Raw genomic sequence first — 72,089 nt, forward strand, 5'->3', positions numbered from 1 at the left:
TCTAATATAGAACCTCTCTTGATTGTATTAGAACCAAAGAGAGTGTCGTTTCGGAGTCTCCAGATCCACCATAACGTGGACACAATGATGCAATACAAGCGAGCTTTCTTCATAGCCGAACCTGGTTGAGAATCGATCCATATAAAGATATCATTTACTGAATCAAAAGGCTGCCATCTTATGTCGGACCAAATATAAATGCCCCGCCATATTTCCTTCGCCACATTGCAAAACAAGAAAACGTGGTCCCATGATTCACATCCAACACTACAACTTGGGCAAATAATAGAGTCGATAGGAATCCCATGTGCTATAAGATTTAACCGATTAGGTAATCGATCAAGGAGAAGATGCCATACGAAGATATTAACTTTTCCTGGAACGTGTTTTGACCATCTCGTTGCTAATGATGACGTAGGCAGAAAAAAGTCGTCCAGGACTGCTCGAGTACCACAAATCGTAAACATACCATCTGATTCTAAACTCCAACGCCACCCGTCCGGGCAGTCACGTAGCTGGACAGAAGCAAGGATCGAAGATAGCTGCTGAAGATTACAAGCTGCGGGAGGATTACGAAGCCACTCCCATGATAACGATGAACTAATTAACCTTTCGGACACCTTACAATTTGGGTTAGCATCTAGATGAAATAACCAATTATAAGTGTAACATACTGAAACCGGGGTTAGAAGTAAGATTACTTAATTTCCCTTAGGTTTATATTTGTGGTTAAAATATGCTTTTATTTTAATAATATGTTTATTATTAATTGATTAGTTGGTTAAGACCAGTTTGTGACAAGGGTCACAGAGATGGTTTGTTTGTTAAATTTGGACTATGTTAGGGTTGCCAAATTAAGTGCGAAAGATATTAGATAACTGATAAATACCCGTGTGTTGTGGGGTATGTGTTTTAATACCATCTTAATAGTGAAAATTGCTTTCTTCTTCTCATTTCTAGAGAATTCTCAAAACTAGTACGTACCAAACTCTTTCACTCTCAAACCCTAATCTAATCCAAGTCACAAATTGAATTAAGAGGCTTTAGGATCCGAATCTTATCATCCTTGTGATCATTTATCCAGGTTAGCTTGCTTGAATTCGTGCTTTAACTTATAGAAATTGGGTTTTGGGTGTAAAGTGGGTTTTTGATAAAATTGAGCTTGAATCTTCATGTTTTGTGTTTGTAATGCTTAATTGATGTTAGTAATAGTTGCTATACAGTTTATATGATCTAATTATGCTGTGAATTGAGCAAGAACTTGTTAAAAATGATGAATTGTGTGTTAGAACTTGAGTTTATGATAAAATGGGTATTTTGTGATGAATTAATCCCAAATCTTGATTATAAATGATAGATTTTGATGTTTATAGTTAGGAAAAGTGTTTATGTATGATTGGTATGTTTCTTTATGCTTGAATTTGGACTATAAACCTTGAAATCGAGTTTTTTTGGCTTAAAATCACCAAATCAGCGAAGCTGATGGTGAAGAAGAAGCTGCTCGAAAAACTCGCTCGAAAACAGTGCTCGAAAAACTCGCTCGAAAACAGTGCTCGAAACTTGCTCGAAACTTGCTCGAAAACAGTGCTCGAGAACCTTCTGCTCGAAAACATGTTACTGCTCGAAAAACTCGAGTCGCTCGAAAAACTCGATCTGCTCGAAAAACTCGAATTTGCTCGAAAAACTCGATCTGCTCGAAAAACTCGATTTGCTCGAAAAAAACTCGAATTTGCTCGAGAACCCCATGTTGCTCGAAAACCTTGCCTGTTATGTGAATATTTTCCATTGAATGTAAAGTTGTGTATTAATACTTGGATATAATACTAACTTGAGATATTATGTGATGATTAACAGGTGATAAACAAAAAGTGAAGGCTCAGAAAGATTAGACCTCTGAGAACCTTCAGTTGCGGGTAATCGGTGAGTGGGTCTATCTCCGGATAGAGTATTAAGTAGCTGACATGCTACTTGTTCAGACTCTTTATTACTATGATTATGTTCATTACGATTACCATGCGTAGTTAGATATTGACATGCTAGTTAGGACGATTGCATGACTATTTATCTGTGATCTTATGTGCACACTATTAGTTGGACACCAACCGAGGCGGCAAGGTAGGGTTGATGTGAGGTCGACTGTGGTAGCCTGGTCGGGTCATGAGTTACTGATTGTTCAGTATAGCATAGAAGGACGCATGTGTTGCGTCTGGACGGTTATGCAGTGAAATCAGTAAAGCGGACTATCGGTAGACTGTAGCTTGATCAACTACGTCGTGTGCTCGTACAAGCCGCCGATCCTCATATTGTCAGTTATTATATGCTAGTTCAGGACGTTAGCATATCTGTGATCCCTTGCATGTTCAGTTGCTTATGCTTGGTCTGTTAGATAGTATCCATTCACTTAGCTGTGTGCTAATTCCCCCCACATTTCCACCCCTTGCAGGTTTAGGTACTGCTGGTTAGGATGGGTGTTGCTGTTGGGTTGAAGACATGTTTGACTACGTGCTTAACTCTGATGTTTTCTGGTTTTATAATGTTCTCACGTAACACCAACGTTTTGGAATATTGTAGTAACGTTAACTAAGCTAAATTGATAACTATTGTTTGTAAATGTTATCTAAGGGTATTTATGTAATTCAGTCTTCCGCTGTGATATATATTTATATATATAAAAAAAATCAGGGTGTTACAATAAGTAACAGCAAGTGGCTCGGTTCCCAGCCAAGTATCATGCCAGAAACTCATAGTGATACCATTACCAACGTAGCGAGATAAAGAATTTAAACCAATAACATTTTGAGAGTTGAGAGCCAGAATGGCAGAAACAATATCAAACCATAATGCTTTCGTGTAGCATCCACAACCTGAGAAACCAAAAGCATTGCCATGAATTTCTTTAAGCACTTGGACCCATAAAGCATTAGGGTTATTAACAAGACGCCATCTCCATTTAAGAAGAAGTGCGGGATTGAACGAGTTGAGACTACCAATTCCAAGGCCGCCCTTATCCCGAGAGGCGAGTATTAAGTCCCATTTTACCCAAGCCAACTTTCGAGTACCCATATTACCACCCCAAAAGAAATGGGCACGTAAGCTTTCAATTGAACGGATGACTTTAGCCGGGGCTCGGAAAAGAGAAAAATGGTATACACCGATACTGCCTAATACAGATTTGATCAAAGTAGTGCGACCCCCAATCGATAGAAGTGAGGCATTCCAATTTGAAAGACGTGTTTTGAACTTTTGTATCGTGTTACCCCAACTTGCTGACTTACGCATATTACATCCAAGGTCAAAGCCCAAAAACTTAAAAGGAAGAGTTGAAGTTGCGCAGCCAAGTACGGCTGCTGTTGCCGTGACATGCTCAGCAGGAACCTCAATACCAATCAGACGTGACTTCGATAAATTGATTTTGAGACCCGAAGCTCTAAAAAAGTTATTAAGGACCACCACAATCTGATGTACTTCTTGCTGGTTCCATTCGGTAGTGATAACAACGTCATCAGCAAACATAAAATGCGATATGTTAAGATTACCAATGTTGGCACCACGAATTAAGTTAGAAGCAACCACATCCTTTAGAGAAAAGTGTAACCCCTCCATAACAATAATGAAAAGGAATGGCGATAAGGGGTCACCTTGACGAAGGCCACATTTAAGAAAGAATTCCGAGGTTGGACTACCATTCACTAATATCGAAGCTCTTGCGGATGAGACACAGGCTCGGATCCAAGATCGACATTTACAACCGAAGCCTAATTCCATGAGCATGAAGTCAAGGTACCGCCAGTTGACAGAATCGAAGGCCTTTTCAAAGTCCACTTTGAAAATGGCTAATTTTTTTTTCTTTTTTTTATACCAATCAATGATCTCACTTAACATGAGTGGGCCGTCAAGAATTTGAGGCCCCTTGATAAAAGCAGATTAGAATTTGACGCCCCTCTATTGCTAGACTAGAATTTCAAAATCCATACGTGATTGTACAATACATAATATCTGTTGTACGATATATTAGATTTTAATAAAATTAACACAACTGACAAAGGGAAAAAATGTTTACAATATTAAGGAATAAAAGATTTTATCTCTTTCGAACTTTTGACATTTTCTTCTTCCTCTTCCATCCTCTATGAAATTTCTCCTCTGAACTTACAAAAAAAAAAAAAAAAAACTCAAATGCACTTAAGAAAAACTCATAACTCCAGATTTGATGCTCCTTAAAATGTGATGCCCGGATGCGGTCGCCCCCGTGGCCCTACCCTAGGGCCGGCCCTGTGTGTTAAGCCCCGTTCTAGATGTCAGTGTGTTTAGCGTTTTTTAAAAAGTGTCCGTTTACAACGTAGCTAGTTTCATTTTTTTCGTAAATTATTTTGAGTTTAATGGTGATGGCGATGAAAAGTAACTCGCAGTGAAAAGAAAGATAAGGACCTTTGAAGTTTTTTGGTGAGTTTTTTTTTATAATTAAAAACTGAATTTACATTTTATACCTCTGGAGAAGTTTGAAGTTGGACCCTAAAAAAGAAGGCAGAAGTGAAAATTTGTTATTGTCGTTTGGTAAATGTCGGGTGGCTGAAACGACCAAAACAGGCTCTTCTTTTAATATGTAAGGGATTAATTAGTTATGTGAGTGGAAGTTGTGATGTGGTCCAGCGGTTGGTGGTCTGCCTCCTTTAGAGGAGGTTAGGAGTTCGACCCCCATTGGCTACATATTAAAAACACAATTTCATCTCTGCCATGAAGTATCCACCCATGACACTTTTCCCATATCGTTTGAGGGGGTAAAGGGGATGGGGTTTTACTTGGTCGTGCCCTTGGATCGGTTTCAAGGTTTCCTCCCGGGCAGCGATGGGGGCGGGGTTATTATCGCTGCATTGGCATAATCAAAATGGGAGATGATCGCAACGGGTGATTTAATCCCTTCGGGTGATCCCTGTCCAAAAAAAATTAGTTATGTGAGTGTAAACAGGAAACTTGGGCGCTCTTCAGAAAAAAAGACTTGGGCTGGTCGAGAAAATCGATCCAGCCCAAATATACCCAAAATCAGTCCACTATATCGATGGCCCAGTCAATGCTGAAAGAAAGAGTCGTTGCACATTTGATTAGCTTCCTAATTTTGCTCGAGGAGTTATGGAAACATTATCAAGAAGAAAAAGGTCTCTTCTTATTTCTTTAAATTTCAGTTTTTTTTCTTTATATTTAATCTGTAACAGTAGCAATTAAGCAATTGAAGCAGTATGTATTCTCAATTTTCAGCTTTCAGCTTTGAATTCTATTCTGAAAAAGCAATTTTTATTGCAATTCTGTCTTATTTCTTAAGTTATTTGATAACAAACACATAAACATGCAACCTATTCGAGGATAAAAAATGATAGAAATTAATATTTTGATGGAGATAGTTGTTTTGAATTAAAATAATGAGCATGTTATTATGATCTGTTGCTAGGGTATGATAATTGTGACCAGTTTTTAAAACTCCAAATAGTACTCATAACTCAAACAAAATTATACATGTTCATACATGCTACCGAAGATCGATAGCGAGTTATTGGTCACACGCATGATTTCACTCATTTTACATCAAAATCAAACACACAACACAACACAAAACAATAATAATACATGTAAATAAATACAAAAAAAAAGACCAAGATTCTAAAGGCAGGGTCGTAACTCAAGACCTTGAAGAATAACGTTCGGCTTCTCGACTTCATCCTCATCATGAAACTCTAACTCAATTCCAATATTCGCCTTTGAACTTGTAGAGCTGTTCCTCATACCATTGGCTCCTTCATCATCATTAGACAAGCATAGACATTTAAGAAACCAGCAAGGTCCGCATAAGCTGCAAATTCAAAGAATCAATCAATGTCTTGTTAATGCTAATAGTTTTGTGATGTCAACGGCGCAAACTCTTGTACAACTAATAGACACAGTTTGTGAATAAGTGTAATTGATTGTCTGATAATAAACAAAGAAAGTTCGTCTTTCTGCTAAATAGGACGTTTTAGAACTCATAATTTATTAGATAATTTCTATTAGATCACTTGTTATGGTTGCAGCTTTATGGGTGCTTTATGAGAGTTTTGTGGGTGATGTGGCAATGTTGTGAGAAAACGTTGTTATGGTGGGCTTTGTGGGAGCGCTTTCTGAGTGATGTGGCAAGGTAATAGTGATGGAGAAGAGTTAATTTAATTTATATATATGCTACAAACACAATCAAGGAATAAAGCCCCTAAAACGCCCTAAAACGCCCATGATCCAATCAAGAATGCCCCGGTCAACAAGAAAAAACGCCCCGCAATGAGCATTTTGGGTGTTTTCATTTTTGACCAAACTTACAACCATTCTATGTCATAACGATTCGTGCAGTTAGCTGCATGAATCATTAATCTCTCAAAAACTATCTCAAGATATAAAATTAAGTTCGATAAGTATAATATAATGCATACCACGATAGAGTTGTAGATTGTTGCTTCGTGGATTTCGTAATCTTTGAGCAAATATCATCCGAGCCCCATACCTTCACCTCCAACCACCCATCATTTCTTTCTTTAGGAACTTGTACATTTTTGAAATTGGTTACTAGTGTGGCAGATCTGATCATTTCGCCATCAGGTCCAATTACCGGAACTTGAGGTATACTAAGAAACACTTTTTTCTCTTGGCATCGTTCTTCTAACGAAAAAAATTTGTAATCAAACATCGTCGCTGTAACGGGAGTTGGGTACACAAGACCTTGTGGTAGCTTGTAAATGAGGTAACATTCATAACTTGTGTCTTTTGACAAAAGAACTTGGTTATGAAAGAACTCCATGTATACGTCACTTGCAGGTCGTATGTCTAATACTCTTCCTAATCTGCAAATTGTACAGTACAACTATATATCATACACCACTAACTAAGTTTAGAGGGTTGTAGAGTACAACATTATTAAAACTTATTTAGTGGTGTATGGATAATTTTGATGGTGTACGGATCATCACCCATAAATTTAAATACCATGTTCACGTTAACATTAATATACGCAAAGTTGGAGATAATCAACAGAAGTTTCTTTCAGTTCGAATGAAGAGAGAGAACTACCTTGATTCGGTTGATGGATAGAAACGGAGATTGACTAACCAACGTTCTAGATAAAGGGCTTCTGGCTGAATGACGAAACTTTTCTTCCCATTTGATTTTGTTATGGAAAACCACTAAAATTAACAAAAGAAATTTAAGTTATCACATAATTATTTGTTATTAGAGAATCGATCGACATTCATAGGTAGTTATGGTATGAAGAGTGTCTTTATCGAGGCTACGTTTAGTAAAGCAGAATAATTAATTATATTGTAAAGATTTCGACTGAACTTGATTCTGGATCAAAATAACTTATTTGATAATCCTTTTGAATGAACACTTCTAAAATTGCCGTATTACTTTTTCCATGTATAAATAAAATAAATATAAATATAGTTGTATATACGGAGTAATAGTTTTGATGGAGTATAATTTATGAGGATATTAAAAAAAATGGATGTGTTGGTATTTTGCATTTGAGTTATGAATGACTCAACACTCATTTTCTTTGTTACTAACCTTTATTCAAAGGTTTCAAACACACGCACAGAAAGTTAAACGTTTTATTATTCGATGCTGAATCATTTCATTAAAAGGTAATTAATCGGTAAATGACTTACGTAGTTAGCTTTATCTTCAATCTCGATATGCACGCCCTTAGTAAGAAGTGAGTATGCTTCCTCTTTTGTAGGATATATTACATCTTCTTCCTTCATTTTCATCATTTCTTTGTTTGAACATTTTATAAACTGTTTATAATCACTTGGTAACACATCATCCCATTGTACATTTGATGTTTTTGACAAACTCTCCACTTCTAATGTTTTATTTTTATCATCATCTTCATACTGCAAAATGTAAATCAATTTTAATTAACATATAGTAACAAATATCTTTCATTGATTTGATTTGAAAGTTGTTACGTGCGTACCTTCGACAGTGGTATAAACATGATACCGTCAACCATGATATCTTTGACGTCAGTACCCGAACATCGAAAAGATTCAAGAGTAACTTCGAAATAAGTGTTTCTTTTTGCAACCACAGTTTGGAAAAGTTGGATAGTCATCCATTGATTTTTTTCGACACCTTTGTTATATGATTTATATGATTGACTTATGTTGTTTACTTTGTATCTTAAACTCCAAGCTTTGTTTTGATATTGATCCTGCCACACATATGGTCGGAATACGATGTATGCTCCGTATGTAATGTCCGATGATAGAAACTGAGTTGTGATCAGAAGTTTCGTTATCAAACATTTTTCATCGAAAATGATCCGCGCTACCTTTGAGAATCTGAACAAGTTGATGAAATATTAGAACTCCACTAGAACAGTTATAGTTTTTGACACTTTTTAAATAAACTTTTGATACTAACAAAATGTGACATGTAAGTTGGAAACGTGAAAAAATAAAGCGTAAAGAATTTTAGGCATGAAAAATTATAGCATCAAAAATTTAAAGTGTTATTAACTATTTGACACATTTTTATGTGTCATTGGGTATTATTTATTAATTTTTTTTTATGTTTTTAAGCGTCAAAAATTTTGTTACACTTTATGTGTTAAAAACATGTTAAATTATTCACGTTTTAAAGCGTTAAAAATAATGAAAGAGATAAAAATGAAACTCTTTTTGTAGTGTGCACATCAACTAGTCGTCGTTTTGATTCCCTTACGGGTGGCTATATTTCCACCAAAATAATTTGATAAATTCACCAAGTTAACTTGTGCGTTAAAATCGTGATGCATTTTTTTATACTCCGTATCTATTTTACAATCATCACCCATGATTAAAAGTGTACTCGCACCAAACACGAGATGTTTTAACTTTTCATTGAATAAATGCTTTAGAATTAATGAATTTTTAACAAATAAATATTTTTTTCCCTAATTAGAACTTTTAAAAATAGAGATGAGATGTAACCGAGATGAAGGTGAAGATTGAAAGTCATATTGTTGACTTTCTGATGGATGCTTGAAGTTCAATGCCGATATCATTTCCTCCGTCTTCCCGTTACTATTTATAGATAGCCACTGCAAATAAAAAAAATATATAAATGTTTTTAATGTATGCATTCATACAAAAGATAAATAAAATTTAATGTAATTATGATATTTTATAAACTACAAGGCTTTTTTTTTTTTTTTTTTTTTTTTTTTATCTATTTGAGAACAATAAATTGAATGTGTGTAGTTGATTTGTCACTCATCACAATGATATTTTCACCATTTCATTAAATTATGAAATCATTTACAATTGTGTATTAATTAATTAACTACTTATATACTATTACAACTACCCATCAGTGTACTATTATAATAGAATTATCAAATGTAAAAATTTGAATATCATTTTACTTTTCCATAACATTGACTTGTTCAATGACATTACATATGAATGTTAATGGGAGAGTAAATTACCACTTTGCCCTCATCGAGTAGGATACCAGTAGAAAGATTTGGGTCAATATCCTCGTTACTAATACGTGTTACTTGAATATTTGGCATCCTAAATATGGCTTTTAAAAGCTCAAAGTCAATGCGCCATGTACCAGCCTAATCAAAATAAATTCAAAACTACTTTAATAATGTAATGTAACCAAATTTAACAAATCTTGTTTATTTCAACAGCTTTACTAACTTACTTGCAGTTTGAATGCTTTCAAAACCTCCTATAGTACCAACAAAAAATAAAATAAAAACACATTTAGACAAGTGTATCAGTTATAAGTTAATTCAGCCTAGTAATTATATATATATATATATATATATATATATATATATATATATATATATATATATATTCAACAATTTTGAAATTAAGTACCTGATACTTCAACGTTCCCATAAGTTTCTGGACCACCAAATGAATATTCAGATAAGAATTTGTATACGAGTAATTTTTAGTTAACTTAGCATACTTGTAAGAATTTGTATACAGGGTAAGTAGATAATTTTAACAAATTAAATTGTACATACTTGTAACCCAAATGATGATGATTCTTCAACATCCTGTACCTTCAAACAAATTTAATCATATGAATTAGTATTTTAATGTACATACCGATCGATACAAAAAGCTTAAATTTCTATGAAAACGAAATTGTTAATTACCTGAGGTTCAGGTGCTTCCACAGGATCCTTAACCACAAAATAAAAGTAGAGAAGAAAACATATGAGCTCATTTGATCTAGATAATTAATTAACTAAGTTCGAGTACAATTATGTTTATATTAAATCTACTCACAAAGCATCTGGCCTAACTGTATCGAGGTATTCATCCACCATACTTTTTTTCATTAAAATAATAAAAATAAAAATATATATAGCCAACTTTGCTCTTTGGGAGGTGAAAGAGCAGTTGAAGCGGACATACCGCATCGAAGATATATTTATCGTATGTTTTTCATTATAAAAAAAATAAAATAAAAATATATTTATCTTCGGATGTTTAGTTTTGTACCTCGTCGGATGAAGAGGAGGAGGAGGGAGAGTGAGTAGAAGTAAATGAGAAATCGGAAAGATGACTCAACGACGGGTGTAATCCGGGGCCCGTTTGTACGAGGATTTCAACGTCCCAGAGGATCCACTCCCAGCTAGACGTTCGAAGAGGAATATCGTATGTGACCGAGTTTCTCCAAGGAGGAAGTCCAGTATTGGCCCTCAAATACTGACCCTGCTTTGTCTTGAATATCAACATATTCCCTTCCCATTTGGGCTCCCATTCGACCGACGAGTCTAGTGGTTGTGGGGCCGTTTGGGTAACTTTGTAGCCAGTCGCACCGAGCAAGAAAGGTTGGCCAGAAGTAGTTAAGTACTTGTTGAAACAAGACTTGAGACGAACAAGTGGCGAGTGTTGTGAGACTAACTCGACCATCCAACGGGTGTTCTTGGATTCGCCCTTGCGGTGTTGGTAGACGGATTCTTTGTCGCTACCTGCGTGGAGGTACTTCTTGTGGTAGCTCTTAAGACGAACGATTTTGGCATTCTGGAATAAATCCATTACTCTGTTTCTAACGCTCGATGAAAAGGGTGTTGGTTAGTTGCCCTTTTAGTATACTAAAACGTGACACCTATATATGCTCAATGTGAAGTGGAAACATATACAGTATGTGAATACTCTGCTAACAACTAAGCTTTTCTACATTTCAAAAAAAGATGGGTAATTAAAGCGTCCCTAACAACTAAGTTTTTGTTTTTTTGTGTTCTCTTGTATTTTAATTTGTCCTCATTACGGCTCGGATTTAGATAGCTTTTTGAGTTGTTTAGATTAGCTTTGTTTTATGTCTTCGAGCCTTTTTGTGGTAGTTGTTTTATATTCTTGTTTCTCTTGTGGAGATTTGTATTATATAGTTTTCGTTATTTGCCAAAAAAAAAAAAAAAAAAATCTCATTATTAATGTTATCGTTTTATTTTGTCAACAAAATAATTATTAATATATGTTATCAGTTACTACATTGATGAGTAAATTATATTGTTACCTATATTAGAACATAAAATATAGCTATTATTTTTAATAACCCACCCATTTTCTTTCTATTTTTTTTTTCTTCTTATTACTAATAATTTATTGGTTTTATTCACTTCACTACATCATTCATTTTTTTTTAATTATGTAGTCATTTTTATTTTAAACAAGCGAAGAGAAGTTCAGGCGTTACTTGTACATCATGCTTTTTTACTTCATGTATAGTATTAGTTGAGCGGTATAGTATAAGTAATAATCACTTCACTATATACATTAAAAGAGAGTCTTGATTAGCTAATAAATAATTGTGAAACCCCTTTAATAACCGTTAGATCAAAAAATTACATAACAATACCCTTTAATCTAATGGTCAATAATCATCATCTAAAATTATTAGCTAATAAATCAATTATTTACCTTAATCACCCAATAATGCCCCTATAACCTCTAAAACACACGGGGTATAGAATAATGAAATAGGGGTTTTTAAAACTCATTCAGTCGCGATCAAGCAATCAATCCGGTCGATTCAATCACCGGTAGTCAATAGCATGCGATCTTTCAATCTGCTGCTTAATCCATCACTTATTCTTACAAACCCTAAAATTTCAGGGATTGATTTCTAGACGAGGTTCCGTTGATTTTAACAACCAATACTATGAGTCTTTCGACTGATCAGGTGTGAAGAACTATTACTCATATTAATTTCATCATACGTATAACTAATTGGTTGCTGTCAGTGTTAATTTTAATCGACAATTGTTCAATCGACACAATTAACTGTTTAGTTCATCTGACAAACCCTAAATCTTTAGGGATTGCTTTCTAGACGATGATTCAGTGTTTAATCACCAACTTTTTGAGTCTGTGGAGTGACAAGGTATGCATACTTATTAACCAGTTTACTTTGAGCATACTCAAAACTAATTGTTGTTGTTATATTGGTTGCTATAATGTATGAAGATTAAAGATTATTGATGATGATGTTAAGAATTGTATATATTAGATTTATTTATGTTAATTATAATCGTAATTCGTAATATAGAATGTATGAATGTGTAAATTTTGAGAGGTAACAACATCGAATAGAAAAGAAAATAAACAACTAAATGCCCGTCAAATTATCGAAGTATGTGAAGCGACCCTTCCTAATCCATCCGGACGAAGTCCATATCGATTATAAACGATTCACAACAGTTGATTACATCGCGAGGTATTTGACCTCTATATGATACATTTTACAAACATTGCATTCGTTTTTGAAAAGACAATCTTTCATTTCATCGAAAGTTGACAACATGCATACCATTTCGTAATATATCTTACTATAATAGACTTAATAATAATCTTGATGAACTCAACGACTCGAATGCAACGTCTTTTGAAATATGTCATGAATGATTCCAAGTAATATCTCTAAGATGAGCAAATGCACAGCGGAAGATTTCTTTCGTACCTGAGAATAAACATGCTTTAAAGTGTCAACCAAAAGGTTGGTGAGTTCATTAGTTTAACATAAATAATCATTTCATAATTTTAATAGACCACAAGATTTCATACTTCCATTTCTCATAATCATACGTCCCATGCATAGAGACAAAAATATCATTCATATGGATTGAACACCTGGTAACCGACATTCACAATATGTATATAAGAATATCCCCATCATTCCGGGATCCTCCTTCGGACATGATATAAATTTCGAAGTACTAAAGCATCCGGTACTTTGGATGGGGCTTGTTGGGCCCGATAGATCTATCTTTAGAGTTCGCGTCAATCAGGGTGTCTGTTCCCTAATTCTTAGATTACCAGACTTAATAAAAAGGGGCATATTCGATTTCGATCATTCAACCATATAATGTAGTTTCGATTACTTGTGTCTATTTCGTAAAACATTTATAAAAGCGCATGCATTCTCAGTCCCAAAAATATATATTGCAAAAGCATTTAAAAAGGGAGTGATGAAACTCATCATACTGTATTTTGTAGTAAAAATACATATGACGACATTGAACAAGTGTAGGGTTGACCTTGGATTCACGAACCTATATCATTTATATATCTATTAACACATATAATGGAAATCACATCATTTCATTTATTACTATATATTATTTATGTATTTGTAGTTATATAGAATTTATACTAAATTCCATTTAAAAACGTATACTTATATTATATCTTAAATTATGTGTTATATATATTTATTTTGTAAATATATATATTTAAAAATGATTTTAATAATACTAATAAGTACATAATGATACTAATACTAATAATAATAATAATAATAATAATAATAATAATAATAATAATAATAATAATAATAATAATAATAATAATAATAATAATAATAGTTTGTGTTATTTTGATAATAATAATAATAATCATAATCATAATAATAGTAATAATACATATATTAGTAATAATGATAATGATAAAAATTATAATTTTAGTAACAATAACAACAATAATAATAATAATAATAATAATAATTTTGGTAATGAAATCTACCTTCAAAAGCCTTTCTAAAAAAAATGTCCCGAATCGGATTTGAACCCGAGACCTCTCGCTCACCCACAAACACCCTTAACCATTCTGCCATTCATGTCTTTCTTATTTAGTATGCAACCCAAATATATATATCTATTATCTATTTCAACTTGACTCATTTTCTTCATCTTCTACCTTAAATCCATTCAACCATAGAACTTCAAAAATCAAAATAACGAATTCGGATTTTCATTTATTACTTGAAAACAACATGAAACAAAAAAAATGTGTTCATGATATAAAAAAAAAATGAGAAAAAAAACAAAAGAAAATCCTACTGCTTGCTGGTAGCCAAGGAAAAAAAAATTTTGTTTTCAATTTTGAGTTCGTTTTGGACAATCTTTACAACATGAAACATGTTTCAAATCATTCCTAAAAACTATTGAAATCGTCAATTGAACTTAAAACATCAAAACAAGCTCTAATTTCTCCAAGAACAAAACAGTTGACTTTTGACAATTTAACTTTGACTCGCAAATTCAAATTCGTTATTAAGAATTGGAACTTGAGATTTTGCAGGAAGTTTAAGTAAATGATTCCTAACAACTCTGCATTTTTAGTTTTTGAAATTTGTTTCGAATTTACGCTAGTGTATATTACCGTGAAGAACTCAAGAACTCAAAAATTGATTTTTAGATTAAGAGTGTTATAGGCTATGATTACAACATGAATTGTGTTGCAAATCATTCCTATAATCTTTATGGATCATCAAATTAACTGGAGATATCAAAACAAACTCGAATTTGATTCAAGAACACTTAGTTGACTTTGAAAACCAAAACTTTGACTCTCAAATTAGAAATTGATAGAAAGAATTGAAGATTGAAAACTTACAGATAGTTTAGATAGACGATTCCTAACAAGACTGCATTATTACATTTTGGAAATTCATTTGAAATCAAAATATGGTTAAAAAGATGAAGAACAGAGGTGTCGAGCTTTATTTCATGAATTTTGTTGGTTTGGTTCTTTCTCAAAATGCAGGTGCCTATATAATGAAAGAGTTTTTGTTCTGTATTCAAGATTGAAATGGACTTGTAACAACATCCGACAATTACAAAATCACAAATAGTTTTGAGGGATATATGTAACTGATTTTGATTCTCTATAATTATTTTTAATAAATATTAATAGTAAATGTACTAATAATATTAATAATAATTATATTAATTATAATCCTAAAAATAACTAAATAATAGTAATAATATTATAAAATGATAATAAAAAAAATAATAATTCATTTAAATCATAAATAAATTTTATATATGAATATATATAATTACATTTTTATTTACACACAATTGTTCGTGAATCGTCGGGAATAGTCGCAGGTTAAATGAATCCATGTAAATAGTTCAAAAATTTTGAGACTCTACATTACAGACTTTGCTTATCGTGTCGAAATCATATCAAGATTAAGTTTAAATTTAGTCGGAAATTCCCGGGTCGTCACAGTACCTACCCGTTAAAGAAATTTTGTCCTGAAATTTGAGTGAGGTCATCATGGCTAACGATAAATATGTTTTCCTAACGAATATGAGCTGATAAATAGAGTTTTATCATTATTGCATAATACAGATAAAATAATTCGATTATTCGAAGAGCACGAATGAAGCTATCACCAAAGAGTGAAATAGGAAAGTAAAGATTCATCTTAACTTTTGACAGAGTTAAGGTTGAATTTAGAAAATAAAGTTTGTCTTAACTTTTGACGTCGTCTTGATTAAATTCCGGAATTCAAGGGATATAAAGAAAATCTTCGAAATATAAAAGATTTGATTATTTGGCGAATAAGAAAATTAAGATCTCTATAATTAAATGCGACGATTTGTCCTGATTACTACATCTGATATTTCCATTATAAATTTACCTTTTCCGTTCCATTAGTTTTCACCACTTCTATACTCAATTCCCAAATCCAAAAGATTGTGAAAATGCTTAATCCAATTCTAATCCTTGTCCTTATCCTTACTGTCGTAACATTCATTCTCCTTTTCCAACTTCCACAGGATGAATCTATTTATTTCTACTATGCTCTAGGGATTATTGTATTTATAATCCTCCCGTGTCTTTATATTGCTATACGCACTGATATCCACAGTTTGTAATTTCGGTGTTGTTGTTGGGCTTTATATTCTTCCTTATATTTCAATGTCCCTATTCCTGTATCCTATAATCACTATCATCCACAGTTAATACTTCCCCCCTTATTTGCTGCGATTTATACTCCAATTTATATTTCGGAGCTTTGTCCCTTCGTTTCTTCTTCTTCTTGCGATTGTGCATCTCTTGTAATGGTCCAGAATTCGCAGATATAAATTTCAGAATGAACATTGTTAGTGTCCTAAGAAAGAAATGGTAATAGCACAATTTGATTTGTTAAATTACCAGAATTCAAGGAAAGATAGGACTATCAAGAAAAATATGTTCTTAATATGTTTATAGATTAGACAGAACGTAAGAGTCGTGTAACATGGCACATGGTGATGTTATGATCTGTGAATCATCATGTTCCATTTTGAAACTCAGCATGACTTATTGTAATATAATCACGTTGATCAAGTGTCATTATATTATACTAACTCATGCTTCGATTCCGAACATTACTTCAATAACATTCATATTTTAAGCTCAAAAGTTTACAGAATATAGAAACTGACAGTTTCTATATGATGTAACACTGATATCACGAAGAGATTAATGATTTCAGATTAGAATAGTTATGAAAATATCTTCAGAAATATAGAGGATATTTATAATGAAAGATACGATGATATCTTGGAATTTCTAATATCGAAGGGTGGTGAAGAAAATTTATCCGCGAGAGTTTGGAGTCAGAAGCAAGGTATTCGCTAAAGATTTCATCAGAAACAGAATCATCAGGATTCTTAATGTACAAGCTTAGTTCTTGTGATTTGTTCAAAGACTCCTTCGTAGTTTGCTCAATCAGTTTTCCAGTTCTAACTTTTCTGAGCTTTTCCAACATACTATTCTTTATCATCAAACTTCCGATGATTAAGGGCGTTTATGGTTGTCTATGGTTTCTGCTGTTTCATTCAGCTTTTTCAACATTCAGAGTATTGATTTGTGACTGAGTGCTTTTCAGAATTTCAGAATGAGAGATCATAATTCTAAGAGATAAATGTCATACATATAACTGTTGATGTAGATATGCTGTGAGTTTTCAAAGTACTGATTGCTGATTCCCGGTAATTGGTATGGCAGTTCTCGTTACAAGATGCGGATGAGTATATGATAGGATTTCAATGAATAAATATAATGATTTGTCAGAGAGATTTAAGCCAAGAAGCAACAAGGTTGCTGGTACGTCTGCTGGTAATATGGTGGAATATAAAAGAATTCTCCGGTATCAAAAGGGTAATCGTATATATCAGGATTTATAGTAAGGTTACTTCGAATGAAAAGTCCAAGTTGACCTGCTGGAGCTGTGACAAAATTGGCTACTTTGAAAAGGGATCGCAAAGTTATTTTTGCTAATAAATGCCAAAGGATCTGACGCAGCTACGTGTTAAACTTTTACTCAATTGCCGAGAGTTTCTTAGGTGCATAACTATATGCATAAATCTTTTCTTCCGTAGATGAAGTGCGGTTGATTTATCCTATCGATTGAGGTGTTTTCAAGAATTATGAAAGGTTTGAACGCAGACTGTAATCGTCAAGATACAAATGAGGTTTAAGATGAGACCAAGTGGCAAACTTGAAGAAATGTTTAGTTTCATATGTTATAATCAATATTTTAATTCATTTTAATTGTCCAATGTTGATAGTCCACAGTTAGCAGTGTACAAATAATAATTCATATATAGTTTACTATATAATATTCGAATTAATTAATACGTGTCGTGACCCGTATACGTCTCAGACTCGATCACAACTCAAAGTATATATATTATTATAGAATCAACCTCAACCCTGTATAGCTAACTCCCGTATTACTGCATATAGAGTGTCTATGGTTATTCCAAATAATATATATAGATGGGTCGATATGATATGTCAAAACCTTGTATACGTGTCCCGATATTTAAAGTGCGTAAAAATAAATAACAGAAATTAAATGACGATAAATAAAATTGCGAGAATGTAAATTGCGATAATTAAATTGCGATAAATAAAGTGTAATCAGTTAGCTGGGAACAATTAGTTAGGAACAGTTAGCGTGGATTCTTAACAAAATTTCTCATAGTTAATTTGTTTGTTTCTAACAAATTTTATTTTGTCAAATGTTTAATTCATTATGCCACTTGATTTTTGATAAATCAAAATCCAAATATGAAATTGGATGAATATGGTTATTCTGTGGTGAACGGATTTGTATATCGGTGGACGTAAGTAGGATAGTAAATGACTGTTGAATTAGATTCGAAGAATGTACAGTGTAACTTATTAATGTGAAATCTAAATATTCCTCGGGTATTACCTACCCGTTAAAATATTTTCACCATTAACAGTTTGTACACAAGAATTTTTAATTACAATCTTTATGAAAATATATATACATATATATTTTCTTCAAATGTAATCATGGATTTAATGAGTCAATATGATATTAAACTCATTTGAGTCAATATAATATTCGAATTAATTAATACGTGTCGTGACCCGTATACGTCTCAGACTCGATCACAACTCAAAGTATATATATTATTATAGAATCAACCTCAACCCTGTATAGCTAACTCCCGCATTACTGCATATAGAGTGTCTATGGTTATTCCAAATAATATATATATATGGGTCGATATGATATGTCAAAACCTTATATACGTGTCCCGATATTTAAAGTGCGTAAAAATAAATAACAGAAATTAAATGACGATAAATAAAATTGTGAGAATGTAAATTGCGATAATTAAATTGCGATAAATAAAGTGTAATCAGTTAGCTGTGAACAATTAGTTAGGAACAGTTAGCGTGGATTCTTAACAAAATTTCTCATAGTTAATTTGTTTGTTTCTAACAAATTTTATTTTGTCAAATGTTTAATTCATTATGCCACTTGATTTTTGATAAATCAAAATCCAAATATGAAATTGGATGAATATGGTTATTCTATGGTGAACGGATTTGTATATAGGTGGACGTAAGTAGGATAGTAAATGACTGTTGAATTAGATTCGAAGAATGTACAGTGTAACTTATTAATGTGAAATCTAAATATTCCTCGGGTATTACTTACCCGTTAAAATATTTTCACCATTAACAGTTTGTACACAAGAATTTTTAATTACAATCTTTATGAATATATATATATATATATATATATATATATATATATATATATATATATATATATATTTTCTTCAGATGTAATAATGGATTTAATGAGTCAATATGATACTAAACTCATTTGATTTACCATTGGAACAAGAATATATAATCTCTAAAACATTAGAGATTACATAATCGCCATGTCGAACGAAGATAAATGATGTAGAACGATACGTAGAACGATAATTGTACTCAAGGTATAGAATGAGACGTCGAGGCAGGGGTTGTTGATGGCACTGGTGTTGTTATTGATGGTACTGTTGGTGCCGGTGATGTTGTTGAAGCTTGGTAATTTTTGCACCATATTCTCCAGATTGATTACTCGAGCGCGAAGTTCGTTGACTTCTTCTATTATTCCAGGTTGATTGTCGATCGGTACGAGCGGATGAATAAGGTTTAGAATTTTAGATAGAATACAATCGTGGTGAGATATTCGGGAAATGGGGGTGAAAATGGTGTTTCAGACTGGTTCGCCGGTAAGTGCTTCAGGTTCATTGACAAGAGGTAAATTCGGTTGGTGTGTGGAAAGGATCGCCTTCCTCTCGTCTCCATCGGTTAAGTCGACTACGAACCCATCAGATGAATTGGGGATGATTGATTGGTTGATTCATTCTGGTGACGTTGCCTCCGGAGCTTAAGTGAACATCCATGTCGGAATAGCTGTCGGAATAACTATCGGATTAGCTATCGAAGTCTGAGGGACTCGAACTGGTTGAGGGATTCATCTCGTACGATCAGATGAAGTATTTTCGATAAGAAACCGAATATAGAATGTAGATTAGTACCCTACAATACATAATTCACATATGCATATACAATACTAAAATCCCATATGTTACGGAGGAATCTACGGAAGTTGTCAGACAAAGTCTACAGTACAAGATATGCTAAGATATGAATTAGCAGATACGCTAAGATACGAATTTTGTCTATACACTATTCATGCAATCATTGCAGTAAGATGTGTCTAGACTAAGAATGATAAGCAGGTAATTTCCTAAGGGTGATAAATAGATGATTTCCGACAAAAAATGATAAGCAAAACTTTTGACATGCAGACACGGTCGAAGTCCAGACTCACTAATGCATACTAATGACTATCACTTAGACACACTAATACAAGACCTGGTTCGCTAAGACCACTGCTCTGATACCAACTGAAGCGACCCTTCCTAATCCATCCGGACGAAGTCCATATCAATTATAAATGATTCACAACAGTTGATTACATCGCGAGGTATTTGACCTCTATATGATACATTTTACAAACATTGCATTCGTTTTTGAAAAGACATTTCATCGAAAGTTGACAACATGCATACCATTTCGTAATATATATTACTATAATAGACTTAATAATAATCTTGATGAACTCAACGACTCGAATGCAACGTCTTTTGAAATATGTCATGAATGATTCCAAGTAATATCTCTAAGATGAGCAAATGCACAGCGAAAGATTTCTTTCGTACCTGAGAATAAACATGCTTTAAAGTGTCAACCAAAAGGTTGGTGAGTTCATTAGTTTAACATAAATAATCATTTCATAATTTTAGTAGACCACAAGATTTCATACTTACATTTCTCATAATCATACGTCCCATGCATAGAGACAAAAATATCATTCATATGGAATGAACACCTGGTAACCGACATTCACAATATGTATATAAGAATATCTCCATCATTCCGGGATCCTCCTTCGGACATGATATAAATTTCGAAGTACTAAAGCATTCGGTACTTTGGATGGGGCTTGTTGGGCCCGATAGATCTATCTTTAGAGTTCGCGTCAATCATGGTGTCTGTTCCCTAATTCTTAGATTACCAGACTTAATAAAAAGGGGCATATTCGATTTCGATCATTCAACCATATAATGTAGTTTCGATTACTTGTGTCTATTTCGTAAAACATTTATAAAAGCGCATGCATTCTCAGTCCCAAAAATATATATTGCAAAAGCATTTAAAAAGGGAGTGATGAAACTCACCATACTGTATTTTGTAGTAAAAATACATATGACGACATTGAACAAGTGTAGGGTTGACCTTGGATTCACGAACCTATATCATTTATATATCTATTAACACATATAATGGAAATCACATCATTTCATTTATTACTATATATTATTTATGTATTTGTAGTTATATAGAATTTATACTAAATTCCATTTAAAAACGTATACTTATATTATATCTTAAATTATGTGTTATATATATTTATTTTGTATATATATATATATATATATATATATATATATATATATATATATTTAAAAATGATTTTAATAATACTAATAAGTACATAATGATACTAATACTAATATTAATAATAATAATAATAATAATAATAATAATAATAATAATAATAATAATAATAGTTTGTGTTATTTTGATAATAATAATAATAATCATAATCATAATAATAGTAATAATACATATATTAGTAATAATGATAATGATAAAAATTATAATTTTAGTAACAATAACAACAATAATAATAATAATAATTTTGGTAATGAAATCTACCTTCAAAAGCCTTTCTAAAAAAAATATCCCAAATCAGATTTGAACCCGAGACCTCTCGCTCACCCACAAACACCCTTAACCATTCTGCCATTCATGTCTTTCTTATTGAGTATGCAACCCAAATATATATATCTATTATCTATTTCAACTTGACTCATCTTCTTCATCTTCTACCTTAAATCCATTCAACCATAGAACTTCAAAAATCAAAATAACGAATTCGGATTTTCATTTATTACTTGAAAACAACATGAAACAAAAAAAATGTGTTCATGATATAAAAAAAAATGAGAAAAAAACAAAAGAAAATCCTACTGCTTGCTCGTAGCCAAGAAAAAAAAAATTTTTGTTTTCAATTTTGAGTTCGTTTTGGACAATCTTTACAACATGAAACATGTTTCAAATCATTCCTAAAAACTATTGAAATCGTCAATTGAACTTAAAACATCAAAACAAGCTCTAATTTCTCCAAGAACAAAACAGTTGACTTTTGACAATTTAACTTTGACTCGCAAATTCGAATTCGTTATTAAGAATTGGAACTTGAGATTTTGCAGGAAGTTTAAGTAAATGATTCCTAACAACTCTGCATTTTTAGTTTTTGAAATTTGTTTCGAATTTACGTTAGTGTATATTACTGTGAAGAACTCAAGAACTCAAAAATTGATTTTTAGATTAAGAGTGTTATAGGTTATGATTACAACATGAATTGTGTTGCAAATCATTCCTATAATCTTTATGGATCATCAAATTAACTGGAGATATCAAAACAAACTCGAATTTGATTCAAGAACACTTAGTTGACTTTGAAAACCAAAACTTTGACTCTCAAATTAGAAATTGATAGAAAGAATTGAAGATTGAAAACTTACAGATAGTTTAGATAGACGATTCCTAACAAGACTGCATTATTACATTTTGAAAATTCATTTGAAATCAAAATATGGTTAAAAAGATGAAGAACAGAGGTGTCGAGCTTTATTTCATGAATTTTGTTGGTTTGGTTCTTTCTCAAAATGCAGGTGCCTATATAATGAAAGAGTTTTTGTTCTGTATTCAAGATTGAAATGGACTTGTAACAACATCCGACAATTACAAAATCACAAATAGTTTTGAGGGATATATGTAACTGATTTTGATTCTCTATAATTATTTTTAATAAATATTAATAGTAAATGTACTAATAATATTAATAATAATTATATTAATTATAATCCTAAAAATAACTAAATAATAGTAATAATATTATAAAATGATAATAAAAAAATAATAATTCATTTAAATCATAAATAAATTTTATATATGAATATATATAATTACATTTTTATTTACACACAATTGTTCGTGAATCGTCGGGAATAGTCGCAGGTTAAATGAATCCATGTAAATAGTTCAAAAATTTTGAGACTCTACATTACAGACTTTGCTTATCGTGTCGAAATCATATCAAGATTAAGTTTAAATTTAGTCAGAAATTCCCGGGTCGTCACAGTACCTACCCGTTAAAGAAATTTCGTCCTGAAATTTGAGTGAGGTCGTCATGACTAACGATAAATATGTTTTCCTGACGAATATGAGCTGATAAATAGAGTTTTATCATTATTGCATAATACAGATAAAATAATTCGATTATTCGAAGAGCACGAATGAAGCTATCACCAAAGAGTGAAATAGAAAAGTAAAGATTCATCTTAACTTTTGACAGAGTCAAGGTTGAATTTAGAAAAAAAAGTTTGTCTTAACTTTTGACGTCGTCTTGATTAAATTCCGGAATTCAAGGGATATAAAGAAAATCTTCGAAATATAAAAGATTTGATTATTTGGCGAATAAGAAAATTAAAATCTCTATAATTAAATGCGACGATTTGTCCTGATTACTACATCTGATATTTCCATTATAAATTTACCTTTTCCGTTCCATTAGTTTTCACCACTTCTATACTCAATTCCCAAATCCAAAAGATTGTGAAAATGATTAATCCAATTCTAATCCTTGTCCTTATCCTGACTGTCGTAACATTCATTCTCCTTTTCCAACTTCCACATGATGAATCTGTTTATTTCTACTATGCTCTAGGGATTATTGTATTTATAATCCTCCCGTGTCTTTATATTGCTATACGCACTGATATCCACAGTTTGTAATTTCGGTGTTGTTGTTGGGCTTTATATTCTTCCTTATATTTCAATGTCCCTATTCCTGTCTTCTATAATCACTGTCATCCACAGTTAATACTTCCCCCCTTATTTGCTGCGATTTATACTCCAATTTATATTTCGGAGCTTTGTCCCTTCGTTTCTTCTTCTTCTTGCGATTGTGCATCTCTTGTAATGGTCCAGAATTCGCAGATATAAATTTCAGAATGAACATTGTTAGTGTCCTAAGAAAGAAATGGTAATAGCACAATTTGATTTATTAAATTACCAGAATTCAAGGAAAGATAGAACTATCAAGAAAAATATGTTCTTAATATGTTTATAGATTAGACAGAACGTAAGAGTCGTGTAACATGGCACATGGTGATGTTATCATCTGTGAATCATCATGTTCTATTTTGAAACTCAGCATGACTTATTGTAATATAATCACGTTGATCAAGTGTCATTATATTATACTAACTCATGCTTCGATTCCGAACATTACTTCAATAACATTCATATTTTAAGCTCAAAAGTTTACAGAATATAGAAACTAACAGTTTCTATATGATGTAACACTGATATCACGAAGAGATTAATGATTTCAGATTAGAATAGTTATGAAAATATCTTCAGAAATATAGAGGATATTTATAATGAAAGATACGATGATATCTTGGAATTTCTAATATCGAAGGGTGGTGAAGAAAATTTATCCACGAGAGTTTGGAGTCAGAAGAAAGGTATTCGCTAAAGATTTCATCAGAAACAGAATCATCAGGATTCTTAATGTACAAGCTTAGTTCTTGTGATTTGTTCAAAGACTCCTTCGTAGTTTGCTCAATCAGTTTTCCAGTTCTAACTTTTCTGAGCTTTTCCAACATACTATTCTTTATCATCAAACTTCCGATGATTAAGGGCGTTTATGGTTGTCTATGGTTTCTGCTGTTTCATTCAGCTTTTTCAACATTCAGAGTATTGATTTGTGACTGAGTGCTTTTCAGAATTTCAGAATGAGAGATCATAATTCTAAGAGATAAATGTCATACATATAACTGTTGATGTAGATATGCTGTGAGTTTTCAAAGTACTGATTGCTGATTCCCGGTAATTGGTATGGCAGTTCTCGTTACAAGATGCGGATGAGTATATGATAGGATTTCAATGAATAAATATAATGATTTGTCAGAGAGATTTAAGCCAAGAAGCAACAAGGTTGCTGGTACGTCTGCTGGTAATATGGTGGAATATAAAAGAATTCTCCGGTATCAAAAGGGTAATCGTATATATCAGGATTTATAGTAAGGTTACTTCGAATGAAAAGTCCAAGTTGACCTGCTGGAGCTGTGACAAAATTGGCTACTTTGAAAAGGGATCGCAAAGTTATTTTTGCTAATAAATGCCAAAGGATCTGACGCGGCTACGTGTTAAACTTTTACTCAATTGCCGAGAGTTTCTTAGGTGCATAACTATATGCATAAATCTTTTCTTCCGTAGATGAAGTGCGGTTGATTTATCCTATCGATTGAGGTGTTTTCAAGAATTATGAAAGGTTTGAACGCAGACTGTAATCGTCAAGATACAAATGAGGTTTAAGATGAGACCAAGTGGCAAACTTGAAGAAATGTTTAGTTTCATATGTTATAATCAATATTTTAATTCATTTTAATTGTCCAATGTTGATAGTCCACAGTTAGCAGTGTACAAATAATAATTCATATATAGTTTACTATATAATATTCGAATTAATTAATACGTGTCGTGACCCGTATACGTCTCAGACTCGATCACAACTCAAAGTATATATATTATTATAGAATCAACCTCAACCCTGTATAGCTAACTCCCGCATTACTGCATATAGAGTGTCTATGGTTATTCCAAATAATATATATAGATGGGTCGATATGATATGTCAAAACCTTTTATATACGTGTCCCGATATTTAAAGTGCGTAAAAATAAATAACAGAAATTAAATGACGATAAATAAAATTGCGAGAATGTAAATTACGATAATTAAATTGCGATAAATAAAGTGTAATCAGTTAGCTGGGAACAATTAGTTAGGAACAGTTAGCGTGGATTCTTAACAAAATTTCTCATAGTTAATTTGTTTGTTTCTAACAAATTTTATTTTGTCAAATGTTTAATTCATTATGCCACTTGATTTTTGATAAATCAAAATCCAAATATGAAATTGGATGAATATGGTTATTCTGTGGTGAACGGATTTGTATATCGGTGGACGTAAGTAGGATAGTAAATGACTGTTGAATTAGATTTGAAGAATGTACAGTGTAACTTATTAATGTGAAATCTAAATATTCCTCGGGTATTACCTACCCGTTAAAATATTTTCACCATTAACAGTTTGTACACAAGAATTTTTAATTACAATCTTTATGAAAATATATATACATATATATTTTCTTCAAATGCAATCATGGATTTAATGAGTCAATATGATATTAAACTCATTTGATTTACCGTTGGAACAAGAATATATAATCTCTAAAACATTAGAGATTACATAATCGCCATGTCGAACGAAGATAAATGATGTAGAATGATACGTAGAACGATAATTGTACTCAAGGTATAGAATGAGACGTCGAGGCAGGGGTTGTTGATGGCACTGGTGTTGTTATTGATGGTACTGTTAGTGCCGGTGATGTTGTTGAAGCTTGGTAATTTTTGCACCATATTCTCCAGATTGATTACTCGAGCGCGAAGTTCGTTGACTTCTTCTATTATTCCGGGATGATTGTCGATCGGTACGAGCGGATGAATAAGGTTTAGAATTTTAGATAGAATACAACCGTGGTGAGATATTCGGGAAATGGGGGTGAAAATGGTGTTTCAGACTGGTTCGCCGGTAAGTGCTTCAGGTTCATTGCCAAGAGGTAAATTCGGTTGGTGGGTGGAAAGGATCGCCTTTCTCTCGTCTCCATCTGTTAAGTCGACTACGAACCCATCAGATGAATTGGGGATGATTGATTGGTTGATTCATTCTGGTGACGTTCTCCGGAGCTTAAGTGAACATCCATGTCGGAATAGCTGTCGGAATAACTATCGGATTAGCTATCGAAGTCTGAGGGACTCGAACTGGTTGAGGGATTCATCTCGTACGATCAGATGAAGTATTTTCGATAAGAAACAGAATATAGGATGTAGATTAGTACCCTGCAATACATAATTCACATATGCATATACAATACTAAAATCCCATATGTTACGGAGGAATCTACGGAAGTTGTCAGACAAAGTCTACAGTACAAGATATGCTAAGATATGAATTAGCAGATACGCTAAGATACGAATTTTGTCTATACACTATTCATGCAATCATTGCAGTAAGATGTGTCTAGACTAAGAATGATAAGCAGGTAATTTCCTAAGGGTGATAAATAGATGATTTTTGACAAAAATGATAAGCAAAACTTTTGACATGCAGACACGGTCGAAGTCCAGACTCACTAATGCATACTAATGACTATCACTTAGACACACTAATGCAAGACCTGGTTCGCTAAGACCACTGCTCTGATACCAACTGAAGTGACCCTTCCTAATCCATCCGGACGAAGTCCATATCGATTATAAACGATTCACAACAGTTGATTACATCGCGAGGTATTTGACCTCTATATGATACATTTTACAAACATTGCATTCGTTTTTGAAAAGACAATCTTTCATTTCATCGAAAGTTGACAACATGCATACCATTTCGTAATATATATTACTATAATAGACTTAATAATAATCTTGATGAACTCAACGACTCGAATGCAACGTCTTTTGAAATATGTCATGAATGATTCCAAGTAATATCTCTAAGATGAGCAAATGCACAGCGAAAGATTTCTTTCGTACTTGAGAATAAACATGCTTTAAAGTGTCAACCAAAAGGTTGGTGAGTTCATTAGTTTAACATAAATAATCATTTCATAATTTTAGTAGACCACAAGATTTCATACTTCCATTTCTCATAATCATACGTCCCATGCATAGAGATAAAAATATCATTCATATGGATTGAACACCTGGTAACCGACATTCACAATATGTATATAAGAATATCCCCATCATTCCGGGATCCTCCTTCGGACATGATATAAATTTCGAAGTACTAAAGCATCCGGTACTTTGGATGGGGCTTGTTGGGCCCGATAGATCTATCTTTAGAGTTCGCGTCAATCAGGGTGTCTGTTCCCTAATTCTTAGATTACCAGACTTAATAAAAAGGGGCATATTCGATTTCGATCATTCAACCATATAATGTAGTTTCGATTACTTGTGTCTATTTCGTAAAACATTTATAAAAGCGCATGCATTCTCAGTCCCAAAAATATATATTGCAAAAGCATTTAAAAAGGGAGTGATGAAACTCACCATACTGTATTTTGTAGTAAAAATACATATGACGACATTGAACAAGTGTAGGGTTGACCTTGGATTCACGAACCTATATCATTTATATATCTATTAACACATATAATGGAAATCACATCATTTCATTTATTACTATATATTATTTATGTATTTGTAGTTATATAGAATTTATACTAAATTCCATTTAAAAACGTATACTTATATTATATCTTAAATTATGTGTTATATATATTTATTTTGTATATATATATATATTTAAAAATGATTTTAATAATACTAATAAGTACATAATGATACTAATACTAATATTAATAATAATAATAATAATAATAATAATAATAATAGTTTGTGTTATTTTGATAATAATAATAATAATCATAATCATAATAATAGTAATAATACATATATTAGTAATAATGATAATGATAAAAATTATAATTTTAGTAACAATAACAACAATAATAATAATAATAATAATTTTGGTAATGAAATCTACCTTCAAAAGCCTTTCTAAAAAAAATGTCCCGAATCGGATTTGAACCCGAGACCTCTCGCTCACCCACAAACACCCTTAACCATTCTGCCATTCATGTCTTTCTTATTTAGTATGCAACCCAAATATATATATCTATTATCTATTTCAACTTGACTCATCTTCTTCATCTTCTACCTTAAATCCATTCAACCATAGAACTTCAAAAATCAAAATAACGAATTCGGATTTTCATTTATTACTTGAAAACAACATGAAACAAAAAAAATGTGTTCATGATATAAAAAAAAATGAGAAAAAAAACAAAAGAAAATCCTACTGCTTGCTGGTAGCCAAGGAAAAAAAAATTTTGTTTTCAATTTTGAGTTCGTTTTGGACAATCTTTACAACATGAAACATGTTTCAAATCATTCCTAAAAACTATTGAAATCGTCAATTGAACTTAAAACATTAAAACAAGCTCTAATTTCTCCAAGAACAAAACAGTTGACTTTTGACAATTTAACTTTGACTCGCAAATTCGAATTCGTTATTAAGAATTGGAACTTGAGATTTTGCAGGAAGTTTAAGTAAATGATTCCTAACAACTCTGCATTTTTAGTTTTTGAAATTTGTTTCGAATTTACGTTAGTGTATATTATTGTGAAGAACTCAAGAACTCAAAAATTGATTTTTAGATCAAGAGTGTTATAGGTTATGATTACAACATGAATTGTGTTACAAATCATTCCTATAATCTTTATGGATCATCAAATTAACTGGATATATCAAAACAAACTCGAATTTGATTCAAGAACACTTAGTTGACTTTGAAAACCAAAACTTTGACTCTCAAATTAGAAATTGATAGAAAGAATTGAAGATTGAAAACTTATAGATAGTTTAGATAGACGATTCCTAACAAGACTGCATTATTACATTTTGGAAATTCATTTGAAATCAAAATATGGTTAAAAAGATGAAGAACAGAGGTGTCGATCTTTATTTCATGAATTTGTTGGTTTGGTTCTTTCTCAAAATGCAGGTGCCTATATAATGAAAGAGTTTTTATTCTGTATTCAAGATTGAAATGGACTTGTAACAACATCCGACAATTACAAAATCACAAATAGTTTTGAGGGATATATGTAACTGATTTTGATTCTCTATAATTATTTTTAATAAATATTAATAGTAAATGTACTAATAATATTAATAATAATTATATTAATTATAATCCTAAAAATAACTAAATAATAGTAATAATATTATAAAATGATAATAAAAAAAATAATAATTCATTTAAATCATAAATAAATTTTATATATGAATATATATAATTACATTTTTATTTACACACAATTGTTCGTGAATCGTCGGGAATAGTCGCAGGTTAAATGAATCCATGTAAATAGTTCAAAAATTTTGAGACTCTACATTACAGAATTTGCTTATCGTGTCGAAATCATATCAAGATTAAGTTTAAATTTAGTCGGAAATTCCCGGGTCATCACAGTATGCCCTATAATGTATGGTTTTGTCTATTTCATATTGTTAATAGTAATGCTCCTATGGTTTCATTTGTTGATCAGTCATCATATGCTAATTGTTAGTATCATAATCAAAATTAGTAACATATTCAATGACTAGCCATGCACTTCTGTGGTTCGGGAACAGTGAGCAGACTTGCAGGGAATGATAGGTGTTTAGCTTTACCCGCAGACAGTACAACAAGAATGTGATACAACAATATTTTTATGTCGAGGAAAAACAATCTGAGTATCGTAACCACAAAGTAGTCATTGATGTCTACCCTCGGCGAATATTAAAGGATGAAAAATCTGTTAACAAACAGTGTATATGTATTGAAAATTTACAAAAAGTATTTAACACGTACTGTACAACATTCTGTTATCTAACATTCGTAACTGAAATGCAGAATACGACTTGCGCTTCGTGTGCATGACAGGACGGGTACGTGTGATCTTATCCTCTTTGATTCTTAACACGAAAGGTTTAGAGTTTAGGATTTAGGGTTTGGGGTTTATATATATACAAGCCGTAATTGTGCTATTTTCTCATCAATAATATCTAACTTTTGTTTCTATATATATATAGGTGGGTGAAAATGAAAATCACATCGTCAAAATCGATAATAAATACTTCGGAATCATCGTGATAATAATTCGATTGCATATCAAAAGACACCAACAAGCACACCAATTCAAAACAGCAGTTGTGGAAGTCGTAATTAGAAAATAATAAAGGGCAGGCAAGCTATAGACACGTTCGATAACAATGTGGTTGTCCCATTCTGGTTGTCATCTGTTTCCTATAAAAATACAATTTAGGTAATAATAATATTGATTTCTTAAAGATTTTTATTGTATGATTAGTTAAAACCTTGTCATGATCTTTATTTGATACATGGTTGCACGCGATAAGTGCACAGTGTTATGCTAAGAGTAAGTTCATAGTCGTATGTGCAAATATCTGGATTTTGAAGAAGTGGCAATATTGTTGCAATTATTTTGGTTTGTTATTATCATTACTGTGTTGATGTTGTATACACTTGGTTCCATTCTTTTCGAAGTTATAAGCATTATGATAAGATATAGGCATTGTTTTACAATAAACGTAGTAATGAAAACATATAGTATATCAGAAAACTTTTCCCTTGAAATGATATAGGCTATAACATGTATTACCTATATATAATGAAGGAAACATGAAGATAAGTCTGACTACATCTGGAATGAATAAATTATGAAATTTTTTTTGCTTATGATTTTGAACTAATATAAACTTCTAACAGATTCCAATGGGGTGCACGTGAGGGCCCGCTTTGCGACGAGCCAATCAGGAACGTTAAGTTTAAATTCTTGGATGCGAAAATTGCACCAGAGCCACTACATTGTGGAACTGGTCAAATCATTCCAACTGCTCGTCGTGTGGCTTATTCAGCTTTTCTCATGGCAAAACCACCTCTTATGGAGCCTGTTTACTATGTCGAGGTAAGAACCATGTAACCTTATTTTAACTATTCTTGTTAAATAACTAAATCTTTTAGGATTCTCCTTGTACTTTAATGTTTGGTAAAGTTTAGCATTTGTTTACTCTCGAATAACTTCCTTGTCTATTTAAATTTCAGATACAAACACCTATAGATTATGTTTCTGCTATATACACGGTGTTATCACGAAGACGTGGGCATATAATTGCTGATGTCCCTCAACCAGGAACACCATCCTACATAGTCAAGGTTTTATGTGTTGAATTTTATGTTTCTGTATGTATGATGTTGGCGTGTTGAATTGTACTAATGTATTTGAAATTAACGTGAATTTTAAGGCGTTTCTACCAGTTATTGAATCGTTCAATTTTGAGACGGATTTGCGGTATCATACACAAGGGCAGGCATTTGCTCTATCGGCTTTTGATCATTGGGCCATCGTTCCTGGTGATCCGTTGGATAAAAGAATTGTATTAAGACCACTTGAGCCTGCACCAATTCAATACCTTGCACGTGAGTTTATGGTGAAAACAAGGCGTAGAAAGGTACACCATCTTTTCATTCATTTTGTGTCTTTTTAAAGTCATTTTATTTTAGCTAAAAAAATAGAAATAGCTTTTGATTTTCTCTGTTGGTTTTATTAATAGGGAATGAGTGAGGATGTGAGTATTAATAAGTTCTTTGATGAGGCTATGACATATCTCTATTCATAGTTCGTGAATATTTTCAATCATACTTATAAATTTTGTTTACAAAATCATTGAATAATTTTTGGGAAATTTGCAGCTTGCATTATGCAAATGCTTCTGTTGGTACCCCGAGTTTATGGTTTTTGGTGGCACTCAACACCGGGAGTTTTCGATTGTCGTAGCTACGTCAAGGGATTGGTCACAAGTAGAGGTCGAGTAAGTGTTCGCTTTATATCCGGTTTTATAAATTGATCATCCAGTTTTATATTGTATTTGAATAAACTACCTTCAAAATAGAGAAGTTGTAATCTACAACGTCACGTTAAGAACTCGATTCACCATTTGAAAATTTTATAAAACTGTTGCTATCATGAGATTTTAGTCACTGTTTAAACAATTTCTGTTAAGAATTATTTATCTTTTTATTTGTTATTGAATGATTTTGGCAATTTTCATGTCGCTTATGGATCGTTAATGTATCCATTATTGATGGTGTTGATCATATGTAATACATCATATTACAAAAACTATTAATATGTATTTACTTCTTTCAATAAAATGAATAAAAAATCGTTGCAGACATGCAATACATGTAACATATATGTAGCATGACTTTTATGTTGTGTTTGCAGATCAGGATGTGTGTTATTGTGGTGTAACATTATACGTAATTTTTGTGGGAGCTTATCCATTTGAGGTACTTACAAGATGATTCCAACAATTTTTGCAATTAGTGAATTTAGTAAGGTATGTTATGTACTGCCTTTGTTTACAAATCTTCTTTTGTATGTTGTGTAGGTGGCAATCTGGACGGATCAAGTGGGCTGGTAACATAGAGAAACAATTCAATGCAGTTAGTAGTAAACTGCATTCAGTTAGTGCTTGGCAAAAGTATATGTTAGTCTTTGTGCAAATCATACACAAAATGTAGTTAGGAAGATGACCAAAATAAATTATAAACCCATGCCAAGTCGATGATGGCAACATGAGAATGGTATGTATTATCGTTGGAACTTTACGTTTGTTATTAATGCTTGCTTTCATATACAATATGCAACACTAATATTGTGTTTCTTTAAATTTTGGCTAGGTTGTAATTGATGATATATGTCAGAGATATAGGAGTCAAGCCAAGTCCTCTGGATGCGACATCTACAAACAATATTCTTTACAAAATTTGTATATGTGGGTTTCACTACTACAACTAAAAAATCAATGTTGTAAAGTTGTTAATTATTACCTAATAATTATTCTCTTTTAAAGCATTCTACAATGTGATGGCAACAAAAAATAAAAAAAAAATTATAATGACACATTACATTTGTCATGTAGCATATACATCATATTACAAAAACTATTAATATGTATTTACTTCTTTCAATAAAATGAATAAACATTCATTGCAGACATGCGTATTTGACTACCAAAAATGGATTAAAACTAATCATATTGGATGACGATGAGAATGATTCAAATACCACTAAGAATGTTGTTTATAAGAAAGTTTTGTGACGTATATGATTGAGATGTAAATGTTCTATGGTTAAATGTCCTTTGAATATTTTTTGAACATGTCTAATTATATATACTTATAGTATAACCTAAATTCATTTTGATAACTAATATAAGCTTAATGGATAAAAAGGATTAACGTTGAGAGTTAATGGTTTAAGGTTTAGGAATTGCTATTTAGGGTTTACGATTTATGGTTTACAGTTTAAGATTTAGGGTTTAGGGTTAAGATTTTAGAATTTATGCTTTGGGGTTTAGGATTTAGGGTTTAGGGTTTAGTGTATATGGTTTACGGTTTAGTGTTTAGGGTTAAGGGTTTAGGGTTTAGAGTTTAGGGTTTAGTTTTTAGAATTTATGGTATAGAGTTTAAGGTTTAGAGTTTAGGGTTTTATGGTTTATGGTTTATTGTTTAAGGTTTAGATATAGGGTTTAGGGTTTAGTGTATAGGGTTTAGTGTATAGGGTTTACGGTTTAGTGTTTAGGGTTTAGGGTTAAGGGTTTAGGGTTTAGAGTTTAGGGTTTAGTTTTTAAAATTTATGGTATAGAGTTTAAGGTTTAGAGTTTAGGGTTTTATGGTTTATGGTTTATTATTTAGGGTTTAGATATAGGGTTTAGTGTATAGGGTTTAGGGTTTAGATTTTAGAATTTAGGGTATAGGGTTTAGGGTATAGGGCTTACGGTTTAGGGTTTAGGGTTTAGTGTGTAGGGTTAAGGGTTGGTGGTTTAGAGCCTAGGGTTGATTTAGGGTTCAGGGTGTAGGGTTTAGGGTTTAGATATAGGATTTAGGGTTTAGAGTTTAGTGTATAGGGTTTAGGGTTTAGTGTTTAGGGTTTATGGTTTGAACTTTAAGGTTTAAGGTTTAGATTTTAGAATTTATAGTTTAGGGTTTAGATATAGGGGTTAGGGTTTAGTGCATAGGGTTTAGGTTTTATAGTTTAGGGTTTAGGGTTTAGATTTTAGAATTTATGGTTTAGGGTTTAGGGTATAGAGTTTTGGGTTTAGGGTTTAGTGCGTAGGGTTAAGGGTTAGTGGTCTAGGGTTTATGGTTGATATAGGGTTGAGGGTTTAGATATATGGTTTAGGGTTTAGAGTTTAGTGTATATGGTTTAGGGTTTAGTGTTAGGGTTTATGGTTTAGACTTTAAGGTTTAGATTTTAGAATTTATGGTTTAGGGTTTGGGGTATAGGGTTAGTTTTTACAACTTATGGTTTAGAGTATAGTAGGGTTTAGGGTTTAGTGTATTGGATTTAGGGTTTAGGGTTTAGGAGTTTGTGATATAATGTATAGGGTTTAAGGTATATATGGTTTAAGGTTTAGGGTTTAGAATTTAGATTTTAGAATTTAAGGTTTAGGGTATAGGGTATAGGATTTAGGGTTTAGAGTTTAGGGTTTACTGTTTAAGGTTTAAGGTTTAGTGTGTAGGGTAAAGGGTTGGTGGTTTAGGGTTTCGGGTTGGTTTAGGGTTTAGGGTTTCAGGTTGGTTTAGGGTTTAGAGTTTAGATATAGGGTTTAGGGTTTAGAGTTTAGTGTATAGGGTTTAGGGTTTACAGGTTAGGGTTTAGGGTTTGGATTTAGAATTTATAGTTTAGGGTTTAGGGTATAGGGTTTATTGTTTAGGGTTTAGGGTTTAGAGTTTAGTATGTTTAAGGTTTAGATTTAGGGTTTAGTGTTTAGGGAGTGAGATACGTTGATTGAATTGCCGGCAGAAAATTAAGATCGGTAGGAGGAATATTAGTACATAATATGTAGGAGGCGAGAGATATATGCACAATATTTATTCTGGTAGAAGTTCTGAAAGGTCAAAGCACTAATAATACATATGTTATATTAACTTATAAAGTATGAGATTACAAAAATTGAAATAATGTTTTCTAACAATATTTATATGAGTTAAATATAAGTTATATGTTATTTTTTTTTTTTTTTAAATTTGCAGAAAGAAAAGAAAAAAGGCAAAGAATAGAGAAGCAGTTTTCAAAAAAAAAAAAAAAAAAAAAAAAGGTTCCAATTGTTAGAATGACAAGAGTAATTGTTAATTTCAAACTGTTATAATTAGCGTACAATTATATTTTTTTTATTGTAGACGTACTTCATTAAGATGGAAGAAAACGTTATACAACTGAACAAGAAAATACAACTAAAAAACGAACTTCTACAAGACAAAGAGTTATTGTCATTTTTAGTTGAAAAGCTCACTATTTTGCAAAACTTTATGGATGAGGTATATTAAATCATAAACTTCATACATCTTCTAAATAATTAAAAAAATATTACAACATTATGCATTTTATTATAAATATAATGTTACAACTCATTATTGGCTGACGAATTAGTACATAAGACTTTCTCAGTGATCCACAAAGTATTAACAACAAAACAAAGAGTTATGACATTATTCACAATTCATGATCATCTAACAAGAATAACTACATTGTCGAATATGTGAAAAATTACAACGAAGATCCGAGCTAACCATCCAAAATTCTTAATTCAATCGCCTAAAACTACATCAAGATATCGGAGATGATTTATTTAATTTTAATTAAAATTTTGTTTTTTTATTTATTCGTTAGTATATTTTGAAACTTAAAAAATTTGAAACCCTATAAAACATTTGGTTTAATGTTCATCATAGATTTAATAATAGTTCGTTAGTGTATTTTGAAACTTTAATTTCAAGCCTTTAAAAAGCATTTGGTTTAATGTTCATCTAAACATAATAATATTTTATTAATTTATATATTTAATTTTATATTTTAAATCATTTGACCCTTTAAAAATCTCGCGAAACCGCGGGTCTTTAACTAGTAATAATATAAAACTTAGGTTCTCACATGCATTACTGTGTTAGATGTGAGTTAAAGTAAATTAGATTTTATATATGTTAGATCATTGCTTGTACTTTATGTATTTTTGCTTGTAATCATCTACTATTCATAACCTAATCGTTAATAGTGTAATATAATAAAATATAATATAATATAATATAATATAATAATATAAAATAATGTAATATAATATAATATAATATAAATAAATTGCGTTCTAAAAAAATAGTATACTATAGGTAATAATAATAATAATATAAAACTTAGGTTCTCACATGCATTACTGTATTAGATGTGAGTTAAAGTAAATTAGATTTGATATTTGTTAGATCATTGCTTGTAGTTCATGTATTTTTGCTTGTAATCATCTACTATTCGTAACCTATTCAATTATAGTGTAATATAATAATAATAATAATAATAAAATAATAAAATAAAATAATATAATATAAAAATAAGAATAAGAATATATAGTTACTATTTTTTTACTACCATTTATTGTAAATATTTTTGTTAAGACTTTAGTAGAGTTATGACAACTAATTTGATACATACAAAAAAGAGTTTATTACCCATCGTTTCAACGTGCGATCTTACTACCTCATTTTTATTGAATTATGCTCTTTACAACTTTTAAATATACTAATATCTAATAATTATCTAGGATGATTTCATATAATTTTGAAACTTAGTTTAAAATTTAATTCATGTCCGAGAGAGTAAAAAAAATTAAACTTTTGATTGATATTACAGCTTTGGAGACCTACAACCGTTTTGGTCATATATTGTATTGACTTTTGATTATGTAAATGTTAAACGCTCGTAATTTAAAAGTTTAAAATTTTCAAATTTTTTTTTTTTTGAAAGGCAAGCTTGCATCAGTCCGGACCGAAGCCTAGTCATCATTTGCACACACACACGCGCTTTCGGGCAGGAAACCCGAACCACACTCTGAGGATCCGACCCTTTAACCATCCCGATGTAGCGACCCGACCAAATCGTCATTGACGGCGCCGTCTACTTAGGTCCCGTTACGTGGTCATAAGTCTTTAAAACAACGTTTGACCAAAAGATATGTCGCATTCATTTCAAATGTAAAGGTTGTTCAAGTTTTACAAGAATAGTTCCACCACAAGTTACGATACAAAGTTTTAAGTACAAATGAAACTTATGCGACACAATTTAAAAGTATCCAAAAGACGCTCCATGTATGCATGTATACTCGACATCCAATGCAAGTATCAAAATAATGAGCGGAAGCATGTATCATGTATCGTTCAAGGACCTGAGAAAAACATAGAAATCTGTCAACGAAAACGTTGGTGAAATCATAGGTTTAAGTAAGTAAGTACAAGTGAACCACAAGATTTGCATCAATGAAATAATAGTAATACATTCCAAAAGTTTGTTTCACGAGCACCCAATTATCAATGCTTAACATTTCCTTCCATTGAACCCCATCACTTAGTGCTAGAACATACACTGTTTCTCGAAAATATATTTCATTCGTAAACGGTAGCGAACCGTTTGAATGAGGGTTTGTCAAACCCATATGGATCCATACAACATAAGTTCTCGCTTACACCCGGCAAGTGTAACTAATGATAATCGAATTGAGGATTTTGTTCTAAACTCGTATGTAGAATGTTTGTTTTCCTGTACTTGTGTTCACTTAGTAAAGAAATGTTTATGTTTTCTCATCCCAAATGTAAGTTCAAAAAGAGTAAAAGTGGGACTATGATCTCACCTTGAGTGCACGAGTAGTAAAGTACTTCGACAAGTAAACGTGTGCAAAGAACAATGCTGGTCTTGACCTAAACAAATAGGTCGTATCAATAACGGTAAACACGATAGGTCAAGGATGTTCAATTAGTCCTATGGCTCGTTACGACTCGATTATGAAGCATGTGAGTCAAATTGTCAAGTTTCATGCAAGATACAAGTATAGAATCATGTTAGAAAGATTGCATAATTAATTGGTTAAGTTTGACAAAAAGTCAAACTTGGTCAAAGTCAACGAAAAAGTCAACACGTTCGGGTCGGGTCCCGGACTATTTTTCTATGCTAATTATTCATATACAAGTGTATTAAAACAAGTTTCATGTGAATCGGAGGTCCGTAGGTCATCAAACATTTCACGTGAAATGGGACGAGGAGGTCAGAATCTGACCAGGCACATCTGCGCGCCGCGCGGGGATTGGGCGCGCCGCGCCACCATCTGTGCAGGTCTGTTTCTGTTTTTCCCAAGTATGCACGAGCAAAAATCAATTCTAACACAACAATTGACCCGCAAACACTTATAATGCCTATCATATATCGTTGGAAAGGTATTTTGACGAGGAATACAACTAAGCACTTATGGTCCAACAATAACATCATTTACAATAGCCGAAATCTCATCAAGCGAACAATAAAAGTCCATTTTCAAAGTTTCAAGTTCATCAATCGCATTTTGAGTTTCGGGAAACCAATTCACACATATGATATGCCGTTTTGAAGGTAATCAAGCATACAATCCAACTAAATACTTACTAATAATAATCCATGGCATTCAATGCATCAAAAGTCCATTTCAAGTTCATCAAACCCTAACCCAAATTCACCAAAATCAATAATCAAGTTCATGAAGTTTTCTAAGGCAACATACACATCAAATTGAAGCTAGTGATGCTAGTAACACAATTAAAACATCAACTTTTAACATCTAACAACATATGATCATCCAAAATTCAAGAACAACACACCAAAATTCAAGTTCATGCTAGTTACACTAAAACAACGAGATCGAGCATATAAATCATATATTCATGTTAGACTTGAGCCATAGACACTAATTAACACTTTTATAAGTTAAAAACATCAAGAACACAAAATCTAGTGATTTTAGAAAGTTACCCAAATGAGATGAAGTTGGTACCAAAATGAAGAGGATGAAGAGAGGATCACGAATATGTAATTTATTTGGTTGCTAGCTCCCTAATCCAGATTTAGATGATGAATGAATGAATTTGGAAATTGGGTGTGTTCTTGCTAGAGAGAAAGAGAGAGAGAGTGAGAGATGGTTGAATGGTGGTAATTGGGGTTTGACCCTTTGACCTAGTCAAGGGTTTGATCCCTTATCAAGTTTAGTCCCTCAACTTTCGCTCGGGTGCGTGAATTACCTAAACGAGATAATTTAAAACGCTTATCAACGGGAGATGTTATAAACATATAACGGACTTTATATTAGTATAACGGAAAAGTAAATGGAAAAAGGCGGGATGTTACATTACCTACTCCTTAAAAGAAATTTCGTCCCGAAATTTAAGTAGGCGTAGTAGTCGTTGTTTCTTCCTCGAGATCTTGCGTTTCTGAATTCACAAATAGATGAGGATACTTCCTTTGCATTTGATCTTGTCTTTCCCAAGTAAACTCGGGTCCTCTTTTGGCATTCCAACGAACCTTGACAATCGGGATTCGGCTTTGTTTCAATGTCTTGACGGAGGTGTCCACAATTTCAACCGGTTCCTCCACAAAATGAAGTTTGTCATCAATAGTAAGTTCTTCGAGAGGGATGACGATATCGGGTTCGGCAAGACACTTTTTCAAGTTAGATACATGGAAGGTAGGATGAACGGAGTTCAATTGAGGCGGAAGATCTAAACGATAAGCAACGGTTCCAATACGCTCCAAGATTTCGAAAGGACCAATATACCGCGGATTTAGCTTCCCGCGTTTCCCAAAACGGATTACACCCTTCCAAGGTGCGACTTTTAACATTACTCGGTCACCGACTTGAAATTCAAGATCGTTGCGTCGTTTGTCGGTATAGCTCTTTTGACGACTTCGGGCCGTCCTAAGCCTATCTCGGATTTGAACGATTTTCTCGGTGGTTTCGTGAATGAGTTCGGGTCCGGTGATTTGCACGTCGCCTACCTCGGCCCAACAAAGAGGTGAACGACATTTGCGGCCATATAGCGCTTCAAAAGGTGCGGCTTTAATACTCGCGTGATAACTATTGTTGTAAGAGAACTCGGCGAGAGGTAAGTGCTTGTCCCAAGCTTTTCCAAAATCAACCACGCAAGCTCGTAACATGTCCTCTAAGGTTTGAATTGTACGTTCGCTTTGTCCATCGGTTTGAGGATGATATGCGGTGCTCATGTCTAAACGCGTTCCCAACGCTTCTTGCAATGTACGCCAAAATCTAGAAACGAAACGGCCATCTCGGTCGGAGATAATCGATAAAGGTACACCGTGTCGGGCTACGATCTCCTTAATGTAAAGTTGTGCAAGTTTCTCCATTTTGTCCGTTTCTTTCATGGCAAGGAAGTGTGCGGATTTGGTGAGACGGTCAACAATAACCCAAATGGTATCATAACCGCCCGTCGTTTTTGGTAGTTTGGTGATAAAATCCATCGTTATCCTTTCCCACTTCCATTGCGGGATCTCGGGTTGTCGAAGTAGTCCGGACGGTCTTTGGTGTTCGGCTTTGACTTTGGAACATGTTAAACACTTGGAAACATAAGTAGCTACGTCCCTTTTGATGTTCGGCCACCAATATAGCTGTTTAAGGTCGTGGTACATCTTATTGGCACCGGGGTGAATCGAGTATCGTGACTTATGGGCTTCATCTAAAATAAGGCTTCGTAGGTCCCCATAACTAGGCACCCAAATCCTTCCGGCGAAATATCGGAGTCCGGTTTCTTTAACTTCGAATCGAGAGGTGAGGACGTTCAAGTGTTCGAGAGAGATGTTTTCATCCTTGAGAGCCTCATCTTGGGCTACCCGAATTTGGCTATTGAGGTTTGTGTGGATGGTGATGTTTAAGGCTCGGACACGAAGAGGCACCGCTCTTTCTTTTCGACTTAAGGCATCGGCTACTACATTTGCCTTCCCGGGATGGTAACGAAGCTCGCAATCGTAATCGTTTAAGGTTTCAATCCACCTTCGTTGTCTCATGTTTAGTTGCTTTTGATCGAAAATGTGTTGGAGGCTTTTGTGGTCGGTAAAGATAGTACTCTTGGTTCCATAAAGATAGTGTCTCCACATTTTAAGTGCAAAGACAACGGCTCCGAGTTCGAGATCATGCGTCGTGTAGTTTCGTTCATGAATTTTGAGTTGGCGAGAAGCATAAGCAATGACTTTCGTTCGTTGCATCAATACACACCCAAAACCATGTTTCGAGGCATCACAATATACAACAAAGTCATCATTGCCTTCGGGAAGTGACAAGATAGGAGCGGTGGTTAGCTTCGTTTTCAAGATTTGGAATGCGGATTCATGTTCGGTCGCCCAGATGAATTTCTTTCCCTTGTGAGTCAATGCGGTTAGAGGACGTGCAACCAAAGAGAAGTTTTCGATGAATCTACGATAGTACCCGGCGAGACCCAAAAATTGACGAATGTGAGTAGGAGTAGTAGGAGTCTCCCATTTGCTAATGGCTTCGATTTTCGTTGGATCGACTTTAATACCTTGGTCACTTACAACATGACCAAGAAATTGAACTTCCTTTAACCAAAATTCACACTTGGAGAATTTGGCATAGAGTTGTTCTTGTCTTAAAAGTTCAAGCACAAGTCGGAGATGTTGTTCGTGCTCTTCTTCATTTTTAGAATAGATCAATATGTCATCGATGAATACAATAACGAATTTATCGAGATACGGTTTGCACACACGGTTCATAAGATCCATGAACACCGCCGGTGCGTTAGTGAGACCAAATGGCATGACAAGGAATTCATAACTACCATAACGAGTTCGAAAAGCGGTTTTGGAGACATCTTCCCCCTTAACCCTCAATTGATGATAACCCGAGCGGAGATCGATTTTCGAATATACACAAGACCCTTGTAGTTGATCAAAGAGGTCATCGATGCGAGGAAGAGGATATCGGTTCTTAACCGTCAATTTATTTAGTTCACGATAATCAATGCACATTCGTAGGGATCCGTCTTTCTTTTTAACAAACAAAATCGGAGCACCCCAAGGTGAATGGCTAGGTTGGATAAAACCACGATCAAGTAGTTCTTGGATTTGACTTTGCAATTCTTGCATTTCAGATGGAGCGAGTCTATATGGTGCACGCGCTACGGGTGCGGCTCCCGGAATAAGATCGATTTGGAATTCAACCGGTCGATGAGGCGGAAGACCCGGCAATTCGTCGGGAAATACATCGGAATAGTCACTAACAATTGGCACATCATCGATGTGCTTCTCATCGGACTCGACTTTCTTAACGTGAGCAAGGATCGCAAAACAACCCTTACGGAGTAGTTTTCTAACTTTAACACACGAAACGAGGTTGAGTCCGGTGCAACTCTTATCGCCATAGACGATCAAAGGTTCACCATTCTCGATAGGAATTCGGATTGCGTTAAGATCACAAAGAATGTGAGATTTCGTTTTGACTAACCAATTCATACCGATTATTACATCAAAGCTTCCTAGTTCCATGGGTATCAAATCAATTTCAAATTCTTTACCCAAAATGTTTATCGTACACCCCCGGTAATATGTGTCGGCACTTAATAGTTTCCCGTTAGCCACTTCAATGGTATAAGTGGTATCTAATGGAAGAGGTGGAGTGCTAAAAGAATGAGTCAAAGTCTTGGATACAAAGCATTTATCGGCACCTGAATCGAATAAGCAAGAGACATAAGAATTGTTGAGAAGAAACGTACCCGTGACTAGTTCAGTGTCATCCCGGGCTTCCTCGGTGTTGATGTTGAAAGCTCGGCCGCGCGTATTGGGGTTATCTTTCTTCTTTGGGCATGCATTTCTATAATGACCCGTTTTGCCACATTCGTAACAAGTGCCCGTCTTTGGTGCATTGGGCCACTTTCGAGCGACGGGAGTGGCACTTTTACAATCGTTGGCCTTATGACCAACTCCTTGGCACCGGTGGCAAATTAACTTACTACATTCGCCAAAGTGATGTTTGTTGCATTTGTTGCAAAGAGGTAGGTTCCCGGCATAACCTTTCTTGCCGTCGGAGGTGTAAGGCTTCTTAGTAAAGTTGTTGTTGTTTGATTGGGAGGGTTCCCATTTTCTTTTGTTGCCGCCCGATTTATCCTCGGCCTTAGGTGCCGGAACTACGATTTCGTCAACCGTTTCAATTAGTTGGCGAGCCATGTTCATAGCGGCTTGATGAGTAGTGGGTTTAGATGACATCACCCCTTGTTTGATGCTTTTTGGAAGACCGAGCATGTAGAGCTCAATCCTTTGAGATTCGGGGTTAACAAGATTAGGACACATCAAGGATAGTTCGGCGAAGCGTTGATTATAAGCTTTAAGATCGTTTCCGACCGCTTTCAAAGCTCTTAGTTCTTCCTCAAGCTTTCGGGTTTCTTCGCGCGGAAAATATTCAACAATCATCTTTTCCTTTAGATCGGCCCAAGAGAGGGCATGAGCTTCATCGGTACCCACCGATTGAACATAGGTGTTCCACCATGTTAGAGCAATTCCGGAGAAAGTGTGAGTGGAGTATTTGACCTTGTCTTGGTCCCGACAACCGCTTATGCTAAAGACGGCTTCCGTTTGCTCAAACCATCGGGTGAGCACGACCGGTCCCCCGGTTCCATCAAAAGTGTGAGGTTTGCACCCCATGAAAGCTTTATAGGAGCATCCCTCGTTTGAGTTTCCGGCTCCATTGTTGTTGTTGTTGTTGTTGTTGTTGTTGTTGTTGTTGTTGTTGTTGTGGTTGTTATTATTATTGTTGTTGGATGAGTGACCGGCCATGGCCGCATCTACGGCGGTGGCTATCATCCGTTCGAGAGCTTGTTCGGGAGTTTCATTGCGGCGTACACGACGAGGAGCCATTGTTCCTTCAAGACACAAGAATATCATTGATTAGTATTCTCAATAATACTAACCGTGATATAGAATAAAGATAAAGAGAAGTTTTTTTTTTTTTTTTTTTTTTTTTTCCGACTCGCCTTAAATTCTTTATGTCATAATGTCGGAACGTTCATATGAGTCACCGTAATATAATCCCGGAAATTATATTACCCTGATTCATATGTGCATTCGACATCATTTCATATAGTCAAGGTGGCGCGTCAATCAAATTAAACAACATGAGATTAAGATGAACTAAGAGTAGATATGAGTAGAAGCGTTCGAGTATAAATGCACAAGTAGTCAAGTAATTCCTACTTCAAGTCTATATGCCGGTTGTAGTCTAGACTCACCAATGTACCCTATGACTCGAGGTTGACACTAATGAACTCTAAATCCCTACAACCAACGCTCTGATACCATCTGTAGCGACCCGACCAAATCGTCATTGACGGCGCCGTCTACTTAGGTCCCGTTACGTGGTCATAAGTCTTTAAAACAACGTTTGACCAAAAGATATGTCGCATTCATTTCAAATGTAAAGGTTGTTCAAGTTTTACAAGAATAGTTCCACCACAAGTTACGATACAAAGTTTTAAGTACAAATGAAACTTATGCGACACAATTTAAAAGTATCCAAAAGATGCTCCATGTATGCATGTATACTCGACATCCAATGCAAGTATCAAAATAATGAGCGGAAGCATGTATCATGTATCGTTCAAGGACCTGAGAAAAACATAGAAATCTGTCAACGAAAACGTTGGTGAAATCATAGGTTTAAGTAAGTAAGTACAAGTGAACCACAAGATTTGCATCAATGAAATAATAGTAATACATTCCAAAAGTTTGTTTCACGAGCACCCAATTATCAATGCTTAACATTTCCTTCCATTGAACCCCATCACTTAGTGCTAGAACATACACTGTTTCTCGAAAATATATTTCATTCGTAAACGGTAGCGAACCGTTTGAATGAGGGTTTGTCAAACCCATATGGATCCATACAACATAAGTTCTCGCTTACACCCGGCAAGTGTAACTAATGATAATCGAATTGAGGATTTTGTTCTAAACTCGTATGTAGAATGTTTGTTTTCCTGTACTTGTGTTCACTTAGTAAAGAAATGTTTATGTTTTCTCATCCCAAATGTAAGTTCAAAAAGAGTAAAAGTGGGACTATGATCTCACCTTGAGTGCACGAGTAGTAAAGTACTTCGACAAGTAAACGTGTGCAAAGAACAATGCTAGTCTTGACCTAAACAAATAGGTCGTATCAATAACGGTAAACACGATAGGTCAAGGATGTTCAATTAGTCCTATGGCTCGTTACGACTCGATTATGAAGCATGTGAGTCAAATTGTCAAGTTTCATGCAAGATACAAGTATAGAATCATGTTAGAAAGATTGCATAATTAATTGGTTAAGTTTGACAAAAAGTCAAACTTGGTCAAAGTCAACGAAAAAGTCAACACGTTCGGGTCGGGTCCCGGACTATTTTTCTATGCTAATTATTCATATACAAGTGTATTAAAACAAGTTTCATGTGAATCGGAGGTCCGTAGGTCATCAAACATTTCACGTGAAATGGGACGAGGAGGTCAGAATCTGACCAGGCACATCTGCGCGCCGCGCGGGGATTGGGCGCGCCGCGCCACCATCTGTGCAGGTCTGTTTCTGTTTTTCCCAAGTATGCACGAGCCAAAATCAATTCTAACACAACAATTGACCCGCAAACACTTATAATGCCTATCATATATCGTTGGAAAGGTATTTTGACGAGGAATACAACTAAGCACTTATGGTCCAACAATAACATCATTTACAATAGCCGAAATCTCATCAAGCGAACAATAAAAGTCCATTTTCAAAGTTTCAAGTTCATCAATCGCATTTTGAGTTTCAGGAAACCAATTCACATATATGATATGCCGTTTTGAAGGTAATCAAGCATACAATCCAACTAAATACTTACTAATAATAATCCATGGCATTCAATGCATCAAAAGTCCATTTCAAGTTCATCAAACCCTAACCCAAATTCACCAAAATCAATAATCAAGTTCATGAAGTTTTCTAAGGCAACATACACATCAAATTGAAGCTAGTGATGCTAGTAACACAATTAAAACATCAACTTTTAACATCTAACAACATATGATCATCCAAAATTCAAGAACAACACACCAAAATTCAAGTTCATGCTAGTTACACTAAAACAACGAGATCGAGCATATAAATCATATATTCATGTTAGACTTGAGCCATAGACACTAATTAACACTTTTATAAGTTAAAAACATCAAGAACACAAAATCTAGTGATTTTAGAAAGTTACCCAAATGAGATGAAGTTGGTACCAAAATGAAGAGGATGAAGAGAGGATCACGAATATGTAATTTATTTGGTTGCTAGCTCCCTAATCCGGATTTAGATGATGAATGAATGAATTTGGAAATTGGGTGTGTTCTTGCTAGAGAGAAAGAGAGAGAGAGTGAGAGATGGTTGAATGGTGGTAATTGGGGTTTGACCCTTTGACCTAGTCAAGGGTTTGATCCCTTGTCAAGTTTAGTCCCTCAACTTTCGCTCGGGTGCGTGAATTACCTAAACGAGATAATTTAAAACGCTTATCAACGGGAGATGTTATAAACATATAACGGACTTTATATTAGTATAACGGAAAAGTAAATGGAAAAAGGCGGGATGTTACACCCGAGGGGCAGGCGGGCCGGATCTTAGTCCCGGAGCGGGTCGGTAAAACCTTCCCTTTGGGCCACCTTCAAGGAATATATTTCAATTCCTAGAGCGGGTGACGAGGCTCGAACCCGAGACCTCTAGCCCTGCGAGTACACAAGTGTAACCGCGGTACCATTGAAGCAATGCTTCGTTGGTAATTTTCAAATTTATTGAGGGTCACAAGTCACAACCCCTCCTTCCCCCTCTAATACTCCGTGTGTGTGTATATATAAGATGGCTCAACGACGGGTGTAATCCGGGGCCCGTTTGTACGAGGATTTTAACGTCCCAGAGGATCCACTCCCAGCTAGACGTTCGAAGAGGAATATCATATGTGACCGAGTTTCTCCAAGGAGGAAGTCCAGTATTGGCCCTCAAGTACTGACCCTGCTTTGTCTTGAATATCAACATATTCCCTTCCCATTTAGGCTCCCATTCGACCGACGAGTCTAGTGGCTGTGGGGCCGTTTGGGTAACTTTGTAGCCCGTCGCACCGAGCAAAAAAGGTTGGTCAGAGGCAGTTAAGTACTTGTTGAAACAAGACTTGAGGCGAACAAGTGGCGAGTCTTGTGAGACTAACTCGACCATCCAACGAGTGTTCTTGGATTCGGCCTTACGGTGTTGGTAGACGGATTCTTTGTCGCTACCTGCTTGGAGGTACTTTTTGTGGTAGCTCTTAAGGCGAACGATTTTGGCATTATGGAATAAATCCATTACTTGGCTCCTAAGACCAATTTTAACGCGGCGTCAGAGGGGTCCCGTCAGACATGCTGGCGACGGGTGACGCCCCTTGACGCCCCTAGTGGGGCGTCACCGGTGACGAAACCGGGGCGTTAGTCACATTTCTCACGGAAAAATCAAAACGCGTCAGTTGATCTGATTGGTCCACGTATTTTGATGATTTTTATTTTGTTTTTGTTTTCTTTATTTATTTAAATTATTTATATTCTTTTCTACATAAACCCATCTAAACCCATCATTTTTAACCCATCAAACTCAATATTTTCTTTAATTTTAACACTTTCATTCAATTATTTTTGTTTTGTTTTTGTTTTTTTTATTTAAATTATTTATTTTCTTTTATATATAACCCATCAAAACCTATCATTTTTAACACATAAACTCAATATTTTCTCTCATTTTAACACTTTCATTCAAATGATTTTTGTTTTGTTTTGGTTTTTTTATTTTATTTGAATTATTTATATTTTTTTCTATATAAACCCATCAAAACCTATCATTTTTAACACATCAAACTCAATAATTTATGTAATGGTTGAATTTTATGAAATATTAATTTGTGATGTTTTTTATATTTGATATGCATTTTATTTTATAAAAAATACTTTGTATTCATATTTAATATCAAATAAAAAAATAATAAAACAGGTGGGACCTACATTCAGGTGACACAGAACTGGGGCGTCAGGGTTATTTTGGATCAGAAACTGACATCTCCACGTTAGAGGCAGATTGTACTTTTTGACCAAAAAGTATATAATCTGTCTGTGACGTCACATACAGGGTTATATATGGTCTAACTGAAAAGGGTGTTGTGAGTTGCCCTTTTAGTGTACTAAAAGGTGACACTTATATATGCTCAATGTGAAGTGTAAACGTATATGTGAATACTCTGCTAACAACTAAACTTTTCTACATTTCAAAAAAAGATAGGTAATTACAGAGTCCCTTTTGCACGTCGTCATTATTGATGTTATCAGTTATTTTGTCAAAAAATAATTATTATTATATGTAATTTGTTACTACATTGATGAGTAAATTACATTGTTACCTATACTAAAACATAAAATAAAATAAATGATCAATAGCTATTTTTTTTATAACCCACCCATTTTCTTTTTATTTTTTATTTTTTTCTTATCACTAATAAATAATTTATTGGTTTTATTCCCTTCACTACATCATTCATTTTTTATTATTATCTAGTCATTTTTATTTTAAAAGGGCGAAGAAAAGTCCCCCGCGTTACTGGGAAAATACAAAACAAAACGTATATCGACAATTAATACAAACTTTTTAATAATAAAATTGAAAAGCAATATATATATATATATATATATATATATATATATATATATATACATATATACATATATATATATAATAATAATAATAATAATAATAATAATAATAATAATAATAATAATAATAAAAACAATAATAATAATTAGATTTAATCAGGAGGGAAGCACTTTTTTGAGAGAAGAGAAGTTATTTTTTTGTTTGAAACTTTTTGTCGAACATTAAGATCACATGAAAATATGAAGATTTAAAAAAGACACTTCGCGATGAATGTTATTATTTTGACGGAAAACGCTCAAAGAAATAAATGATAACATTCATTGCAATCGCATTGAATTTTCTGTTTCTGAGTTTTTTTAGGGTTTAAAAATTAAGGTTTAGAAATTAGGGTCAAGATTGAATTTTTAACACGAACGGTTTAGAGTTTATGATTTAGAACTTAGTGCTTAGGATTCTGGTCATATATCATTCGTATTGACTTTTGATTATGTTTACAAAATGGTAAACGCTCGTAATTCTTATAACGACCCACACTTTTCCACTTCTACTTTTACTATTCTGCCTTTAGGATTTTTGAATGCTCATAAATTTCTACTTAGCAAAATGAAACGACCCGCCCATATTACTATAAACGCAGTACGTTATTCATTGGTCACATAGCGAGATATTTGACCTCTATATAATACGTTTTAGAAAATATTGCATTCGTTTCATAAAAATCACATCATTATTATACATAATACGAGTTTCAAACATATGGGCGAATATTTACAAAATAATCCCCATGATACATCGATTTTCAAATATTACAAAGGTGACATAACAGTCGAATATAATACATGACCAAAGTTTTATTGAATGCAACCCTCTTTTAAACAAAAGCATGAGACTCCATGCAAAGCTTGCTCAGATAATGCGACAGCGGAAGACTTTCTTAAGGACCTGAGAATAAACATGCTTAAACAGTCAACACAAAGGTTGGTGAGATATATAGGTTTAAAGCTAGCATCGATATAAATATAGACCACAAGATTTCATAGTTACAAACATTTCAATAAAGATATTCTATAAGTTGTTGAGCGCTTCGGTAACCATACTTAACCATTAATGTGGCATATTCTCTTTATTATGAAATCTCCCTACACTGTACCAAGTGTAGTAAAAATGAAGTACTATGCAACCGTTTACGATACTAGAGCGACTAGCCCGGTTGGGGTTGTCAAACCCGATAGATCTATCAATAGGATTCGCGCTTACATGTTCTTACAACATGTAAATATTAGTTACCAAGCTATTAGGGAAGATATGCAAGGTGGTACAACTCAACGTAGAATATATTTTAAGTACTTGTGTCCATGGCGTAAAACATAAAATGCATGTATTCTCATCCCAAAATATTTGTAGAGTTTAAAAATGGGACTATATACTCACAGTAGTTGTAGTGACCCGAACTTTTCCATGTTTATATATATTAATTGAGATTGATATTTACATGATTAAATGTTTCCAACATGTTAAGCAATCAAACTTGTTAAGACTTGATTAATTGAAATATGTTTCATATAGACAATTGACCACCCAAGTTGACCGGTGATTCACGAATGTTAAAACTTGTAAAAACTATATGATGACATATATATGGATATATATATAGTTAACATGATACTATGATAAGTAAACATATCATTAAGTATATTAACAATGAACTACATATGTAAAAACAAGACTACTAACTTAATGATTTTTAAACGAGACATATATGTAACGATTATCGTTGTAAAGACATTTAATGTATATATATCATATTAAGAGATATTCATACATGATAATATCATGATAATATAATAATTTAAAATCTCATTTGATATTATAAACATTGGGTTAACAACATTTAACAAGATCGTTAACCTAAAGGTTTCAAAACAACACTTACATGTAACGACTAACGATGACTTAACGGCTCAGTTAAAATGTATATACATGTAGTGTTTTAATATGTATTTATACACTTTTGAAAGACTTCAATACACTTATCAAAATACTTCTACTTAACAAAAATGCTTACAATTACATCCTCGTTCAGTTTCATCAACAATTCTACTCGTATGCACCCGTATTCGTACTCGTACAATACACAGCTTTTAGATGTATGTACTATTGGTATATACACTCCAATGATCAGCTCTTAGCAGCCCATGTGAGTCACCTAACACATGTGGGAACCATCATTTGACAACTAGCATGAAATATCTCATAAAATTACAAAAATATGAGTAATCATTCATGACTTATTTACATGAAAACAAAATTACATATCCTTTATATCTAATCCATACACCAACGACCAAAAACACCTACAAACACTTTCATTCTTCAATTTTATTCATCTAATTGATCTCTCTCAAGTTCTATCTTCAAGTTCTAAGTGTTCTTCATATATTCTACAAGTTCTAGTTACATAAAATCAAGAATACTTTCAAGTTTGCTAGCTCACTTCCAATCTTGTAAGGTGATCATCCAACCTCAAGAAATCTTTGTTTTTTTACAGTAGATTATCATTCTAATACAAGGTAATAATCATATTCAAACTTTGGTTCAATTTCTATAACTATAACAATCTTATTTCAAGTGATGATCTTACTTGAACTTGTTTTCGTGTCATGATTCTGCTTCAAGAACTTCGAGCCATCCAAGGATCCGTTGAAGCTAGATCCATTTTTCTCTTTTCCAGTAGGTTTATTCAAGGAACTTAAGGTAGTAATGATGTTCATAACATCATTCGATTCATATATATAAAGCTATCTTATTCGAAGGTTTAAACTTGTAATCACTAGAACATAGTTTAGTTAATTTTAAACTTGTTCGCAAACAAAAGTTAATCCTTCTAACTTGACTTTTAAAATCAACTAAACATATGTTCTATATCTATATGATATGCTAACTTAATGATTTAAAACCTGGAAACACGAAAAACACCGTAAAAACGGATTTACGCCGTCGTAGTAACACCGCGGGCTGTTTTGGGTTAGTTAATTAAAAACTATGATAAAATTTGATTTAAAAGTTGTTATTTTGAGAAAATGATTTTTATTATGAACATGAAACTATATCCAAAAATTATGGTTAAACTCAAAGTGGAAGTATGTTTTCTAAAATGGTCATCTAGACGTCGTTCTTTCGACTGAAATGACTACCTTTACAAAAATGACTTGTAACTTATTTTTCCGACTATAAACCTATACTTTTTATGTTTAGATTCATAAAATAGAGTTCAATATGAAACCATAGCAATTTGATTCACTCAAAACGGATTTAAAATGAAGAAGTTATGGGTAAAACAAGATTGGATAATTTTTCTCATTTTAGCTACGTGAAAATTGGTAACAAATCTATTCCAACCATAACTTAATCAACTTGTATTGTATATTATGTAATCTTGAGATACCATAAACACGTATACAATGTTTCGACCTATCATGTCGACACATCTATATATATTTCGGAACAACCATAGACACTCTATATGTGAATGTTGGAGTTAGCTATACAGGGTTGAGGTTGATTCCAAAATATATATAGTTTGAGTTGTGATCAATACTGAGATACGTATACACTGGGTCGTGGATTGATTCAAGATAATATTTATCGATTTATTTCTGTACATCTAACTGTGGACAACTAGTTGTAGGTTACTAACGAGGACAACTGACTTAATAAACTTAAAACATCAAAATATATTAAAATTGTTGTAAATATATTTTGAACATACTTTGATATATATGTATATATTGTTATAGGTTCGTGAATCAACCAGTGGCCAAGTCTTACTTCCCGACGAAGTAAAAATCTGTGAAAGTGAGTTATAGTCCCACTTTTAAAATCTAATATTTTTGGGATGAGAATACATGCAGGTTTTATAAATGATTTACAAAATAGACACAAGTACGTGAAACTACATTCTATGGTTGAATTATCGAAATCGAATATGCCCCTTTTTATTAAGTCTGGTAATCTAAGAATTAGGGAACAGACACCCTAATTGACGCGAATCCTAAAGATAGATCTATTGGGCCTAACAAACCCCATCCAAAGTACCGGATGCTTTAGTACTTCGAAATTTATATCATATCCGAAGGGTGTCCCGGAATGATGGGGATATTCTTATATATGCATCTTGTTAATGTCGGTTACCAGGTGTTCACCATATGAATGATTTTTATCTCTATGTATGGGATGTGTATTGAAATATGAAATCTTGTGGTCTATTATTATGATTTGATATATATAGGTTAAACCTATAACTCACCAACATTTTTGTTGACGTTTTAAGCATGTTTATTCTCAGGTGATTATTAAGAGCTTCCGCTGTCGCATACTTAAATAAGGACGAGATTTGGAGTCCATGCTTGTATGATATTGTGTAAAAACTGCATTCAAGAAACTTATTTTGTTGTAACATATTTGTATTGTAAACCATTATGTAATGGTCGTGTGTAAACAGGATATTTTAGATTATCATTATTTGATAATCTACGTAAAGCTTTTTAAACCTTTATTGATGAAATAAAGGTTATGGTTTGTTTTAAAATGAATGCAGTCTTTGAAAAACGTCTCATATAGAGGTCAAAACCTCGCAACGAAATCAATTAATATGGAACGTTTTTAATCAATAAGAACGGAACATTTCAGTTGGTATCCGAGCGTTGGTCTTAGAGAACTAGAATTTTGCATTAGTGTGTCTTATCGAGTTTTTTAGGATGCATTAGTGAGTCTGGACTTCGACCGTTTTTACTTGAAAAATGATTGCTTAACAAATTTTGTTGGAAACTATATATTTTTAACATGTGAATATTATGTGATATATTAATCTCTTAACGCGTTTGATATTATGTGAAAGATGTCTACCTCTAGAACAAGTCCCATTGACTCACCTAATAATAATGAAGAGTCAAATGTAAATTGGAATGATTCGCGGACTGATTCACAAGTTCCCGAAGAGGAACCGGAAGAAGAGTCGGAACCGGAAGAAGAATCGGAACCGGAAGAAGAATCGGAACCGGATGAAGAAATAGAACCGGTGGGGGAAATAATAAAACGGTTAAGTAAAAGAAAATCCTCAACCAACCGACCAAGGTTAATTATGGTCAATGGTGTTTCCGCCAAGGAAGCAAAATATTGGGAGGATTACCAATTCTCCGATGAATCGGATTCCGACGAGAATTCCGATGATGTATAGAAATTACCCCAACTGAATTTAAAAAGGCAAAAGAAAATAATAAGGGAAAGGGCATAAAAATAGAGAAATCTAATTCCAACCCCGATGAACTTTATATGTATCGTCAACCCCCGAAGTCCTTAAGTTGTAACAATGACCCGGGAACCTCTAAACCACCAGGTTTTTCTAAACCAATGTGGAAAACGACGGCTCGTATTAGGGGAACATCATATATCCCTAGAAACTTGGCAAAACAAACCAAAACTGAAGAAGAAGAAACAAGCGAGTCGGAATAAGATAGTTGTATTCGTGTGGTGTAATATATGTAATATAGTGTGCTTATGCTTTATGATATATGTAAAAATTGCTTGTATTAATAAGTATTTTTTTTATGAATCTAACTCTTGTCTATTTTACAGTATAAAAACACAAAATGGATAGACAACCCAATATTTTAAGAGACCTACCCGGAGACATGATTGATGAAATCTTGTGTAGAGTCGGTCAGAATTCTTTGGCACAACTATTTAAGGCGAGATCAGTTTGTAAGACATTCGAAGAACGTTCCAAGAATGCCTTGGTTTATAAAAGGCTTTCATTCGAAAGATGGGGGATATCACATTGGGAAATCCATAATTTACGATGTGTTTACTTTGACGCATATATTACGGGGAACCCAAATGCTATTTTACGCAATGGGTTAAGAAATTATTTTGACTCAATATATCCGAATATTGGACTTCGTGATTTAGAAAAAGCGGCTAACATGCAACATAAAGAAGCATGTTATGCTTACGGATTAGTAATGTTCGCTTCTCACCAAAGTGAGAACAAGAACATCGGGCTACAACTATTAAACAAAACGTTCCCACAAGTGACGGAGTCGGTAATTGGGGTAAGAAATGAGGTTTTTAGATTGTTACGGGACTGTTGGACATTACGTAACCCTCGACCCTTTGACAACGTTACAACACGCTATCTTATCAACGGCCATAACGGTTATGTTCCACAAGACCAAGGATGGGAAGTAATCCTAGTAAAATCAGAATGCATGACTTGTTTCTGGACGTATGAATTACGTGTCTTTATTGCCTTTGCTGAACGACTTGTGTACTAGCTAGAATTATCTTCACAACCATCTTGTATCAAATTTATTGTGTGCTATATTTCATGCTATATGTAAAATAAGCGGTATTGTAAGTTTGTAAAATATTGTGTAAAAGTTTGAACGCGAAATATTATTATAATCAGTTTTTCATATAGAATTGTGGTAGTTGAATTGTATATTAGCTACTAAGTATGAACTTAACGGGTAGGTACTACCCGAATTTAAACTTATAAAACGCTAATATGAAGAAAAAGCTTTTATAAATGAGTTCATATTATGCTACGAAATACTATTAACTACTTTTAATATTCTGTATGATTAACTTGTTCCATTTGACTATTTTGAAGGAAATGGCACCGACTACTCGACACACCGTGAATATGAATGAAAAGGAATTCCGTACTTTTCTAGCTTCAAACATAGCCGCAGTACAGGCTACGCTACATACCAACAATAACCTTGGATCTAGCAGTACAGGAAATCGTGTAGGATGCACCTACAAAGAATTCACTGCCTGCAAACCTTTGGAATTTGATGGAACCGAAGGACCGATCGGATTGAAACGGTGGACCGAGAAGGTCGAATCGGTGTTTGCCATAAGTAAGTGTACTGAAGAGGACAAAGTGAAGTACGCTACACATACCTTCACAGGTTCTGCGTTAACATGGTGGAATACCTATCTAGAGCAAATGGGACAAGACGATGCGTACGCACTACCGTGGTCAGCATTCAAGCACTTGATGAACGAGAAGTACCGTCCCAAAACTGAGGTTAATAAGCTCAAGACAGAACTTAGAGGGTTACGAACCCAAGGATTTTATATTACCACGTACGAAAGACGATTCACAGAATTGTGCCTATTGTGTCCGGGAGCATTCGAAGATGAGGAAGAGAAGATCGACGCGTTTGTGAAAGGATTACCGGAAAGAATCCAAGAAGATATAAGTTCACACGAGCCCGCCTCCATACAACAGGCATGTAGAATGGCTCACAAACTAGTGAACCAGATTGAAGAAAGAATTAAAGAACAGACTGCTGAAGAGGCCAATGTGAAGCAAGTCAAAAGAAAGTGGGAGGAAAACGGTGATAAGAATCACCAATACAACAACAACAGAAATTACAACAATAATCGCAACAATTATCCCAACAATCGCAACATCAATCGCAACTACAACAAACGGCCCAACAACAACAACAACAACATCAACTACAACAATCATCCCAACAACAATAATAATCGCAACAACAACAACAATCAGAAGCAGCTATGCCAAAGGTGTGAAAAGTATCACTCGGGGTTCTGCACCAAATTTTGCAACAAGTGTAAAAGAAATGGTCATAGCACGGCGAAGTGTGAGGTCTACGGACCAGGGGTTAATAGAATGAAAGGAACAAATGGTGTCGGAACGAGTAATGGCGGAGCAAGTAGTGTCGGAGCAAGTTATGCTAATGTAGTTTGTTATAAATGTGGAAAACCGGGCCACATTATTAGAAATTGCCCGAATCAGGAGAACACGAATGGACAAGGTCGCGGAAGAGTTTTCAATATTAATGCGGCAGAGGCACAGGAAGACCCGGAGCTTGTTACGGGTACGTTTCTTATTGACAATAAATCTGCTTACGTTTTATTTGATTCGGGTGCGGATAGAAGCTATATGAGTAGAGATTTTTGTGCTAAATTAAGTTGTCCATTGACGCCTTTGGATAGTAAATTTTTACTCGAATTAGCAAATGGTAAATTAATTTCAGCAGATAATATATGTCGGAATCGAGAAATTAAACTGGTTAGCGAAACATTTAAGATTGATTTGATACCAGTAGAGTTAGGGAGTTTTGATGTGATAATCGGTATGGACTGGTTGAAAGAAGTGAAAGCAGAGATCGTTTGTTACAAAAATGCAATTCGCATTATACGAGAAAAAGGAAAACCCTTAATGGTGTACGGAGAAAAGGGCAACATGAAACTACATCTTATTAGTAATTTGAAGGCACAAAAACTAATAAGAAAAGGTTGCTATGCTGTTCTAGCACACGTCGAGAAAGTGCAAACTGAGGAAAAGAGCATCAATGATGTTCCCATTGCAAAAGAATTTCCCGATGTATTTCCGAAAGAATTACCGGGATTACCCCCACATCGATCCGTTGAATTTCAAATAGATCTTGTACCAGGAGCTGCACCAATAGCTCGTGCTCCTTACAGACTCGCACCCAGCGAGATAAAAGAACTGCAAAGCCAATTACAAGAACTTTTAGAGCGTGGTTTCATTCGACCAAGCACATCACCGTGGGGAGCTCCTGTTTTGTTTGTCAAGAAGAAAGATGGTACATTCAGGTTGTGTATCGACTACCGAGAGTTGAACAAACTTACCATCAAGAACCGCTACCCACTACCGAGAATCGACGACTTATTTAATTAACTACAAGGCTCGTCTATTTATTTAAAGATTGACTTACGTTCCGGGTATCATCAAATGCGGGTGAAAGAAGATGATATTCCAAAGACTGCTTTCAGAACACGTTACGGTCATTACGAGTTTATGGTCATGCCGTTTGGTTTAACTAATGCACCAGCTGTGTTCATGGACCTTATGAACTGAGTGTGTGGACCATACCTTGACAAGTTTGTCATTGTTTTCATTGATGACATACTTATTTTCTCAAAGAATGACCAAGAACACGGTGAACATTTGAGAAAGGTGTTAGAAGTATTGAGAAAGGAAGAATTGTACGCTAAGTTTTCAAAGTGTGCATTTTGGTTGGAAGAAGTTCAATTCCTCGGTCACATAGTGAACAAAGAAGGTATTAAGGTGGATTCGGCAAAGATAGAAACTGTTGAAAAGTGGGAAACCCCGAAAACTCCGAAACACATACGCCAGTTTTTAGGACTAGCTGGTTACTACAGAAGGTTCATCCAAGACTTTTCCAGAATAGCAAAACCCTTGACTGCATTAACGCATAAAGGGAAGAAATTTGAATGGAATAATGAACAAGAGAAAGCGTTTCAGTTATTGAAGAAAAAGCTAACTACAGCACCTATATTGTCATTGCCTGAAGGGAATGATGATTTTGTGATTTATTGTGACGCATCAAAGCAAGGTCTCGGTTGTGTATTAATGCAACGAACGAAGGTGATTGCTTATGCTTCTAGACAATTGAAGATTCACGAACAAAATTATACGACGCATGATTTGGAATTAGGCGCGGTTGTTTTTGCATTAAAGACTTGGAGGCACTACTTATATGGGGTCAAAAGTATTATATATACCGACCACAAAAGTCTTCAACACATATTTAATCAGAAACAACTGAATATGAGGCAGCGTAGGTGGATTGAATTATTGAATGATTACGACTTTGAGATTCGTTACCACCCGGGGAAGGCAAATGTGGTAGCCGATGCCTTGAGCAGGAAGGACAGAGAACCCATTCGAGTAAAATCTATGAATATAATGATTCATAATAACCTTACTACTCAAATAAAGGAGGCGCAACAAAGAGTTTTAAAAGAGGAAAATTTAAAGGATGAAATACCCAAAGGATCGGAGAAGCATCTTAATATTCGGGAAGACGGAACCCGGTATAGGGCTGAAAGGATTTGGGTACCAAAATTTGGAGATATGAGAGAAATGGTACTTAGAGAAGCTCATAAAACCAGATACTCAATACATCCTGGAATGGGGAAGATGTACAAGGATCTCAAGAAACATTTTTGGTGGTCGGGTATGAAAGCCGATGTTGCTAAATACGTAGGAGAATGTTTGACGTGTTCTAAGGTCAAAGCTGAGCATCAGAAACCATCAGGTCTACTTCAACAACTTGAAATCCCGGAATGGAAATGGGAAAACATTACCATGGATTTCATCACTAAATTGCCAAGGACTGCAAGTGGTTTTGATACTATTTGGGTAATAGTTGATCGTCTCACCAAATCAGCACACTTCCTGCCAATAAGAGAAGATGACAAGATGGAGAAGTTAGCACGACTGTATTTGAAGGAAGTCGTCTCCAGACATGGAATACCAATCTCTATTATCTCTGATAGGGATGGCAGATTTATTTCAAGATTCTGGCAGATATTACAGCAAGCATTAGGAACTCGTCTAGACATGAGTACTGCCTATCATCCACAAACTGATGGGCAGAGCGAAAGGACGATACAAACGCTTGAAGACATGCTACGAGCATGTGTTATTGATTTCGGAAACAGTTGGGATCGATATCTACCGTTAGCAGAATTTTCCTACAACAACAGCTACCATTCAAGCATTGAGATGGCGCCGTTTGAAGCACTTTATGGTAGAAAGTGCAGGTCTTCGATTTGTTAGAGTGAAGTGGGGGATAGACAGATTACGGGTCCGGAGATTATACAAGAAACTACCGAGAAGATCATCCAAATTCAACAACGGTTGAAAACCGCCCAAAGTCGACAAAAGAGCTACGCTGACATTAAAAGAAAAGATATAGAATTTGAAATTAGAGAGATGTTCATGCTTAAAGTTGCACCTTGGAAAGGCATTGTTCGATTTGGTAAACGAGATAAATTAAATCCAAGGTATATTGGACCATTCAAGATTATTGATCGTGTCGGACCAGTAGCTTACCGACTTGAGTTACCTCAACAACTCGCGGCTGTACATAACACTTTCCACGTCTCGAATTTGAAGAAATGTTTTGCTAAAGAAGATCTCACTATTCCGTTAGATGAAATCCAAATCAACGAAAAACTTCAATTCATCGAAGAACCCGTCGAAATAATAGATCGTGAGGTTAAAAGACTTAAGCAAAACAAGATACCAATTGTTAAGGTTCGATGGAATGCTCGTAGAGGACCTGAGTTCACCTGGGAGTGTGAAGATCAGATGAAGAAGAAATACCCGCATCTATTTCCAGAAGATTCGTCAACACCTTCAACAGCTTAAAATTTCGGGACGAAATTTATTTAACGGGTAGGTACTGTAGTGACCCGAACTTTTCCATGTTTATATATATTAATTGAGATTGATATTTACATGATTAAATGTTTCCAACATGTTAAGCAATCAAACTTGTTAAGACTTGATTAATTGAAATATGTTTCATATAGACAATTGACCACCCAAGTTGACCGGTGATTCACGAACGTTAAAACTTGTAAAAACTATATGATGACATATATATGGATATATATATATATATATATATATATATATATATATATATATATATATATATATATATATATATATATATATATATATATATATATATATAGCTAACATTATACTATGATAAGTAAACATATCATTAAGTATATTAACAATGAATTACATATGTAAAAACAAGACTACTAACTTAATGATTTTTAAACGAGACATATATGTAACGATTATCGTTGTAAAGACATTTAATGTATATATATCATATTAAGAGATATTCATACATGATAATATCATGATAATATAATAATTTAAAATTTCATTTGATATTATAAACATTGGGTTAACAACATTTAACAAGATCGTTAACCTAAAGGTTTCAAAACAACACTTACATGTAACGACTAACGGTGACTTAACGACTCAGTTAAAATGTATATACATGTAGTATTTTAATATGTATTTATACACTTTTGAAAGACTTCAATACACTTATCAAAATACTTCTACTTAACAAAAATGCTTACAATTACATCCTCGTTCAGTTTCATCAACAATTCTACTCGTATGCACCCGTATTCGTACTCGTATAATACACAGCTTTTAGATGTATGTACTATTGGTACATACACTACAATGATCAGCTCTTAGCAGCCCATGTGAGTCACCTAACACATGTGGGAACCATCATTTGGCAACTAGCATGAAATATCTCATAAAATTACAAAAATATGAGTAATCATTCATGACTTATTTACATGAAAACAAAATTACATATCCTTTATATCTAATCCATACACCAACGACCAAAAACACCTACAAACACTTTCATTCTTCAATTTTCTTCATCTAATTGATCTCTCTCAAGTTCTATCTTCAAGCTCTAAGTGTTCTTCATATATTCTACAAGTTCTAGTTACATAAAATCAAGAATACTTTCAAGTTTGCTAGCTCACTTCCAATCTTGTAAGGTGATCATCCAACCTCAAGAAATCTTTGTTTTTTACAGTAGGTTATCATTATAATACAAGGTAATAATCATATTCAAACTTTGGTTCAATTTCTATAACTATAACAATCTTATTTCAAGTGATGATCTTACTTGAACTTGTTTTCGTGTCATGATTCTGCTTCAAGAACTTCGAGCCATCCAAGGATCCGTTGAAGCTAGATCCATTTTTCTCTTTTCCAGTAGGTTTATCCAAGGAACTTAAGGTAGTAATGATGTTCATAACATCATTCGATTCATATATATAAAGCTATCTTATTCGAAGGTTTAAACTTGTAATCACTAGAGCATAGTTTAGTTAATTCTAAACTTGTTCGCAAACAAAAGTTAATCCTTCTAACTTGACTTTTAAAATCAACTAAACACATGTTCTATATCTATATGATATGCTAACTTAATGATTTAAAACCTGGAAACACGAAAAACACCGTAAAACCGGATTTACGCCGTCGTAGTAACACCGCGGGCTGTTTTGGGTTAGTTAATTAAAAACTATGATAAACTTTGATTTAAAAGTTGTTATTCTGAGAAAATGATTTTTATTATGAACATGAAACGATATCCAAAAATTATGGTTAAACTCAAAGTGGAAGTATGTTTTCTAAAATGGTCATCTAGACGTCGTTCTTTCGACTGAAATGACTACCTTTACAAAAATGACTTGTAACTTATTTTTCCGACTATAAACCTATACTTTTTCTGTTTAGATTCATAAAATAGAGTTCAATATGAAACCATAGCAATTTGATTCACTCAAAACGGATTTAAAATGAAGAAGTTATGGGTAAAACAAGATTGGATAATTTTTCTCATTTTAGCTACGTGAAAATTGGTAACAAATCTATTCCAACCATAACTTAATCAACTTGTATTGTATATTATGTAATCTTGAGATACCATAGACACGTATACAATGTTTCGACCTATCATGTCGACACATCTATATATATTTCGGAACAACCATAGACACTCTATATGTGAATGTTGGAGTTAGCTATACAGGGTTGAGGTTGATTCCAAAATATATATAGTTTGAGTTGTGATCAATACTGAGATATGTATATACTGGGTCGTGGATTGATTCAAGATAATATTTATCGATTTATTTCTGTACATCTAACTGTGGACAACTAGTTGTAGGTTACTAACGAGGACAACTGACTTAATAAACTTAAAACATCAAAATATATTAAAAGTGTTGTAAATATATTTTGAACATACTTTGATATATATGTATATATTGTTATAGGTTCGTGAATCAACCAGTGGCCAAGTCTTACTTCCCGACGAAGTAAAAATCTGTGAAAGTGAGTTATAGTCCCACTTTTAAAATCTAATATTTTTGGGATGAGAATACATGCAGGTTTTATAAATGATTTACAAAATAGATACAAGTACGTGAAACTACATTCTATGGTTGAATTATCGAAATCGAATATGCCCTTTTTTATTAAGTCTGGTAATCTAAGAATTAGGGAACAGACACCCTAATTGACGCGAATCCTAAAGATAGATCTATTAGGCCTAACAAACCCCATCCAAAGTACCGGATGCTTTAGTACTTCGAAATTTATATCATATCCGAAGGGTGTCCCGGAATGATGGGGATATTCTTATATATGCATCTTGTTAATGTCGGTTACCAGGTGTTCACCATATGAATGATTTTTATCTCTATGTATGGGATGTGTATTGAAATATGAAATCTTGTGGTCTATTATTTTGATTTGATATATATAGGTTAAACCTATAACTCACCAACATTTTTGTTGACGTTTTAAGCATGTTTATTCTCAGGTGATTATTAAGAGCTTCCGCTGTCGCATACTTAAATAAGGACGAGATTTGGAGTCCATGCTTGTATGATATTGTGTAAAAACTGCATTCAAGAAACTTATTTTGTTGTAACATATTTGTATTGTAAACCATTATGTAATGGTCGTGTGTAAACAGGATATTTTAGATTATCATTATTTGATAATCTACGTAAAGCTTTTTAAACCTTTATTGATGAAATTAAGGTTATGGTTTGTTTTAAAATGAATGCAGTCTTTGAAAAACGTCTCATATAGAGGTCAAAACCTCGCAACGAAATCAATTAATATGGAACGTTTTTAATCAATAAGAACGGGACATTTCAGTAGTAAAAGTATATTTATAATAAGTTTTCAACTTATTAAAAATATGATCGTCGTCCTTGGATTCACGAACCTATAACAATAATAACGATTCAGATAATAATACGACATATAAAATAAAGCAAGTTCATAGAATACTTATATAAATATTTTTAACATTTTATGTTGGTAGTCCAAAATAGTTCGAAAAGTCCATTAATCGGTATATATATATATATATATATATATATATATATATATATATATATATATATATATATATATATATATAATCTTAGAATTACCCCATGGCGTATTGTGTACGTATTGTCTTGCATCAATCTAGAGACGTATTGTATATGTATTATCTTAGAATTAACTAAGACGTATTGTGTACGTATTGTCTTAGGATTTATCAAAACGTATTGTGCACGTATTGTCATGGAACGTACCAAGATTATTATATATATACAATCTCGGAATTAACCAAGATTATAATATTTTGTTATACTAATGATAACATGTCCAAATATATATAGGATATAGGAAAAGTTAGCAAGGATATGGTTAATATAGTTTTTATAATATAAATTTCGTCCATACAACGTTAATTTTAGCAGATTTTGTTTTACTCGCCAAATATTCATTACAACTCCGTTTAAAGTGAATCAAATTGCTATGGATTCCTTAAGAAGTAAATTTAACAAAACCAATTCGAAAAGATCAGCCCAAGTAGTAATTTTTAGAGCTTTACCCTCTTTTTGTGTCGGTCGACAGATTTGGGAAAATCCCGGCATCCACCCAATATATGATTTTTGATAAAATACTTCCACTTTGTCTAAAATCATGAAAAAAATACTGGAAGTCTTATTTACATATATTAATATATTTCCAAAGTCTTAGCCTCGAACTCAAAGTCTAAGATAGGTTTTTAATTCCCAACCTAAAACAGCCCTCTTTTTACCGAATGGAGATTAAAGGATATATGTTAAGTTTCAAGGTGTTCTTCATATGTACAAGTTATAAGTTCTTATATTAACTTAATATAACATCATAATACATATAAATAAGTATTATTAGAGTTAAGTTAGAAAGATTAGATTTGTTTTTCAAACAAGTTTAGAATCAACTAAACTATGTTCTAGTTTATAAACTCTTATATAGATAGCTATAAACATATGAATTGAACAAGAGTTGAAGTAGAGTTTTTACCTCAAGTTTAGAATGTAAAGTTTCTAGAAATAAGTAGTAGAACAAAACTTGAGAGAGTTCTTGCAAGTGTGTGTAAAAATGAGTTAGAAATGATGCTTATTTATAGGCTTGAAAATTTGGTTTTTAGTGAAAATATCTAAGATAAGTTAAAATGTATTAAGTCATGGATGACATATTAAATTGATTAGGTCATGGATGAAATATTACACAAATAATTGCAGATTTCTATTGGTATATACCAATAGTAAATACTTCTAGAAGCTGTGTATAATACGGGTAAAAAATACTGTATGAATGCGAGTAGAATTCTTGAGGAAATTGAATGGAAATACGAGTATAGCTATCCTTTATATGTATTGGTATATTATAAAGTGTATTCAATACTTGTAAGGATGTATTTACACTCATAATACATTGTATGTAAATACATTTTAATTTCAGTTAATTACGTCGTTTAAATAGTAACATATATATTGTTCAAAAACTCTTTAAATTAGTAGTATGAAAATATATATATAATACTTTGTTAATATACTTAATGAGATATTTAATTATCATATTTTCAAGTTAAATATATGTATATATACACATATATATAATTAATACAAGTTATGACGTTCGTGAATCGTAGGAATAAAAGGGTGGTCAACTGCTTATATAAAATTCTTTTCGGAGGTTCAAGACTTATTAAAATTCATTGCTTATCATGTCAAAATTATTAAATCATATAAATAGTATAATCAAGTAGTCGGAAAAATCCGGGTCATCACAGTACCTACCCGTTAAAGAAATTTCGTCCCGAAATTTGAAGTAGTACCTATTTAATGGGCGGTGTTTGTAAACAGATGTGGATACTTCTGTTTCATCTGGTCCTCTCTTTCCCAAGTGAACTCAGGACCTCTTCGAGCATTCCAACGAACCCTAACTATAGGTATGTTGCTTTGCTTGAGCTGTTTAACTTCACGGTCCATGATTTCGACAGGCTCTTCTATAAAATGCAGTTTCTCGTCGATTTGGATTTCTTCAAGAGGAACAGTGAGGTCTTCTTTTGCAAGGCATTTCCTTAGGTTCGAGACGTGAAAGGTATTTTGTACTCCAGTAAGTTGTTGTGGTAGCTTAAGTCGATAAGCCACCGGTCCAATACGTTCGATGATCTTAAATGGTCCTACGTATCTTGGGTTCAATTTACCCCTCTTACCAAAGCGTATCACACCTTTCCAAGGTGACACCTTTAACATAACCATGTCATCAACCTGAAATTCTAACGGCTTCCTTCGAACATCAGCATAGCTCTTTTGACGACTTTGGGCGGTCTTCAATCTCTCCTTGATTTGCACAATCTTATCAGTAGTCTCCTGTATGATCTCGGGACCAGTCAGTTGTCTGTCACCTACTTCGTTCCAACAGATAGGGGATCTACACTTTCTTCCATAAAGTGCTTCGAATGGTGCAGCATTAATACTTGTATGATAACTGTTGTTATACGAGAATTCTGCCAATGGTAAATATTTATCCCATCCGTTTCCGAAATTGATCACACATGCTCTAAGCATGTCTTCAAGAGTCTGAATGGTCCTTTCACTTTGCCCATCGGTCTGAGGATGATATGCAGTGCTCATATCCAGACGAGTCCCTAGAGCTTCATGTAGTGATTGCCAAAACCTTGACGTAAACCGACTGTCGCGATCGGATATAATAGAGATAGGTACTCCATGTCTTGAAACAACTTCCTTCATGTATAATCGTACCAATTTCTCCATCTTATCCATTTCCTTCATAGGTAGGAAATGTGCAGATTTGGTGAGACGATCGACAATTACCCAAATGGTGTCGTAACCCCATGCAGTCTTTGGTAGCTTCGTGATGAAATCCATAGTAATACATTCCCATTTCTATTCCTAGATTTCTGGTTGTTGAAGCAGACCTGACGGTTTCTGATGTTCCGCCTTGACTTTAGAGCGAGTCAAACATTCTCCGATGTACGTTGCAATATCAGCTTTCGAATTTGGCCACCAAAAGTGTGCTTTAAGATCTTGATACATCTTTCCAGCTCCAGGATGTATCGAGTATCTCGTCTTATGTGCCTCATCCAAAACCAATTTTCTTAACCCTTTAAACTTCGGTACCCAAATACGTCCAGCGAAGTATCGGGTTCCGTCCTCCCGTGTAACAAGCTGTTTATCTAACCCTTTAAGCATCTCATTTCCAAAGTTTTCTTCAGAAAGAGCTCCTTGTTGAGCCTCCTTAATTTCGGTAGTGAGGTTCGTACGAATCTTCATATTCATTGCTCGTACTCGAATCGGCTCTCTTTCCTTCCTGCTTAAAGCATCTGCTACTACATTTGCTTTTCCGGGATGATATCGAATTTCACAATCATAGTCGTTTATCAGCTCGACCCACCTACGTTGCCTCATGTTCAGTTGTTTTTGGTTGAAGATATGTTGAAGGATTTTATGATTGGTATACACAGTACATTTAACCCCATACAAGTAGTGTCTCCAAATCTTTAATGTAAACACCACTGCTCCCAATTCTAGATCACGAGTCGTATAATTTTGTTCATGAATCTTCAGTTGTAGGGATGCATATGCAATAACCTTCTTTCGTTGCATGAGGACACAACCAAAACCTTGTCGCAAAGCGTCACAATAAATTACAAAATCATCGTTCCCTTCAGGTAACGATAGAATAGGTGATGTAGTCAACTTCTTCTTCAATAATTGAAATGCGGCTTCCTGCTTAGAAGTCCATTCATACTTCTTCCCTTTGTGTGTTAATGCTGTTAATGGTTTGGCTATCCGGGAAAAATCTTGAATAAACCTTCTGTAATAGCCAGCAAGACCCACAAAATTGGCGTATTTGCGTTGGAGTCTTTGGGGTCTCCCACTTTTCAATGGCTTCAATCTTGGCTGGATCAACCTGAATTCCTTCACTGCTGACAATGTGACCAAGGAACTGTACTTCCTTCAGCCAAAAGGCGCACTTGGAAAACTTTGCGTATAACTGTTCTTTCTTTAACAATTCCAGCACCAACCTTAAATGTTGTTCATGTTCTGCTTCATTCTTAGAATAAATAAGAATGTCATCTATAAAGATAATAACAAACTTATCCAAATACAGACTGCATACCCGATTCATGAGGTCCATGAATACAGCTGGTGCATTTGTCATCCCGAACAGCATGACTAAAAATTCATAATGACCGTAGCGTGTCTGAAATGCGGTTTTCGGAATATCTTCTTCTTTGACACGCAACTGATGATAACCCGATCTTAGATAAATTTTGGAGTAAACACGTGATCCTTGCAGTTGATCAAACAAGTCATCAATTCTCGGTAATGGGTACCGATTCTTGATAGTTAACTTGTTTAATTCGCGATAATCTATACACATTCGAAAGGATCCATCTTTCTTCTTGACGAATAAAATCGGAGCTCCCCATGGTGAAGTACTCGGTCGAATGAATCCACGGTCCAGTAATTCTTGTAACTGGCTTTGTAACTCTTTCATCTCAGACAGTGCAAGTCTGTATGGAGCACGAGCCACTGGTGCAGCTCCTGGTACTAGATCTATTTGAAATTCTACATATCTAAATGGAGGTAATCCCGACAACTCTTCCGGAAAGACTTCAGGAAATTCTCTTGCCACAGGCACGTCGTTGATGCACTTCTATTTCTCGTTTGTTTCGACTTTATTAACATGTGCTAGGATAGCATAGCACCCTTTCTTCAAGCACTTTTGGACTTTCAAGCAGCTAATGAGTTTTAGCTTTGAGTTACCATTCTCTCCATAAATCATTACTTCCGTTTTATCCTTACTGGGAATGCGAATTGCCTTCTTGGCACACACAACTTTAGCTCCTATTTTGGACATCCAGTCCATGCCGACTATTACATCAAAACTTCCTAATTCTACGTGTATCAAATCAATTTTAAACGTTTCTCCGGCTAAATTTATTTTACAATCACGGCAAATTTTATCGGCTTTAATTAGTTTACCATTATCTAACTCAATCATGTACTTAGTATCTAGAGGTAATGATGAACAATTCAATTTAGCGTAAAAGTCTCTACACATGTAACTTCTATCGGCACCAGTATCAAATATAATAGATGCAGATAAGTCATTAATGGTAAACGTACCCGTAACAAGCTCCGGGTCTTCACACGCCTCTCTAGCATTAATAACAAATGCTCTTCCCCATGCAGGTCCGTTATTCTTCTCTGGATTCGGGCACTGGCTCTTAATATGACCCTATTTCCCACACCCGCAACAAGTAACAATAGCCAAGGCAGTTCTATTTGCATTGGTGGCAGGAGTCTTGGTGCCATTTGTATTTGTAACGGGAACCCAACAATCTTCAGCAAGATGACCCCTTCGATTACATTTGTTGCACACCACATTACAAAAACCAGTGTAATGTTTGTGGCATCTGTTACATAAGGGATTATGCCCTTTGTAACCCGAGCTTGAACCACTACCCGCAACTTGCGTGGTTTTCTGTTTCTTAAGAGATTGTTGCTGGTGACCTCGATCACGGTTTCTATCCCACTTTCTTTTGTTATCCGATACCTTAGCATCAGTATTTGATGCGTTATTATCCAGGATGATCTGATCCATTAGCTCGTTTTCCATGGTTATAGCTTCATGAATTGTCTTGGGTTTGGATGCTGTAACATTGGCCTTGATGTTCTTTGGCAGACCATCTTTGTACAATTCAATCTTTCGCTCTTCCGTTGGTACCAATTCAGGACATAACAAGGCTAATTTCATGAATCGCCTGTTATAGTTGGTAAGTTTGGTTCCGACAACTTTCAGATTTCGTAACTCGGCTTCCATTTTTCTAACCTCGTTCCTTGGGCAGTATTCATTGATTAGCATATTTTTCAACTCCTCCCAAGGAGTATCATATGCTTCATCGCCCCCTACAACTTTTAAATAGTTTTTCCACCATGTAAGTGCACCATCCTGTAATGTGCATGAAGCATACTTTGTCCTATCCCCTTCCGCACAACCACTGATTTTAAATACGGACTCGAGCTTTTTGAACCATCGGGTTAAACCGACTGGTCCTTCTGTTCCGCTGAATGATGAAGGTTTGCAACCTTGAAATGCTTTATATGTGCATCCAACATGAAGGTTGGTGTTATTTGCTGATGCTCTTGCCGCTTCGACCCAAAGCATACGGTAGTTTACGCGTTGGTTGATAAGCTCCTCAATTTCTTGTTCCGTCATTCGGTTTAATCGAGCCATGTTTCTTCAATAAACATATAAGATAATTAATCACATAGAATATTATAGATGTAGTGAGTAATTAATGGTACATCATGGCATATTAATAATATGAACCAATTATTATAAAAGCATTTTCTTCTTATTAGCGTTTTATAATTGTAGCTCGGGTAGTACCTACCCGTTAAAGTTCATACTTAATAGCTAGTACACAAATTAACTACTACAATCATGATAATATTCTATCATGAAAAATTTAAAGTAAAATCACATAATCATTTCACGCTTATTCATGATATAACAATACAATACCAGTATTTCACATAGGTTTATTTAACATAATACATATGTAGGATAAAATAAAGCACACTACATAATATTATACATGGCGTGAAATGTTATCATAGCGGGAGGTGATTCAAAAACGACGGGGCCTTTTAGTTGTTGGTGAATCAATTTGTTTAGGTGGAATAAGGGATAGACGCACAGTGTATTTTGTTGTTGGTCGTGGGTTGGAGGTACTTGGTATCTTGGTGGGATTATCAGGGAGATTTATATGGTAAGGGTGGTTTGGTGGTAAAAGGTGTCGGTTCTCAAGCCCTACTACAATAGGAAGTTTAACATCCCTTGTTGCGTTATTCCAATCTTGTTTAGAAATTTCTTTGACTTCCTCCTCCGTCTCCGGATCGTTTTCTGGTTCTTTCACTTCTGGTTCTTCTGGAATTTGTGAATCTTCCCAAAATGCATCCCACTCTAGGTCATTATCGTCATCAGTTATATAGATGATTGATACATCTTTCTTCGAGTCATCGTGGTTATCAGATAAGTCAATGATTGGTACTTTTGCTGGAGATTCCTCTTCGGAGTCGCTGAATGTGATAATGAGATTGGTGCTAGAAGTAGACATCTATCACACATTAACTACCACATTAGAAATATATCACATAATATTTATATGTTATAATATTCAATTTTCGACCAAAAATGATAAGCGATGGTTTTCAAAAACAAGTTTGGTCAAAGTCCAGACTCACTAATGCATCTTAACAAATACCGGTCAGACACACTAATGCAATTTCTGGTTCGCTAAGACCTCTGCTCTGATGCCAACTGAAACGACCCGTCCATATCACTATAAACACAGTACATTATTCATTGGTCCCATAGCGAGGTATTTGACCTCAATATAATACGTTTTAGAAAATATTGCATTCATTTCATAAAAAGCACACCATTATTATACATAATACGAGTTTCAAACATATGGGCGAATATTTACAAAATAATCCCCATGATACATCGATTTTCAAATATTACAAAGGTGACATAACAGTCGAATATAATACATGACCAAAGTTTTATTGAATGCAACCCTCTTTTAAACAAAAGCATGAGACTCCATGCAAAGCTTGCTCAGATAATGCGACAGCGGAAGACTTTCTTAAGGACCTGAGAATAAACATGCTTAAACAGTCAACACAAAGGTTGGTGAGATATATAGG

General features: G+C 33.9%; 2 protein-coding genes across 3 annotated transcripts; one reads left to right on the forward strand and one right to left on the reverse strand.

The window, feature by feature from the left end:
• Positions 1–5,463: 5,463 nt before the first annotated feature.
• LOC139857006 (uncharacterized) lies at positions 5,464–11,167 on the reverse strand. 2 transcript variants are annotated; one of them, XM_071845715.1, is made up of 12 exons: positions 10,530–11,167; positions 10,181–10,207; positions 10,046–10,078; positions 9,894–9,920; positions 9,712–9,738; positions 9,488–9,622; positions 8,991–9,100; positions 7,994–8,360; positions 7,683–7,910; positions 7,084–7,196; positions 6,450–6,857; positions 5,464–5,842 (listed from the first exon to the last, which is right to left on the reverse strand). In XM_071845715.1, the coding sequence occupies exons 1-12, from the start codon at positions 11,067–11,069 to the stop codon at positions 5,653–5,655; spliced, it is 2,205 nt and encodes a 734-aa protein (XP_071701816.1). In that variant the 5' UTR covers positions 11,070–11,167; the 3' UTR covers positions 5,464–5,652. The 2 variants fall into 2 exon arrangements, with proteins under 2 accessions (XP_071701816.1, XP_071701815.1); XM_071845714.1 differs by having other exon boundaries at positions 10,046–10,084.
• A 20,053-nt stretch (positions 11,168–31,220) lies between these two features.
• LOC139859344 (110 kDa U5 small nuclear ribonucleoprotein component CLO-like) lies at positions 31,221–36,099 on the forward strand. Its single transcript, XM_071848137.1, has 8 exons — positions 31,221–31,273; positions 31,738–31,936; positions 32,074–32,184; positions 32,274–32,480; positions 32,583–32,624; positions 32,722–32,840; positions 33,423–33,498; positions 36,073–36,099. The coding sequence occupies exons 1-8, from the start codon at positions 31,221–31,223 to the stop codon at positions 36,097–36,099; spliced, it is 834 nt and encodes a 277-aa protein (XP_071704238.1).
• The last annotated feature ends 35,990 nt before the right edge of the window (positions 36,100–72,089 follow it).

This window comes from Rutidosis leptorrhynchoides, chromosome 7, assembly GCF_046630445.1.
Source record: "Rutidosis leptorrhynchoides isolate AG116_Rl617_1_P2 chromosome 7, CSIRO_AGI_Rlap_v1, whole genome shotgun sequence".
Lineage (NCBI taxonomy): Eukaryota > Viridiplantae > Streptophyta > Magnoliopsida > Asterales > Asteraceae > Rutidosis > Rutidosis leptorrhynchoides.

Coding starts and splice junctions, on each gene's coding strand:
- LOC139857006 (XM_071845714.1), bottom strand. CDS start 11,069: ATGGATTTATTCCAGAATGCCAAAATCGTTCGTCTTAAGAGCTACCAC. Junction 9,921..10,045: donor CATCATCATTTGGGTTACAA/GTATGTACAATT, acceptor TTGGTGGTCCAG/AAACTTATGGGAACGTTGAA. Junction 9,739..9,893: donor TGGGAACGTTGAAGTATCAG/GTACTTAATTTC, acceptor TTGGTACTATAG/GAGGTTTTGAAAGCATTCAA.
- LOC139859344 (XM_071848137.1), top strand. CDS start 31,221: ATGTGGTTGTCCCATTCTGGTTGTCATCTGTTTCCTATAAAAATACAA. Junction 32,625..32,721: donor TTAATAAGTTCTTTGATGAG/GCTATGACATAT, acceptor GGAAATTTGCAG/CTTGCATTATGCAAATGCTT. Junction 33,499..36,072: donor TTAGTAGTAAACTGCATTCA/GTTAGTGCTTGG, acceptor TTAAATTTGCAG/AAAGAAAAGAAAAAAGGCAA.